Here is a 56,225-nt window from a genome sequence, read left to right on the forward strand (position 1 = left end):
GTTTTACTCTGTTCAACTTTATCCCTCTGAGAAACTTTATCTGTGGAGAAAGGGAAATTCCTTTCAGCCACCAAAATTTTTCACAGTATCGTGATCTGACTCTTTTTTTTTTTTTTTTAAAGAAACTGCATTTCCAAGTGTTGCTTTGTTTGACTTGAATGGAAATTATCTTAAAGCGTAAGTGGAGGCATCCTGCTCTTCTTGGCAAACCTGTCACGTGGCTGCTTCCTAAAGCTGTGCTGGGTTTCTAAAATTAGTGTTCCCTGCCAGATACTGAGTGATTAGGTCTGTTAATAGGTGACGGTGACTAAGGAGGTGTCATACTTTAATCCCGTAAAGAAATGCCTGGCTGTAATGGGCCTGATCCTGAGGTGTGATTGGGAGCTGTAATTTCTGTGGTCTGTATTACGTATTTCAGACCTCTCACCATGCGCCTCCTTCACCCGAGATGCTCGAGCCTTCCCGCCCCGGCAGGCTGCGGGCTGGGGGAGCAGGAGGCAGCTGCCCAAATCTGAAAATCCTGGACCAAATGGGCAGAAGGGACTCTCCACTGGCACCAGATGCTCCGGTGAACCTGCAACTGGAGCATCCTCAAATTGGCACCTCCAGCAAAGACTTGGCGAACGTCCCCCATTAAAAGGCTGTTCCAGTTGCTCAAAAGGTCATGCATTAAATTACCATGTAACTGTGCAGCTTATCTCTAATTAAAAAAAAAAAAAAAAGCAAGTCTCCCTGCTTTCCCCCAGGCTTACTTGAGACAACTGACTTGGAATAGGAGAATGATAGACAGCTCATGCCAGATGAATGTCACATGATAAATGATTTCTCTGTTTCCCCTGGAGATTGATGTTTTCCCCCCTCAGGCAGCAGCTCCCAGCAGTGGTTCAGCTCCTCTCATTCATTCTCGAGCATTCCCATGTGTGAGCATTCAGCAGAGCTGAGCAGAAATCACTGTTTCCAGAGCAAACGTGGGATATTCCTTTGCTTTGCTGCAAGCCCCGGATATTCAAAACCAATGACCCAACTGCTAAAGGAAAAAGAAAAAAAAAAAAAAGAAAAGAAAAAAGAAGGGTATTTAAAATACAAGCTTGCCGGCTTGGAGCGGGGTGGCAGGGCTGGCACAGGGACAGGCACTCAGTCCCGTCTCCTTCTGTGGAGTGAACTCTCTTGCCTTGGTTTTAGGATATTTTTTTTTTTCAGGTCGGTGACCGCTCTGGAATTTTGGGTAGTGTAAAAAGCAAATTTAACGTGGTTTGTACAACAGTTAAAAATTAAAAGGATCAGAAGGGCTGTTAAAGTGGAAGGAGGTTGTTAGCTGCATGCAGGAGGGTACAGGGACGTCAGGGCTTTGAGGGAAAGGGCTGGGGGAGCCACAGCCACGAGTCTGTGATAACCGGTGTCTGGTAGATGGAGCTGGCTGTGCTGAATGCTGCCCCGCAGCAGCCGCGGGCTGTGGGCGAGCAGGACCCTGTGCCTAGAGGTTAAACCTGGGCTCTGCAGAGTCGTCTGTGCAATTCCTACCTTGCACTGGTTAATGTCTTACCGCAGGATGGGTCAGCATCCAAAGAAAACACACTGCGTAAATGCCTTACGGCTCCTGGCAGCGTGTGCGCTGGAAGGTCACAGCCTTCGCCGGGGCCGGGACGTGGCCGTACCCTCTCCAGGAGTGGCTTTTTGGCAATCTGTCGCTGTAACTGGCCCTTGAAGCGTTTGTGTTTAGTGGCCTTAAATAGTTCGACTTCTGTCGAATACAAAGATGTTTTTTCCCTCCTGTTGTTGAAAGATGAAGCACCCTTTCCCCATGAAGCTTTTGCTGCCGGGGCTCTGCAGGTGACACCTCCAAGGGGCATAGCTGGGGAGTGGCGTACCCTGGGGTTTGGTGGGACTGGAGCTTCCTCTGTACTCGGTATATTAAGGTGCCAGCAGACCAGGGGAAAGGCAGCAGGACGCAAGGCAGGAACGCTGCCCGTGCCGGAGCATTGCAGCAAGAAACACAGGTTTCCAAAGGGAGAGGGTGTGGGAGCAATTTCTGCTCTGGACAAGGTATTCTGGTACCTCTCCCCATCTGCAGGGGTGTGCCCGAATGGGGACGTGTGCCTGGCTGGCAGCTCTGGCCACGCCGGTGCCCGCGAGCATCCGTCTGCCCTCCGGCAGGACTCTGATCCCTTCCCGGGGTTCCCCGCCGCTCCTTGACAGCAGGCTGCGGGTCTCGGGTGCCTCACTTTCTCGTTTCTCCCCGTGCAGACTGCAGATACACGTGCCACCAGGAGTGCCGCAGCCTCATCCAGCTGGACTGCCGCCGGCCGGGCCAGTGCCAGAGCCAGCTCTCGCCCGAGAGCACCCTCCTGCCGCCCCGCAGCCAGGTACGCCGGGGAGGGGGCTCCACGGGGGGGGTCCTCAGCCTCACGGTGACCGCTTGCAGCTCCTTCAGAGACCCGATTTCTTGCTCCCGAAGGGTTTTACAAGCGAGAGGTCTTGTCAGAGAGATCAGCCCGTTGCTCCCGCAGACCCAGCCAGTGCCCACTGATGAGTTGCCTATATACTGTGTGCGTCTTGCCTATATGCCCTGCCTGGGGGTGCAGTCTGGTGTGATGGAGGTTGCGCACGTGGGCATTTCCTCGCCGTAAATGCATATGCAGAGCTCCGTACGTGTTTAAAACACTGCTGTTGGCCGGGATGCCTGGAGAAGAGCGGGAGAGGAGCGGTGCCCTCCGGGGATGTCAGCACCCGCGCTGCAGCCCAGCTGTGTCCAGTGCCTGCGAGGGAGGGTCGATACTGGTGTTAAATTGTGCCCCAGCACCAGGTGCAAAGTGCTTGAAAAGGAGCAGCAAAGGTGCATTTCTCCTGCATCTTGGCGGAGCGTGAGCATGGGTTTTGCAAGGAGCTGCGGCTTAATAGCCTTGATTTAAGAGTTTCAGTAGTCCCAGGGGATCGAGACTCTTCAATCTGTATTAGGGATGTGCAGTAATCCCCAGGGCCGCTCTGGAAGGCTTAACTGTTTACTTAATCGCCCCGAGGGTCCCGTGGTGTCTCTGATGCCGGCAGTGGCCGGCGAGCCAGCGTGGGTGTCTGCTGGGACAGGCTGCAGCGTGCGTGACACGGCGCAGGGAAACTGGACGATGCCGTGCAAGTTGAGATGTAAGATACTTAATGCTGGAAGCTTAAAACATTGCTTAGAAACCTGCCTGAAGTGGATTTGACTTGCACAAAGCCTTTTCAATCTCTATATGCTTTTTAAAAACTGTATTCTCTCCTTTGTTATAACCACGCATTTATATTCCTCTTTGTGGAGGACCTCGATGCACTTGTGCAAAACTGGAAATGGAAATGTGCACTTTTTCAAGGAAGATGTGGGGTTTCTGATGGGCGCGAGGAGCCAGCGGTGGGGTTTGGTTGTCGTCTGCGCTTTGCTGTGCAAGGTCTGGAGAGCTCGGCCGCGCCAGCACGTGGCTGTGCGATTGCTGCTCAGAAGAAAATGGTCAGGAGGGAACCTGAAGTTAGATGAGATTTATCTTATAAGTTATGCATTACGAAGGGCGTCTGAATGGATTCTCCACTGAGCCTCGAGGTATTTGAATAAGGGTGTGAAGCCAGATAGGTGTGTGTTTACACCTCCTTCAGATGTCGTTGGGCTTCCCCCAGCAGCATGAGAAAAGCTTGATTTTTAGAAAAAATAGAAAGGCTTGTTTCTTCTTCAGGGTGATAACAGCAGCCGGGGGTTATTGATGGTCCTAATAATAAACACGGAGCCTGCGCTTCGTGGCAATTCATCACTCTGACACGTCCCTGGTGTGATCCCGGGGAGGGGGAGGCGTTTTGTGCCAAGGAAACAAAAGTCTCTCCAATTACAGCAGCAAACAGAAATCCATAAACCCCTCCCGAGGTCCTGGTGGGTGTCACACCTCCGAACCCTCCGCACAGCACAGCCCTGTCTGGGGTCTCCTTACCTGCGCTGGGAAAGGCTGCAGGGCTGGGGGGGCCGGGAGGTGCGTGGGCTGGTTTGAGGGTGAACGAGGGTAAATCACTGCAATAAAGCTCCATTCTCGTTTGTGGGTAATGGATAATCAGGGAGAAATCACCTTCGAGTTTATTTGATCTGAGCCGATAAAGCTGAGTACACAGCCACGTTCCTGGTGTGTTTCTGTGGGCCAAGCAGGTTTTGCTGCTCAAAAGAAGGTTGGAGGGAAAACTGTCGGTATTCCAGAAAGAGACTAATAGGGTGCCTGAATACACTGAGGGGGCGAAGGGGGATTGCACACTGAAAACACAAGAAACTTAAATTAATAGCTGGCATAGTTGGAAGTCATTAAATAATATTATCAAATATACGCAAACCAGAAGCATCAGAGAAATAGCTACTTTAATATCCCATAGTTAAGTACTATTTCCATGTAATACCAGGCATTAATAATTTGGGCTTTGATCCAGCCGAGTACTTAAGAGCGCATTACATTTGGGTCCCAGATTAGCCTCCCTGGGTGAAATCCAGACTCCGCTGAAGCTGACAAAAGCCTCCGCTGGTCTCAGCAGCACCCGGAGTTTGGCCCCTGGTTTTGGCAGAGCTGGTCGTGCGCTCCCCACCGGGAGCCGGTGCAGGTCCCTGGTGCGTGGGTTCTCTGGGGGTTTTGTGCAGATAACCATTAACTGGAGCTGCTGCTGAACCAACGCGTCAAAAATACTTGTTTTTTTTCTTTGGTTGTTTTTTTAGGGAGCTGATCTCCCAAGCAGGTGGACCCCAGTTGAAAAGCGAGGGCTCCTTGGAGAAGCCTGTGGAGCAAAGCAGTGGGGGTGCATCCAGCTTCGCCTGGGGCACTGCAGAGCTGGCTGCACCCTGTTCCCCCTGTGAAACACCCAGGGCTGAGGCTTAGGTGAAGACTGGATGCCTGTGCTGTTCATCAGCCCAACGCTCACTTTCTGCTCATGTTGCACATGCTCGATTTAAGCCTCTTTCTCTTCTAAATATAGCTTTGTGAAGCTGAGGAGGTTTGTGCCACTGCAGAAGTATGTGTGCTGCTAAGAGGATAGCTTATTTATTTGCAACGTTACAAGTTGCTTTGTAAATACGCCATTTGGATTCTTGCCTTCCTCTCTGAGATGCAGATGTTGTGTCCTCCCACTAGTCTTTACATTGACATCCCAGTTTGTTCACGGGATGCTGCTGGCTGTGGGTACAGAGCTGTGAAAGGCTTGTAGCAATTTAAGTCCTTCAGCTAACAGATACAGATGGAAGGGTATGAAACACCATCTGCAACCCATCGAGAGGGGAAGAGGTTTTCATGTGTGGCTGGTAGCTTGTGTGAGGGTCTTGGAGCCCTTTTGGACCAGTTGAAGGAGCGAGCGATAACCCCATTTTACAGAGGTGGTTTGCTGATGGTCCTACTGCAGATAGGCAAGCTGGGGAGTGGAGCCCAGGCTGCTGCCAGCTCCCTGCGCTCGCTGGCGTAAAAATAGCACTTAGCGATGGTGAGAGTTGTGCCTTGAAAAGGACGTGAAGGAATTAACGTAAGAACAGCCATCTGGGCACGGCGGTGCCTTCTCTCTGCTCGGCTGGGGGATGTTGAAGGAGAGACCAGAAACATCAGGGCGAGGACGGTGTGCTGCTGCGGCGGCCTCCCTGCGAGCAGTGCGGGGTTGCATCCGAACCGGCATTTTTATTAGCCGTCAGTGAGCTCTTTTTAATGAGTCTGACCTTGTACATCCACCCACCAGAACGCCTGCAAATCTGATCCTGCATGGCCTGGAAAAGCACTCCTCCTTTTGGTGTTAAACTTACTGCACTCTTCATGTGAACATCTCCCGCGATTTTGTGGCTCTCCATCACATCTAGGTTCTCTCTGGTCCTTCCTTTCCAGATCCAGGCTGGCCCCAGGCATGGAAACCTTCCTGTACCCCTAGCCTGCCCTGCCCTTCGCGGTACCTCTTGCCATTCTTTATTCTTTCTTGGACGGGCTGGCCGGGTCTTGCGCGAAGTACTTGAAGTGTGGGCATAGGATGGATTTATTCAGCGGCCTGATGCTCTCGGGCTTTGTTCCCTCTTTCTTTACTGAAATATGGTGGAGAATTGTTAGCGTGTACATTAATACCGCATTGCCTAAGCAGAGTCCTTTTTAACACGGTGCATCAGGCTGTTCTTTGGTCCCCTCAGCTGCTCCTGAATACAGGCCGGTTTCCAGGTGGGTGGGGAGAGCCCGTGCCGGGACGTGCTGCATCCCCATGGATGCACGGCCCCTGGCAGGAGCCCTGCCGAGGGAGGATGATAGCCTGTGGGGAGCGGAGCCCTTCCCCTGCCCGGCTCTCCAGAAATACCTGTGATCTTCAACAGGGAGGAAGGTCACAGCTGCTTTAAAAGCAAAATGCAGGGTGTTAGCTGGTGGCTCTGGAGGGGCCAGGACAGAGGAGGCAGATCTGGGGATGGGTCTGTGCTGGGCTGGGTTTCTGCAGGGGGAGAGGGGAACAGGGATGATGCTCTCGCTCTGAGGCTCGTTCCAAGGCCAACACGGTGTTTTAAACGGCCTGGGGCGAGCTGAACGGCTTTTTCCTGGGCTGCAATCGAAGCTGCCTCAGCCGGGTGCCAGCGCTGCTGAAATCGCTCCTGCTGCTCTAAAATCAGCTGCGGAGCGGAGAGGCACCCACTGCCTCCCGGAGCGTGATCACCAGGGGCTCCCGGCACCCCGGAGCGGGTCCGAGGCCGTGTCCTCACCAGCCTTCCCCCTTCCCCATCACCTTCAGCAGCGCTGCCGGGCTCAGTCCAGCCTGGGCTTGCTTCCCTAAGACAGCAGATGCGACGCAGCTCTTGAGGATGCGCTAACAGGGAAGGAGCAAGAAGCCAGCCTGCCATGGCAATATATTTTGGGTAGCAAAGGAGGTGCCGGGGGTACCCGGGGGCCGGGCAGTGCCCAGGACCAAGCCCAACGCCTCGGCCCCGGCGTGCAGCGGGGTGAGAAATTTTGCAAGAGGAAGTGGCAGGGCTGCGCGGTGCGAGGCGAGCGCAGGAAGGGGAGGCGATGCTGCGCGGGCGCCCGGGGGACCAGACCGCGGGCGGTGAGCGAAGCCGGGTGCCAAGAGCGGGAGCAAACTCGCAGCTCTGCCCCTTCCATGCTGCCCCAGCGCCGCCGCGCAGGGAGGCGGGTGGAGGAGGAGAGGGAAGGGTTACCCGGCACGGCTGCCTGTTAAAGAGAAATAGCTCCGCTGGCTCCGGAGGATGAGCAGAAGGAGCTATTGCAGATAAGCGCCGGCGAGCTGAGGATGTGAGAGCGGGCTCGCTGCTGGCGTGGGAGCCGGAGCGGGGACCGCCGATGGTCGCCAGCCCCCCGAGCTCCCCGGCGAGCCCCGTGCACGCTCGGCCTCTCGCCTCTGCTGGGTTTCGATGACCATCGGCAGCAGCATGAGCAGCGGGTACTGTAGCTTGGATGAAGACCTCGATGATTGCTTTTTCACAGCAAAAACCTCTTTCTTCCGGAGCACACCGAACAAGGCCCCTGCCAAGGTAACAGCTTAAAAACTAGTGAGAAGGGCTGTGCTGGGCGGGAGGTGGGGGGGTTTGCTGGCGAGGGGAGATGTCCGTGTTCCTGCATGTTTGGCTGCAGGTGCTGCCAAAATTAGCTTGCAGCTGGAGTCAGGGCAGAGCTGCTGGCGGGGAGGAGGGCTTGGTCTGCCTCTTGCAGGCTCCCCGCTCCCGCGCAGGGGTCTGCACTGCTGCAGATTTTTCTCAGCCACGTCTCAACCTTTTGCATGCCGGGTTGGCCTCTTCCCGGGGGATCCACGGTGGAGGAGCCGACTCCAAATGTGTTTTTTCAGCTTTAGGGGGGCAGGCAGCAACCCTGCCAGCTGCCATCCATGGGTCAGGGACCTGTGGTTTGGCCTCGCAAAATATGTACCACTGGTGAAAATTGCACCTGTGAGGCAGATAGGGAGATGGGAAAGTTACTGGACTAAATTAACCTGCAAACTTATTAACACAGTGATGAATCTGGTCCTTTTGTGGGCTTTTGGGTGCATATGTACCTGCCGTGGAGAAGGAGAGAGCACTTGGCTGGGCAGTGTTTCACCCCAGGACGAGATTTCTGTATCAGTAACACTGGCAAGGCTGCTTCATGTTTTTCAAGCGTTTATTTAAAAAAAAAAAAAAAAAGAACATCCCTGTCATAAACTTTGGGGCCCCAACCAGAACTGAGCATAAAAGGAGAAGGCGCTGCTGCGGAAGCGGGGGTTTCGCTCGGGAACAAGAGCCCTGCAGCGCCGAGAGATGAGATCTGGCCCGGGGAGCAGCTTTTTCACTTAGAAATCCCCCTGTAGACCATCAGCACCGACGCGCTCCCGTTCGGGCTCTGCTATATTTGCACGCCCGAGGCTGCCGGGCTGCAATCCTCAGCAGGTGCTTTGGGGTTCGGCTTTCTGCAGCGCGGGGTACGGCGGGCTCTCCCGGTGACCTGGGCTGTTCTCCTTGGGGGGAGTTTCAATCAACTGACAATTTTATTTTAATTTCTTTGAAAAAATGCTCCCTCGGGTTTAACATGGGATATTCCCTGCTAGCCAGCAGCTCCCTCTTGCTATGATTAACCGACACGTACTGCTGGTTTTTAAATGTCATTTGATGATTCATTTGTGTAGGAGATGTAAAAGATCACGGTGTTAGTGCAGTAGGCACTGCACCCTGCGCCGGTTTAACGCCGTTCTTTTTGAGCCAGGGCACTGCAGATCCTCGGCTACCTTTCGAAATCAGCCTGATCATGTTCGTGCTCGGGAGCTTTCCCTCGCAGAGGGGTTGGGGGCTGCTGCAGCCCCTCTTTGCCCGGCTCTTTGCAGCCGGCATGGGCGGCAGACCTCGCGGCTGCTGGAGAAGATGGAGCCCTTCAGGGGTTTGGTGTTACGGGGAGGAAATGGTTCCTGTGCATGAAAAAAAAAAAAACACACACAAAATTTGCTGCTCAAGCAAATGAAGTTGCATAATGGGTCTGTGTGCGGAGGTGGGTCCTCGCTTTTCTCCAGCTGGAGGTGGAAACCATCCTCAGGCCGTGGTGGGAGAAGGTCTTGGGGGGTTCGTGGCATGCCGGGGGTTGGTGGTGGTGCAGGTCCTGCAGGAGCGTAAGGCTGGACCTCAGCTCTGGATGGAGCTGGCCCTGCAGCGTGGTGGGGAGGAGGAGGAGGAGGAGGTGGTGGTCTGGTGAGGCCGGGCTGGGTGGCGGGTGGGGGGTGGCAAGGAGAGCGTGTGCCCGGGGAGCAGCCAGCAAGGCAGAGGGACGGGACAGGCGCAGCCCCGAGGTGGACATCTCCCTTGGGTTTTGCTTCACTCCCTGTCCCTGCTCTTTTACTTGGCATCTTACTTCTCTTGAGCGGTGTTATTGAATGTGGAACATTTCCACCGCTGCAAGAGCTGCGTGTGGCAGCAGCGTTGTTTTCACCACCAGTTACGGTACCTGCTCCTGGCCACGGGCGGAAAACATCAGCTTGGACCCAAAAGTGAGTTAACCTGCTGCGTGTGTTTGGGCATGGCAACGTTTGTCCATCCTTAGGAATCCATGCCCAGGAATGATTCCCGAGCCCAGGGTGCACAGGGTGGTCAGCGCTGCAGCAATGGCAGCCACCAGCCCTGCACTGGGCATGCCCTGCACTGGGCAGGAATAGGCTAAATACGGGTAACTTAGGGAGGCATGTCTTAAAGACCTAGGAAACAATCTTTGTAGAGGAAATGTGTTGTCTGTGGGGTAGGAGGAGTCAGACAGGCTTCCCACCATTTAAAAAAATAGAGTGGAATTTGATCACGATGATTAGAGAAACGATTTTTCTGATTGAAATAGCTGTATTGGTCTGAAGAGCCTCTTTCTAGGAATTTTGTAGTTCCTTTTTATTTTCAGAACCATCAGCGCAATCACTCCTCATTAGCAAAGAACTGTTTTAGATCTCAGATGTGACCTCATCCCTGGAGAACTATTACTTGCCTTTTTCGTGACTCTTCAGCTCAATGGCTTCAGTGGCTTCTGCCCGAAGCGATATTGCTTAAAACTTTGCAAAATTGCTTTTTGAGTCCTGCATCAGCGGCTGCCGGGAGAGCTGGCTTAGAGGAGAAAGGGGCAAGTTTCGGACCAAGAATAGAAAACACAAGAGGGACAGAGCGCAGTTTCACCCGGAGTGGGATCCAGGGGTGGGGGCGATGGGGCCAGTTCCGGGGTGGGGGTCCCTGAATGATGTGAACTGGGGTAACCCAGCAGGCAAAAGCCTTCTCTGCTGAAGAAGAGGGAAGCTGTGACATCGCGGAGGCGTTTGCGGAGGATGCACGGGCGGTGTTGCTATGCTGCCAGGTGCCGGCGGCTCCGGGGCTCGGAGCAGAGACCACCGCGGGGGTGTGCTCTGCGGGAGGGGGCTCTGGAGGGGGCGGCCGGCGGGGAGCAACGTGAGGTTGGGCAAGAGCCAGAGGACGCTGCAGTGATGGTTTTGGCCCCGTGTCTGTTTTCTCCCTCTCTTCGAGCCCTCCACGGCGGCAGCATGCGGTGGTGCCTGCGATGGGGGCTACCACCCTGGAGGTGCTGGAAACCCAAGCAGGGGCTGGATGAGGTGATCCCCAAGATCCCGTCCAGCCTTGGAGAAACCCCGTAGTCCCAGAATTGGCTGGCCGTTGGGTGCAGCATCTGTGCCAGCTCGTGGGTTGCAGTAACCAGGGAGCGTCTATGTTGCCTGTGCTGGGTGGGCAAAGGGAGCATCGCTCTGCCCGGTGCAGCGCGCGGTGCCGTGCAGAAGGAGCCGAGGGAGCAGCGCAGGGTCCTGTCCTTGGCCCGTTGCCTCTGCCCTCCGAAAGACCCCGGAGCACAGGGTGATTTCCAGAGGGAAGGCAGGTCTGCGGGGGGTCTGGCACAACCTGGGGCGCAGGGGTGGCCCTGGGGCACCTCTCCTGGGGGAAAGGGGCTTCTCCTGGCCCTGCGAGGCTGCGATCAGTTTGCAAATGTCTGCTCCTGAGGGTTAGCGGATCCCTCTGATCCACCCAGCCTCCCTGATCCGGGCCGGGGTCTCGCCAGGGTGCTCCCTGTGCACACAGACAGTGGTGTGGTCAGGCACCCGTGGGGTCTTGTCCAGCCCAGCCCCCCTGAGATGGAGCTCCCTGGGAGGACCTGCTCAGCTCTCGCTGCTGAGCAGGGATGTGGCAGGAAAAACGGTTTCTAAGTGAAATCTCCATGGCAATCAAAACACCAAGCCCATCTTCACTTGCCTCTAACCTCTCTGAAATGCAGCAACGATCCTTCTCCCCTTCTCTAGAGATGCACCGCTCTGCTGTCTTCTGCCTTTTCCTCTGAACCCCAAAGTAAACTGCAGCATCTCATTTGAACTTCTCAAAGGGAGTGAAATATGGTGGGGTTTGGTTTGGGTTTTTTTTCCCCCCAAACCTGTTGTATGATTCTTCCCCCTGCCCGTCCATGCTGGAGCAGTCGATCCTTTCCCCATACAGTGCTGTGAACCACGGGAGCGGTGGGGAGGGGGAGGCACTGGGTGTTCGGCGGTGACGGGGAGCTGTGCGAGAGCAGAGGTGTCCCAGCTCTCCGGTGGCTGATGGGGCTGTGCGGTGCTGCCCCGGCCCCACGGCCCCAGCCGTCACCGCTGCAGCTGGATTTACAGTTCTGAGCTGCCGCTTCTCGCGTTTCTGGCTCAAATTTGAAGCGTTCACATTTCCCTCCAGCCCTTCGTGCTGCGGTGTGATGGTGGTCGCGGGGCGTGAGCTGGTGATGCTCCTCCGAACCACGGCTCCCCGGCCAGCAGCGCTCGGACACGCTTCTCCGGGCTTTGTTTTCTGATGTTTTAAGACAAATCTTTCCTTAATAAGCGGAAGAATTAAGGACTGATGCCTTGAGGCGTAAAATCCCTTCAGAAGAGGTCTTCGAAATACTCTTGCAATCTGAACACGGGAGCCAAAGGGAGAGCTCGGGCTGCGTTTTTGGGAATGCAAATTGTCACAGCGTTGCTGATGTAAATGCCGATGGACCTGTGCCTGAGCGCACCGGGGAGGACTTGGCCACTCCTGCCTCTAGATAAGACAGTCGTTGCCAAGAATGTGGTGATGTTGGGCCAGATCCATCTCCACTGTTCTGCTATTCAAATTCATTAACTAAGTAACTGGTGAGGAAAATTGGCTGGGAGCGAGGGGCCAGGGATGGTGTCTCTGAGGCTGGTTTGTGGCTGCGGGGAGGCGGCCCTTGCTCTAAGGAGCATCCCACGGAAGCGCACGCTCAGCCTTTCTCCCTACAGTGCCTTTCCATGTCTGGTTTTACGGCTAGCAAAGCCACGGTTCATGAACTGCTGGTCTTCCACCTCCTGAGCTCTGCATCCAAGCCGTAACCACGTGCAGGCTCCTTGGTGCCGACGGGGGCTGCGGTGGGACGGGGAGCCGTGGGGAGAGGGCACCATCCGCTCTGCACTGCTGCAGTGGCGTCGGAAAGCTCCCGGGTCCCACCTAGAGCTGTTATTCCCAACACGGAGGTCTGGCGTGGTGCAGAGCCGCTGCCTTTGCTTGCTTTAAAAAGGTTTTTAAGTTGGGGGTTGACTTCTGCAAGGTGAGAGGCTGCAGGAAGGATGCTCTTCAGCTGGACACGGACTGTGTCTCTCCTGGCATCCTTGCAAACGGGTAAATAGAAAAATCTGTCATGGAGGCTTCGTTGTTGCATTTCTTGGCTTAGAATCGCTCTTTTGAGAGCGTGTCACCATAATCACGATGGCCCATGGGTTTTTTACCTCCCCCGTAACAGCCTGTCGCAAGCTCACGGCTCATTAGACAAGCGGTGGATTGCAAAGGGGAGGCCGGAGTGGCTAACTCGCTGGGACGGCGGCTGCCCCAGCCCCGGGCGAAGGGCATTGTGCGTCGTGGCCGCCTGCCTCTTCCCGGGGCACTTGTTCTGGGCAGCTTTTATCCTGCCGAGCATTAGCCCAAGTGCCAGATGAGGCTCAAGACCTTTCTTACAATTGATGTTTCTTACAACTGAGAAATAATGTAGGTTGTTAATGCTGTGATGGGCAGGGGGACGACGTGGGCAGGTTCACCTCTCGGTGCTGCTGTGGGTGCTGCTGTGGGTCCTGTGCAGCCCGTGGGTGCCTACGTCTCACTGCAGGCCATGACCGTCTGCAAGTTATTTTATGGCAGTTTCATAGGGGATGGTAAACCCCTCACCTGCTGAATTTAAATGGTGCCGGCAAGCTGACAGGGGTGATTAAACTCCGGCATCCACGGCCATGCAATGTTCTGCATCAGGTTTTTAACAGGGTGGGAGTGGGAGCACCTCAGCAGCTCCAGTCTCGCCATCGCTTTCCTTCCAGTTGCCCGTGAGGGTGGAGGGATGGAGGCGATGGGAACGTGCTGGTTTTGCAGGCTGGCACACAGACATCGCGGTGTGCTGCCGCGCGGGCACCCGTCCCCGAGGGTGGCTGACGTCGCTCTTTCCCGGTTTCCAGCCAGGAGAGCCGCGGGTCCAGCAGTGACTGCCAGGGTTTAGGCGCAGGCAGAGTTACCGAGCTGTTGTTTTGTTAACAGCTTGTTTCATCCTGTCCCGGTACAACAGGAAATGTGGCAACCGTTTATGGTTAATAGCTTCTGTTTTTCTTCCTTCAGCCAGAATTGCATATTCTGCACCAGAAACTTTGCAAAACCGGAGGTCCCTGTAGATTCGTGAAGAGCAAGAAGTAGCTGATCTAATTGTACGTGATGGGGGGAGCAGCGCTTCTCTTCCCAGGGTGTGGCCGCCCTTCCCAGGGCTCCCCCCGCCGTGGTGCTGGTGCTGCTGAGCTGGTTTGAGTCCTGCTGGCAGGCGGGTTTTGCTCTGTAAAGCAGAAAAGCAGAGGCTCCGACCGTGGGGTGTGCAGGGGGTTGGGGATGGTGTGGTCGCCGCTGCTGGGGGCTTGCCGCATAGCTCTGCCTGAGCATCACTGCCATGAACAGCGAGAAGAGGTGAAGGGGTGAGCCCTTGGACCCCAGGACCCTTTACGGTCCCGCAGGGCTCCCCCAGCCCTAAACAGCTGCCGGAGCCGGGACGGCACCGCGCTGGGTCCCGCGGGACAGCCGGCTCGGCTGCGCGGTAGCTCTGCTCCAGCAGCCTCGCCGCCCGGCCGCGGGTGGAGCGTGTCCCTTGGGTTTTATCCGGGCGCTGTCGTGCGTGCTGTGCTCGTCAGCCCCGGGGTGGGATTGCTGCGTAGAAAGAGATTGTTAAAACTTTCTTTCCCTTGAGTCCGCGGGTGTAGGAGGAAGGTGAGCGGGTGGAGGCTGGTACGGAGGATTGCTCCCGTGTTGTCCCTGGGATGGAAGTGAAGAGCTTTTTTGCAATGCTGGCAGTGTTTTGTTGCAGTATTGGTACAGCTGACTCTCATAACACGTTGCAGTTTTCCTTTTAAAATCAAAGCGGATGTAAGAACTGGCCTAGCTGCGTTTCAAGCCCACTTAGACGTTAGCACTGTGGAAGTGGCAACCTCTGGTTTGGTTTTCGCACCACAACTCGTGTGTAAGGGACGAGGGGCTGGGGAGTCCCATGCTGCTTTATGCCATACACACAACCTGCTGTTTCAGAGACGCACCTTGAAGTGCACGGCCGGGTCGCAGCTGCTGGCAGAGCCGGGAGCCCCGTGCAAGGTCGCTGGTTTTGTTTTCCAGCGCAGGTCGGTTGCTCTCTGCACATCTGAAATTGTGCTGCAGTGGAAACAGTTAAACCATCTGTCACTGACACTGGGAGCTTAATAAATCAAATTAATTCCACAGCGGGTGCAAGATGACTTATAAAATAACCCTAAGAGAACATAATATGGCCGTTAAAACCTGTATTTGTCAAATTGTCTTAATGCAGGGTTTCATTTTCAATTACAATTGCACGTGGAAGGGGAGAGAACAACCTGTTACCGGTAGCTGTGGCTGCATGATCATGTAAATTGTCGGAGTTGTGATGGCCAGGGGTTGGAATCGCATTTCCTTGGGGCAATCCTGACGTCGGGGTGTTCACTCTTCCAGCCGCAGGCGAAGGCTGGGCATGGCGGAGGTGTGTGCTGCTCTCGGGGTTTGGCCACACTGGCTGAGCAGCGGGTGCGGGTGCCGATATGCCCCTGAGAGCAGTGGGGTCCTGGGGTCTGTGGGTGCATCGGCTTATGTTTGGGTTAGTCAAAACAAATAGAGGTGGTAAATAAATGAATTATGGACAATGTTTCTTTCCTAATATGTTTTCCCAGACCAGGGTCTGAGCATCAGGAAGCTGCAGGGTGGGCAGAGGAAGGCAGGGATTTGGGAAAACCTTTGTGCAGGTGGGAGCTGAGCTGCCTCCTGCCTTCCCCAGCGCTGCCGGGGCAGGAGCAGCAGGCAGGAGGGGCAAAGCTGCCCTCCTGCCAGGCAGCGTATCCCAGCCACTGCCCGATTCCGGCTCCTGGGAGCAAGATTCGAGCTCCGCCAGCAGCAGCAGGGCAGCTTTGGGTGCCCCAGCAGGGTCACGCTGCCGAGGGAGCGCGGGGGAGGCCGCGCAGCAGGGCTCTGCAGCACCGCTGACCCTGTGCCCGACGGGAGGAGCGCGAGCGTTTTGCGAGGATGAGGGTGCGCTGGGGGAGCCGGGGGGCTGAGCGAGCCGAGAGAGCAGCGGGCACGGCGGATCCGTGCAGACACAGGCGTGGGGGAAGGCAGGAGGCTGGGCAGGGGTTTGTTGGTGGAGTTGTGGGGGACATGGTGCGAGACCTGTGACGTGATGCCACCAGCACCGTGTTCCTGAGCCAGGCTTCCCGCTCCTCCTGCTGCGAGTGATTTAGGTTCCCTGGAGCATGAAGCAATTAGCGTCTGCCGTGTGCCTGCTGCGAAACCCCGGGGACCGGCACCGCTCCAGGCTGCTGCGGTCCTGGGCGCACCGTGCGTCCTCCATGGAAACCGGGCGGCATCGGCGCGCGAGCTGCTCAGAAAGCCCTTAATTGCTGGCACGTGCTATTTTCCTCAGCTGGAAACATCACAGGAGGGAGGGACTTGTCCCGCTGGAGAGAAGCAAATTGCAGTGACAGGGACAGACTGAGCCGCTCTGCTTGCTTTTGCCGTGCGTGTCTGGATGGATGCTGGTCTGCACCGGGTTGTGTCTGTGCCACGGATGCAGTGCAGCATACGTGCACAGCATGCCTTACCGCTGCAGCTGTGCCCTGCAGCTACAAGTCTCTTGGCATGCAGGAGGGGACGGTCCCGGGGGCCTCCCGGCTCTCCCGCGCTGGGTGGTTGGGGTGGGGGCCGGCCTGGTGGGTGGCAGCACGGCTGCGCCTGTCTCCAGCGCTGTGAAATGGGTGACGTGAGGAAGTGGAGTGCACATCTTCCGTTACCTTAAAGGGAAGTTTTTTGTTGTTTTTCGTATTTTCTTTTCCCCAGCGCTACTTCTGAAAATTTCTACGCTTGGCATTATTTTTAAAGACCCCCACGCCAGCCCAGCACCTGTGTGCGGCCATGTAAGCCCTATTGCAGTCACAAGATTGCAGAGAAGCGTGTGCCTAAGGACTTTGACAAGTTGTGGAGTTGAAATCGCCGTTATGATAAGTGGATCTTTATGTGCAATTCTTAAATACTCCAGGAAAGCTTTGCTCTTATTTTCTTAAGGCACTGAGGAAGGAGGGGACTGTAATACAAGGTCAGCGTTCCTCCGTTGGGTTACTGCTCCGGATCTGCATTTTGTGAGGTCTCGTACTGTTTGCCTGTCTGAAGCAGAAAATGTGAACTCTCACTTGGGAATCGCTTGAATGAATTCGGGGCTCTTCAAGTCCCAGGGCTGTAGCCGTCTTGCCAGATTGCAACCAGGATTTCGGTTTGTCCTGTGCTTGATTCTCCTCCTAAAAGAAATATCATGGGTAGCGTGCAGCGATACTGGCTTATTTACAGCTTGCTGTATCCTGGTCTCATGGGCTGCCTGGGAAGAGACGGGTTTTGCTCCCAAAGTTGCTTTTTTTTCCTTTTTTTCCTTCTTGGAGGTTACAGTGTTAGTTCTGTGCCGGCCTTGATAGCACATCCCTTCACGCTTTCTGCTCTCCGCTAATGCTAACTCCAGAGCAAGCCCACATAAAACATGGGAGCGCTGTGAAATGTATTCACAGCCTGTCTCCGGGGAAGGTGGTGAGTTATGGGAAGGCAGCAGAGCGCTGCGCTGTGAAATACGGCCCCCTGCGCACAGCCCAAGACACACGCAGGCTTGTTTGCAGCAGGGCCGGATTTTGGGATGCTGAAGGCTGTGCTTTAGAGGAGACCGGCTCTCCTGGCTGGATGGAAAGCCGCTCTGCTGAAGGGCTTTGGGTAACCCAGACTAAAGTGTGGTGTCAAGCCTTGAAGCACAAGATGAGCCTCATGGAGGGAGTTTCCAATGGTCTTGTAGCAATAAAGTCATCGAGGCTTCTTGAATGCCGCTGCTGGACCCGTGTCCCGCTGCCGGCGAGGCAAGCGGCTGACGAAGCTGGTGAAGAGCTCCAGCCATCGCAAAGAAATGAACAGCGCATATTGCTGCAGGCTGAAATTCTTGCTGCTGGTTTGTGTCCGGCACCGTGGTTTGACGTGATCGGCGTTCCTGGGCTGGAGACGTGCTCAGGGCAGGAGTTCAGCTGCAGGGAACGCTGCTCAGCCGTGTGTCCTCTGCCCGCAGAGACCCGCGGTGCCATCGGCGCAGTCCTGTCCTTGCAGCAGGTTATTTCCCACCAGGAGTCCCAAAGGTGGCTGCTGGGCTTTACTGCGCAGCCGGGGAACTCCTGGGTTAGTTTAGCTCCCTGCATTTCTTTTTTTTTAATAGATTTTCTTAGCCCATTTGAAAATTTGAATTTACTTCAGGGTCAGACAAGTCCTTGCTTCCATCTCACTGTTACAGGAGCCATTAACTCTGCAACAGACTGCTCCAGATGGATGCTGAAGGTGAGCGGGTGCTTTTGACCTGAGCACATGCTTTGGGCTTGGTGTCGCAGTCCCAGGGGATGGAGATGGGATGCAGCGGATGTCCCCAGAAGCACTTGCTGCCTGTCTGGCCATGGCTCAGTAGCTTTAGCTTTGTGCTCTGGGTTTCCTCCCCTCCTTACCCCCCCTGCGTGGTGCAGGCAAAGCACCGGCACCCAGGGATGGCCCGGGAGCCTCGAGGGGCTCTGCAGCTGGGTGGGAACACACAAAATCCCTGCTCATATGCGCTGGCACATCCTTTCCTGCCTTCCAGCAGGTTTTTGGAAAAGAGCTCGCTGGTTCTTGTGTTCCCGCAGTGCCTGAGCGTGCCTGGGCTCTGCTGTCACGCTGGGCGCGATGGTGGAGGATCGCATCCTGACATTTCATTTCCAGGGTGTCCGTGGGCCTTTGCAGCCTGTGCCGTGGGACTTGGGCAGATGGGAGGTGGGAGCGTGGCTCAGGCTCTTGCTCAAGGCTGCTACAAACCTTCATTTCTGCAGAAAACCATCTGCAACTGCATGTTCCCGGTGCCTCATCAGAGCCTCCCTCCCGGCTCCCCCAATGCTGTTCTTGTGCGTCCCTGGGGAAAGGTGGCCAGCATCCCGCGAGCCTTGCTTGCCTGCCTCTGAGGCAGGGAGGCTGGGTGGCCAGGGCCACCGCCCTGGGGCCGGGCGGGAGCAGTGGGGTGCAGGGGCAGGCAGGGCTCAGCGGTGGTTTGCACGCTTTCCTGCAGCGTACCCCAGAGATGCCTGCTCTGGCCCTCTTCTGCAGCAAGCACCTTACTTTTCCCCTTTCAGATGGCCTGGAATGGGCACCGTGCTCCTGCCCCCCTCTAGCACAGGTCTTGCAGCCGCTCCGGCCCCATGGCGGCATCCTCCTGGCCTGGGCTCTGCCCCCCGTCCCGAGTCGGCTCAGCCTGTGCTGCCGGCAGCGCCGGGCTCTGCTCTGGCACTTTGTGCAAACCCATTCATTGCCTTTCTGCTTAAACGCTCTAAACCCTGGGTTGCACTTGGGAAGCTTCCACGAGCTGCCTCTCCGCGACGGGATTGTGTTTTCCCATTGTTCATTAGCAACGTTTCCACGTGCGACCTGCAGGTAAAGCCCACCTACGCACAGGGTCTGTCCCTTTGCCTCCTAAGAGGAAATTCCCCAAAACCTGGGCGAGCAGCAGCAGCCGTCGTCCTCCCGGCGAGCCCACGCGCGGGCAGACGCTGAACGATTTCTGACACGGGGTGGGATGCGTTGACTGCGTTCGCAGTGACTGATTTATTAGTCATGCAGCCGGCTCGCTGCTTCTGTGATTTTACTGCTCTGAGCTATAATTTCCAAAGCTAAGGAGGAGTAATCCAGCAGAGATCTAACTTCAGGTTCTGCCTGGGTCAACCTGCTGGAAGCTGGTTGAGGAGCACCCCGGGTTTTTAAGGGGGTGCCTGGCTTGGGTAGGCAGAGACATGAATACTGGAAATAGGATGTGATTTTTCAACTGCATTGCAAGAAGCAAAGAAACGCTCAGCAGGCGCGGGTGGCTGGTCTTGAAAGCAGGTTTTAGAGGCTGGATGCTTTGCCCTGCTTTGTACGGGGATGGCTTCACTGCTCCGTGCCTCAGTGTCCCGGTGACCGGTGGGTTTTGTGTTACCCTCCACTGCCGGTTACTGGTGTGCGGAGGGGGTTGGGGCAGGGACGTGGCATCCTGCACACCTAGCCTTTGGCCGTAGGGACCATCTCCACCTGCGCCATCGCTGCTAGCGTGAGCTCGGGTTCTGCGCAGCCTCTTTGTTCCTGCGTTTCCCAAGCAAAAGCAGAGCTGAACAGATGCAGTGTTACCCAATACATAAAACAGCTAAAGCCTGTCTCTTCTGATTTCAGAATGTGACACAAACAGTAGAAGAAGAAAAACCCAAGCCTCCGACCATCCAGGAGATCAAACAGAAAATTGAAAAATACAATGCAAAGGTTACAAACTGCCTGTTGATGAAGCTGGTACGTATCGGGCTCCATTTAGGTAATAGGCGGAAAGACCGATGCTGGTTTCTCTGGGCTGTGAACGGAGCCAGGCTGTGGGAGGGCATCCCCAAGGCAAGAGGGCTTGTGGCTGTTGAGGTGTTCTTGTCTTCCTTACCCGATCTGCTTTTTCTCCTGCTTGGGTTTCCTTAGCGTTAGTCAACGCTTGAGCTCACCCTCCCCTGCCTCCGTCCCTTCTCAACTGGGAGCACTGGCGCAGTAATCTCTGGCCAGCCTGTGCTGTGAATGACTTGCCACAAATAGAGGAGCCCCCGTTGTTCTAGCGGGGATGAGTCACGGTAAAACTCAGCAGTTCAGCAGCTGTCACCAACTGGATTCAGAAAAAGTGCATGTAGGAACACAAAGCCTTTCGAGAAAGAGATGCTTTTCTCCTCTGCGCCTGCCAGGCTCGTTTAAGCAGAGGTCTAAGAACCACGGTGGATGCCTTGTATTTTAAAGCTTTGATTGCAAACTTGCTTATCACCACCTGTAAGTAAAGCCTTGATGATATGTGGTGAGAAGACAAGGAAATCGCCTCTTTTACAAACCGGAGTAGTGCAAAGGTACAAGCTTCACAGGATCTTACAGAGAGGGGGGGAAGCTTCTTAAAGAGTGAAATAATTAAATTGTAGAACTTCCAAGAACAGCAGCTACGTAACTGCCTGGTGCTTGCTAACATCTGAAAATAAACCCGAAATTCATTTAAAATAGTAGATCTTACACCAGTTTCCTTTGTAAAGGCTGCACAGAGTTTCTGCGGCAGTGTCTCGCCCATTGATTTTTATCAGCCCTTGGCTTACAGGAGTCATTCGGGACCCAAATGTTTACTCTTGAGTTACTTTTCGTGAAGCTTAGTGAAAATACAATCTTGAGACTTGATACAGCCTCGGGACTCGATTGGGCTCAGCCGGTGGTGGTGGCCCTTCGGTGGGACCGCAGGCACCTGAGGTGGCTCCCTCGGCTCGTTCCTGCCTAGCACCCACGGGCGGACTGTACGGAGCCAGGCTTTTCTCTTGATTTTTGCATTTTTGCAGAGCTGAGGGCAGGGCAAGGGACCCACTGTGAGACAGGCTGATCGTGAATGATGATTTATTACATGGAGGTGTGAGAACCCCATAAGCGGGGAATAAAATGTGAGGAATACGGTCAGGAGGTCCCGCTGAACACAAGGGGTGGAGACCTTCCCAGAGGTTTCAAATCCTCACTTAATTGCAACTACAAATTTCATGTGACGGTTTCCATAACTGACTTGTAGCAGTGTCGGTTTTAAATAAGACAAGATCGCCCAGACGCGAGGAAGGGATGAGTCATTACCGAGTGGAAGAACAGGAGAAAATCGGTAGTGACTAACCCAAAATTACTGGTTACTTTTTACATGATTAATAAGAAACCCTCAAACTCCTAGCAGTACCGAGGGGTGGAAAGTCCTGCAGTCACCCCGCAGGCTGCTGACCAGAAAGCCCCTCGAAGGGGGGGAAGGACTGGAAAGGCTCCCTGGAGCCTGACCCCCCCTCTCTTTGCCTTAGAACGACGATGGGACGTACACGGGTTTCATTAAAGTGCATTTGAAGCTGCGCCGCCCCGTGACGGTACCGGCAGGGATCCGGCCGCAGTCCATCTACGATGCCCTCAAGGAGGTGAACCTGGCCGACATGACGGACAAGAGAACCTCGTTCTACTTGCCGCTGGACGCCATCAAGCAGCTCCACATCAGCAGCACGACCACGGTGAGCGAGGTGATCCAGGGGCTCCTGAAGAAATTCATGGTGGTGGATAATCCTCAGAAGTTTGCACTTTTCAAGGAGATGCGGAAGGATGGGCAAGGTGAGTTCGTGCCCTCGGACCCTGCGGCTGGTCAGTTCGCTTACTATTTTGTGGGACAGAAACATCACGAAGGCGTTCATCTGGGACTCGGTGGTGCGTCAGGCAGGCAGTGCCTAAATGTCAAATGAATAATTGGCCTGACCACCACAAGAGGTGATGCTGCTTAAGCTAATGGGGACTTACTGGTTTTCAGAAGGGGGCTGACGTCCCCTGAGACCTCAGAGATCGTTACGGATCTCCGATAAGACTCAGCTCTTTCCACTGTGATCCTGAGCAGCATGAACCGCCTTTATGTGCTCCAGCTGACCTGAGCTTTCCCCTGCCACGGGCTGACTGCGGGTGTCTGCTGTCCCCTTGCAGTGCTCCTCCAGAAGCTGCCCCTCACCGAGTACCCCCTGTACCTCCGGCTGCTGGCGGGCCCCGACACAGACGTGCTCAGCTTTGTGCTGAAGGAAAACGAAACAGGGGAAGTTGAGGTACGTCGGTGACTCTTTCCCTTGGTTTTTACGTGAACGTTAGCGGCGGCGAGGGGCACGTGGCCGCGTCGCAGAGCTGGGAGGTGCAGCGCAGAGGTAGGGCGGGTTGAAGCGGTGCTGTGCAAGCAAGGCTGCATCCCTCTGATGGGGCTGGGTTTACCATATGAAGTGCGATATCAGCTTTTCTCCAAATTTAGATTATCAATGGAACTGCCTGTACCTTACTTTAAAATAAAAAAAAAACAAAAAAAACAACCAAAAAAACAACCACAAAAAGATCATTTCTTGCTCCTCGAGTGTGTTGATATTTAAACTTGAGCTGTGAAAATGCTGAGACCAGTTTTGATGGCCAAACCGTAATCTGTTTACAGAACCGAGCAACGCCATCCCAGAGATAATCCTCAATAATTGGATTAGCTAAACACTGTTATAAGTAATCCACTAATTTAAGTAGAAGCCAGGGACACTCAGGTAATAAATTCACAGTCAGTTTTTGGTTGCAGTCGTGCTCCCCACCACGACGAAGGCAAACGTTGGGAGCTGCCGCATCCGGCAGGATTCTGCCTCCCGTGCCGGGAGCGGCTCCGTGCCGCGGGCGGCTCAGGACGTGCCGTGCCGCCGGAGCAGCGGGGCTGTGGTTGGTAAGGACGCCGCAGGAATGCCGGCTTCCCGCGGCAGTGCTGAGCAGACATAAAGCAGTATTTATTAAGTGATCGCAATCGTCAGCCTGTGGCCTGCCTGTTCCTCGCTGTCAGCCCGACGCTGTCGTCGGTGACAGCCGGAGCAGCCGGTCTGCTGGCACCCCGAGCCAAGAGCTTTGCTGAAGCTCAGTGGTTTTGTGACTTTGCAGTAAAAGAGAACTGCTGGGTAGTGTTGCCTGCTGGGACCTCGCTCCCCCTTCCTAACGAGAAGTGCGGGTGAACGCTACGTCAATTATTTCCAGACATATTTCGGCTCCTTAGGGAGCTGTGTCATCTCCTGCAGTGGGAGCTTCAATTCACCTGAGTAAAGATAATTTCTATTAAATCTACAGTCTCAGGAGGTTAGGACTGGCATGCTCCTTTATGCTGTAGCCTATTATCCCGTTTCTCTCCAAGATTAAGCTACCTGGAGATCAGATACATGTTTAAATGTCTTTTATTGTTCCTCTGCACAGATTCAGGGGGAAAAAACCCCAAACACAAAAGCAATAAGGTGAACGGTGTGTGTTTACTTTCCCTCTGTTTCTGCAGTGGGACGCATTCTCCATCCCAGAGCTACAGAACTTCTTGATGATACTGGACAAAGAAGAAAAGGACAAAATCCAGCAAGTGCAAAGGAAGTACGAGAAGTTTAAACAGAGACTGCAACAGACCTTGAAAGAAGCCAGAGGCAAGCCTGGATAACCCTTCAGGAGGCACTGGGCATCAGACTAAGCTAGATATTATTTTTAAAATGAAAAGACACTTCTCAGGACACCTTATAGTAGTCACTCTCCTTCTTCATCCTCCCATTACGGACTGGCTCACAGCACCCATAAAATGAACATATAGCATTTTCTTCTTCTGAAACCTCTTATCCCAGGACCAGAGCCAGTCAAAGAACGGGAAGCCTGTTCTAAAACTGTGCCCGTAACACACCAAACACAGCTGCTGGTTCGCTTTTCAGCTGTACCATCAGATGGAGAAGATTCGTGGAAAAAGCTCGGTGTTAAACCCAACAGGAACATCTACTGGCTAATGTTTTGAGCAGGGTAACACTTGCTGTTCACGCTCCTCCCAGCAACTTGCTTGTTCTTGTTCGGAGGTGCTGCGGCTCATCGTGTGTGCCCACGTGGCCGAGTTCTCATTTCGTAAGTAGAGCACAGGAAGCAGCAGATAAAGTGGAGGAGGTTGTTGCACCAACACGTGGGTGTTGCAGCTGCAACCAATGTCGGACGGACTTGATCAGGGCTAAGATAGCCAGGGAAATGTAAGGTTATGATACCGAGGCAGCTCCAACACCCAAACAGTCTGTTAGTAAGTATTATTGAAACTTGGTAATATTAATTCCAGGAAAAGTCATCCATTTTGATTCTAATTCCAGTTTTGAAAACAGATGTGAATTAAAGCAAATACCCCTGATGCTTAGCTAAGCTAGTCAGTGTTTTACCAGTTTTCTACTCTGTAGGAATTGGGATCTATGTTTTAACAAATTTGGTTTGAAAAGTGTAAAGATGATGGTTGGGGCATGGGCTGATAGTTTGATACTGAACGTTTAGCAATACATATCCAAGAGACTAACCCAGGAAAGCTCAAAACCCCCTTTCACAAATCGAACTGATTTTGAGCTATGAACAGGTCCGGCACCGAGGGAGAGGAGCTCTGACCGGGGCCAGGGTGGGGATGTGGCACCAAGAGCACAGGCTGCCTGCGTGGGAGAGCCTTAGCACCAGGAAGAGCAAGGGAACCGTTGGCCTCAGACGCTTCCCGCCCAGCACTCTCTCATACCGTGCTTCCTCCTGCTAACCCTCCTTGCGCTGCCCTCCCACCACTCCTGTCCGTGGCACGCCATCCTCTCCCTCCCTGTGCCACTCTGTCCGTGTCGTCTTCTCCTTCCCTCCCTCCCCACTCACAATCGGTGCTCTGCCTGCACGTCCAGGAAGGTTACCGGGTTTTGCTCTCTACGTGGCGCTAGGAGAGGAGAGCAAGTCTCTCCCTCCCTCTCTCAGGGCTCCCACTGTCTCCGATGCATGCACTGCGCATCCTTCAAAAAAAATCCTTGAGCTGGAGCGTCAGTTACTGCCAGAACTCTAAGCAGCGACCCTGCCCTTGCTGACGCCATGCAGTGATCGCTGAAGGGCGAGGGAGGCTCCAGGGGTGCCAACCTGAGAGAGGATGTCCCCCCGTTTACTCTCAGTGCTCAGGACCGAGCACGCTGCACAGCCAGGTTCAGTCTTCCCTCTGTTTAGACAGGACAGCGCAACAAAGCGTAAAGAGAAAACAGAACGTTAATACTGGCCGGATTCAGATGGAGCACGTGAAAGGGTTTCATACTGACTTGATGAACAAGTGTCCCTTTGAGCTCGCGGGAGACTGCCGTGACCCCACCTGCACAAAGTGGGAAGGGAGGCAACAGGTTATTGGGTAACAATTACCACAGAGACAACGTGGAAGAGTCTAAAATTTACCTCAGTGCCTTTTTTCCGTAAGTGTGAAAACTTTGCATTTGGGCTAAGAAGGAAGTTGGAAGGGGCTTTTGTCAAGAGGCCTTGTCAGTCCTGTCCCCCATTTACCTAAAGTACTGTTGTGATGAGGCTGCTTTCGTCCGTAGAGGGACGAGGAGCTGTTTTGTTTCTTTCTTGAAGGTGATTGCTTGGGATTTTATTTTTTTTTCCAGATTTATACTTGAGTATGTTTGTTTATAAACTGTTAAGACAGTAACTGCATCACTTAAAGCCCCTTGGTTTGTGTAAATGCCACTTTCTGCAAGCTTGGTTCCAGCTCATGTTTTAGTCAGTAGTGTCAAAGGGTTTGCGAACGCGGTGCAGGAAGGGCCTCCAGCTGTACTGTACTCTACACCCAGATGACCTTCAACAACGTGGCGGCAGCCCAACTAGAGCAGCAGTTTTCGTGCTCCGGGGCTGTTCGTCCATTTACAGGAATACTTATTACTTCACTATGCACTTGTGAAGTAATTTAAATAACATTTTAGTGCTTTGAGTCTTGAAAGCACTGTATAAATACTTCAGTCGAGAGAGAACACTGTAAAAATTGCCATTGGTTCTAAGAAGTAAAGATCCAGATGCTTGTTTTTAAATCCCTATCTTTCTGGCTAAAAGTTGTAAAGATTTCTTTTTTGTTGTTGTTGTTTTCTACTGGACTTTTGGTGACTCTCTCCCTCTCCCCCCCTGGAACCCAGCATGTCTTTGACATTTTGTAGAAGGCATGGCTTCTTATGCAATTACCGTGAATGCTGCTGAAAACCTCCTGTAAAGGGGAGGGCTGTTTCTTTTGGTTTTTTCAAGATACGGGGCATTTGAAGAATTGGTAGATCTTGAAACTCAAATTCTCAACAGTCAGTTGAGCTGTGGCTAGGATAGAAGTATTGGCCCCTTCCTTAAGCGCAAAATACTGTTGGCAGTGCCTTTGGTTAGTATATTGTGTTGCCTAGTTCGTGTGAATTTATTTTTCATGTCTATTGTAAAACATGTAAAATAACGTGTATAGAATGGAATAGTAAAGCTTCTATGGCAAAGTGAAATGCATTTTTGCAATGCTGTAATTTATTTTTACTACTCCCTAGTAATTCTATGGCATTTTTAAAAAATGTCTCACTTCTAGCTTTTTTGAAGGTTCTGAAACTACTTGTTCATATGCAGACAGTGTAAAAGACAACGATAATAAAACTGTCAGTAATTAAAGAAATCTCTTTAACTTCTTTTTCTGGCGCCCTCCTATGGAACTTTCATGTATTAAGTCTAAAGGGAAAATACAGGAATCCTTCCTAGAAGTGAATTTAAGTTGCTTAACCCTACTGTAAAGTGTTTTAAGCTTCAGCTAAAAAGGTACAGAACATCTACCCCTGTGAAACCTGACCAAAGTGTTCCATTAATCTTCTCTTAATATTTTAGCTGGATTTGACAGAACTGCTACCCCTGTCTACCTGTGATAAATTACAGTTAATGTAATACGTTAAAATGTATTTATATATAAAAATAATATAAACCATAAAAATCCAGCTAATAGAGTTCATTCTCAGTGCTGAAACGTCTGATATTAATACCTGGAAATATTTAAAAGGATAAAATCTAAAACGAAATGGATTTTACTTCTGATATACACAATCTATGGCACAACAGACTGGACTGTTCCAGGACAATGAGTTGAATGTACTTTGCTTACATTTTGGTGGAGGTTCTCTTACCATGCCTTTGCTAGAGATGCAAAGCAGGAATGTTAAACTAGCCAAAAGCCACCGTAGCCAGAAAACCAGTGCACCATGAGGAACTTCTAGAAAATATATGGAAAAGGATGATGCTAGGGGTTTTATTCAGCTTTTTATTTTTATGAAAAATTAACAGCTGGAGCAGTATTATTATTGGGGTGAATCCTAGACCTTGTAAATATCCAGGACTCATTTTTGAATGAATAGGGCCTGTACATTATCCTCGATTTGTCGGCAGAACACTTCTATAAATAATGAGATCTGAGTAACTCTTACAGTAGATTTTTCTCTCACTTCTTCCGGCCAAGCTTTGGAGCCTTCTCAAGGCCTTGAATGTATTTCCGAGGTAGCTGGTATTCTTCTGCAACATAACCAAGAGTTCACTTCAGGTAAATATTCAGAGCTCAAGTATTAAAATCCGTATCTTGCTGTAACCAGTCCCATCCCAGTTCCAGAATAGACTTACCTAGCAGCATCTTGGCTAGATGATGGATTTGGTTGCCTTGGATCTGGACCTGAACTCTGTCTTTTGTTCCTGGTACTGGGGTGATGGTGGCACTGGCCTGTACTTTTTGTTGCAGAACGTTGGCCACACACTGTGGGTCTAGGCCATAGAGCTCAAGGTTCTTGATAATTGTCACCTATAGGTTTTAATAATTATTGCAAACATCACTGCTGTAGGTATTAGCAAGTCATGTCCCATTCATCCCAGAAAAATGAGCTGCCAAAGCTGCTCTCAGAATCTGGGCTTCTGCTCAAAACCCCATAATTTTAGTTCTCTTTTTACCTTCTTATTATATGATCTCAGTGCTATGGTTATATCGATGGGCTCAATGTTTCCCTTCCTCACAATAGGTTCTTGTCCAAAAAATGTCACCTGGTGTAAGGGCTGCAGTCGTTCAAGGCACCTGAACAAAGTTTATACATCCAATTAGTCTATATAGTACAGCAAGGCTGATGTTAACTGTGCTTTTCTCACAGGTTTGAGACTACATGAAAGCCAAGATTCTGTGTGTGAGAAGAATTTGTATCTTAAGAAGATAATGCATGATTCTCTCATGCAAAGATTTGCATCCTAGCTATTATTTAAAGAAAGAGACTGGCTAAAAAGAAAGCTAGCGTACTGACTCGCAAAAATTATAGCTTAGATTGTTACTGGTAAAATTTTATAAACTGGTTCTTGTAGAGGAAAACCTTTAATTTTGTCTTTACGCTACTGTTCAGTTGTATTGTTCACAGATCGGTGAAGCAACTTCAGTTTAAAATTCAGCATAAACTGTGTTATTGTCCCACAAGCAAACTTGGCTTCAGAAGTAAAAGAAGTTGCTGAAGGTGCCTCAGAAGCATTGTGTGACGAAGAAGCTCAAGGCAAGTAAGACATTGGGGACATTTAGGCAAAGTTTTTCAGTATATGGAAAAAATGGTCTTTTGTCAGATACTCAGGCCTCTTGGATCTAAAAGGTGGGTTTAGGTTATAAATGCAGAAGCTGTGCTGCACATAAAGAGCAGGAGGATTGACTACCATTGCGTAAAAAGGGCATGTTCAGCTATCTATTGCAAAGGATGGCTTTATAAATACGTACATACAGATTATACACAGAACCAGGCACTCTTTGTTTAGGAAGCTTTCCCTGATAAGTGGTTAGCAGGTAAACAAAAAAACCCCAACAACCATAGTTAATGCTAGATGCTTGTTAAATGGTGAAGAACAGAGATTCTTCAAGTGAAGGTCTCTGGATATTTTTTGTTGTATTACCAGTCGGAAGTTACAACTTAGCTCCAATAACATGTGGCTTTGAGTTGCATGCAATAAACCTGTGTAATACTGAAACACTATATTGGGAAAAGAGTCACCTGCTCAAGAGGTCATCCCATTTAAGGTTTGAGATTTCATCTTGTTCCGATTTATCTAACAGGCAGTCGCACAGAATGGCATTCACCTTTACGAAGCTACAAAACAAAAACACGCATTAGAAGCAAACAAGTTCACTTTTTTCCTCTAACTTCAGCATCTCCTGTGGAAGCAGAGTAGGACAACTTCCTTGTCTACTTACTTTTTGTTTGTTTCATCAACCAACTCATTAGTCTTCACATAGTTAATGATGATGTTTCTCACCTCACTGCTTGAGAGGATGCTGCCTTTTCTAAAGAGAAAGAAAACTCATTACTTTACGTAATTAGGTGTTGGGTTCTGTCACTAAGACAGAAGAGAGCAACTACCCTGACTACATTTGGTAGAAACAGCTCAATACTGAAATACATCTGCTAGGGAGTGATTTCTTGTTACCTCAGCTGCTGTATACCAGATAAAAGGCTCACAGCAGTAGTTACAGAGACTCTAAAACCCTTGGTTCTGAGAGCCTGTTTTGGGAGGATGACCCCAATGGCACCCCTAACTTCAGGGGACTGTGGATAACTTGTACAAAAGTGCTCAGTTGAAGAAAGGCTGCCACTGAGTGCTATCTAAACTACATCAAAACAGACAAGATTAGGGCACAAGGAGGCAAGTGAGTTCTTGGGCATCCTCTTTTCAGTAAACCATACTGTGGGTGGGCAGAATATGCCTTATCCAATGGCAAATTAAGACAATCCAAGTAAAATGTATCAGTTTTGACACTTGAGCTATCACCTCCTTAGCTGTGGGAGAAGTGATATGAGTACTTGCTGAATGCCGTTGTCACAGCCTCGTATCTTTCTTCCCTTTGAATATATTCTTGATTCCTATCACCTTTCCTGACAGCATTGCAGGGCCCTCCCCATGAGGGCTAACAAAATGGGAGTAGCGTAGGTTTGTTAGTCTCTCTCTTCACGTAACAACAGTTTTGTTGTACTTTTCTAGTGCTTACCTGTGTCCAGATTCCTGAAAGAGTGGGATCATTTTTGTTGAGACCCCATAAAGTGGAATGATTTCAGGAGCATGGTACACTTGTTCTCTGTCTTCGCTCTTGCTATCTTGGGCAGCAGAGGCTGAAGAAAATCCTTCAGGTACTGCAAATGCTTTAATGCTGAAATGAGAATTATTTAGTGAGGGTGAAAAGGATTGAAACTTATCACTTCCATTTCACCGAGAAACTAAAACCTAACAGAGTTGTGCAAAAAGCTTTCTGGTCTGTTGTATAGCATAGTTCCTCCAAATGCATTCCATTGCAGTGGGGGCCTGTGTCTATGGATTAAAGGACATGAAAGGATTAAAGGACATGAAAGGACATTACAGGAAAGAACAGTATTTTGAAGCATTGGCTGCGATTACTAAATTTGTCCTTGTACACATTTCAAAGATACATATAAATAAGCACCTAAACTCAGGTGATATTAAACACTTTTCACTCTGAGTAAAGCCCTGTATGTTGGGGAAAAAGTAAATCTCTCCAGCTGTTCTAAGTATTTGACTCTTGTAATTAGAGACAACTGCCATAATTCAAAGGATGCAGTCCTATTCTGTAGAATCCCTAGAATTAAATTATAAAAAAATCCAACTGCACTCTCCACAAATGTACATTTAAAAGCTGAAATGATTCTTTAGTGGTCACTGATAAAAGACAGTTCTGGAAGAGAAGGGTAAGAACCATATCAGTGCAGGAGCTGGAGTCTCATTTCAGTGACCAGAGCTGCAGATTCTGTGCTTGAAAGTAAGAGAATTGACAAACTGAGTTTATCCTGTCTCCTAATGATAAGGCCAAGTATAATGGGGAAAAAGTTAATGCAAAAAGTCAAAGTAATTCTGCTTCTTTCCAAATGCAGAAGAGAAGATATGCATGTATCTACAGAAACAGTCTCCGCTCCATTAGTTGCCAAGGAGATGTTATAGAACAGGAAGCCTCAGGCCTGCCGGGAAATTCCAAGGGAGAGCTAATGTGCTGATATGCAGAAGGAACAGGTAGGATGTTCTTGATGTGAGGTAACTGCTAATCCTTAGAAAGATAATGGAAACACCGATATAGAGGAATCAGGTAATAAGTAACCGAAAGGGTAAGAGTATTTGTGTAAATCAATATGTGTAATGGAAAAGACAGCAGCTTTTTTTTTAATTTTTTGAGATTGTAACTTTGGCTTCTGATTTTGCAAAGTGCTTGATTTGATCCTATATGACATTCTGAGACTGTAGTTTCATGAGCATTTATTCAGCAGCAGTGTCATCTTTTTATTGGAGTTATTGTTTAGACAGGTAAGTTCACTTCAAAGCTGAAAAATGAGTTGTCCCAGCACATAGATGGAATGGGGAGGGGGAGACCTGCTTAAACTGGAAGGGCATAAAACAGTCATTCCATTATAGCCACTGTTAAATAGATGGAAAACTGCCTGATGGGTTTCAAACCTTCTTGCCTCCCTTCTCCCAACAACAACAAAGAAGCCCACGCAAACTATCAAGACACTGTTAAAGGAATGTGCTTTTTAGTGACTGCTAACAAGCTTAATACTATGACTCTTATTAGCATCCAAACTGGAAGCCAGAAATTTGTCATTGTAACACTGCAACAAATTGCAATTAATTGAATCCTCCTTAACATTTTCAAAGCTGTTTCTCTGGAAAATTTGTACACCCACTACAAGGATAAAGAGCCACATGCAACTTTCAGATCATATAGAAGTCCCTTCTGATCTTAAGTTCTATGGATGAATGCACAACTAAGAAGAAAGGAAAGGTGGAAATCACGACACTGTCGTTAGTCTTTAAACATGCTCAGTGCCACTGAGTAAAGAAGGAAGAATATAGTTTACCTGGAAGAACTTTACAAGAGCAGGGAATATAAGTAATGTTGTATAGAAGCAGGGTATAAAACCCCTCCACAGCATATTAAGATTAGGAAATGAAGGCTGCTACAGCTATTCAGAACAGGAATTCAAGCAGAGTATAGGTAATAGAGCTGGAAGTAGCAGATTCCACGCCCTTCCTTCAGAGACTACCAACTCTTTAAAAGACTACAATATTCTACATACTCTGGATGTTTCCAGTCCACTTCCACGATGCTCTCCACACCTTTGTTCAGCTCCTTCACTTGTAAGATCTTCTGGTGCTGCATACGTTGCAGGAACTTAGAGAACTGAAGGAAGCAACAATCAGAAATGTGGAGTCAAGCATTTTAAATTCCTGTTTGTGTGTTTCTGACTGCCCCAATTATTTGCCAAATCAGAAAAACTTCTTTAAAAAACAAAAAAACACACACCCCACACCTTTGCTTCTCTAAACACAGCAATGGCTAAGGAGCACTGAGTGCCTCTGTCTGGCTCTAAAACAGAGTAAACAAGTGTTCCTTTTGCAGGTCTACCATCTGTTTGCTCTGTGACCTTCTTAGCCAAATCACAGTACATCTCACATGGACTACTGTGGGATCTGGCAATGCACTTTGTCTTTTCTTGTCATCTACACAACAGGGATATATCGTCTCCTTTCTCTTCGCTTTTGTTCATTAACAGCTTTAGAAAAGGAATGGCCTCTTCTTGCAAGTAACTGCACTGTCCAACAAGATCAGAACCCTTGAACAGCTATCATGGTATATAGTGGCAGATAGCATTAGCTGCATCGAAAGCAGATCAATGCTTATGCTTTCAGGACAATTTCTTTTCTCCCTGGATCCCACAGGATCCCAAGTTAAGAAAAAGAACTTGGCTTTTAAGAACAGCTTCTAGGGTTTTTTTTGGCTGTTTAACTAACTTGAACAATTTTGACTTCAAACTTTTTATCTCCTTCCATTTCTTATTTAAATTAATCCAAAAACCAACAGAAAAATCTCACCTTCTTATAGCTTGATTTCTTTATGTCCAGTTGTTGTCCAGCAGGGCTATAAATGGATTTTTTAAAAGTTCTTTAGTTATAAGTCACCCTTCATTTCTTCTTAAATCTTGCTACTTATGCTATAAGTTTTTTAACAGTGGAAATACGAACCACATAGAGAAAGAATTACTTCAAACAAGCTAATAAACAGAACGTGATGAGTGAAACTAATGCTGATCTTTCTGTGGGTAGGCAAACAGCCACTTAAGTGACTAAGCAATCTTGAAACAAATGTCAGCCAACTCAAGTTAGCTACCAAGTGCATATCCTGGTCTGGACAATCCTTACATCAAAGTATTTGATGTAATAAGTGAGCATAATCTTAGATAACCTTAGATAAGGACTGAATTTTACTTTTGAGTTAAAAACTTCATCCTAAATATCACACTTGATCTCCACAGTTTTAAAGCCAAAGTCCCAGCATACAAATCCAAAGACATTCTTACCACATACCAGCATGAGAACATATGGCAGCGTAGAAATGTGCTGGTGAGCAGAGGGAGATCTGACTTCTTTACTTTGCATTTTAAGGCATGAAAAAAGCACTGACTAAACAATGCATCCATTTGCTCTGCAGGGAAAAAAAGGACAAGTAAGCTGTGAGTAGCCTGTCTTTCAGAACACAGCACTCGCTTCTTTCACACTGACTTTCAGATCACACAGAACTGTCTCTACCCCATTCTCGCAGTGAGCTGTCCAGAATGCACAGTAATCTAGATCGTGGGTATGAGCTTCAGCAAACCACAGGGACACAGTTTGGTCTCATTTGTATGCAAAAATACCTTGCGGAGTCCTACTGTCTTCAGCTTCCTGCTGAACCTCTGTGTTGGCATCTTCAGCTGTTTCTGCAGCTCTGTTCTCATTGAGTTCCTCCTTTCCCATCAGTATTGCACAACTCTCTTGCTCCTTCAGGCTCAAATCACCAACATCCACATGCTGCAATCGGTCAGCGGAGAAGCTGATGACAGGCTCTTTCCCCTCCATCTCTTCCTCATCTTCAGCACTCTCCCTCTCAGCAGAATCTGTTACCAAGGGAGCTAAGGTAGGAGGATAAGATTTGTCACCACATTCCCTATAAAAGGAAGAAAGAGCATAACATAGCTTTCTGTTTACTGCTTTGAAACCCATAGGACAATGAACAAATGTCACCCTGATAAAAGGCACTGGCAGTTGCATGGATCTTCTTCCACATTCTCAAAACTACAGAATTTCTTTTTAACTTATCTTCCATAAACTTTATGTTCCCCCCATGAATCTTAATTTAAAACTGAGCAGAGTAGTTGAATCCAAATGCAGAGCAACTCATTTATTTGGTTGAGACTGGCACAGTTGACCATTTTTAAGCAAAAATGATGCAAAGTTCACTTTTTATAGAACAAGAAGATTTTCTAAAATCAGAGTAACAGGGATGTTCTAGCTTCATTTCTGTAATAATTACTCTCAGGTTGAAGGAACTGAATCAAGTGAATAATTTTATATATCTATTTCCAATATGTGTATAATGGATAGATATCAGGACAGACACCTGCTTCTGTCAGAAAAGTGTGATCATCAAAAACATGTAGCTGAAACCTTAATAATGGTCATATCTGAACTGTACCCAAATACCTCAGTATGCTGAACTGACTGATTAAGCTTACTGGGGCACAGAATTTGATTTTAGCAAACACATGAGACTTGTTACACATTTTACCAAATGCCTGGCAATATACCCACCAGAGGTGATCCATGTAAGTATGCAACACAGCAAAGCCCTTCCCCTTCATTCCAGCAGCCAGCATCTCCGCAGTGGACAGAGCAGCAACCGCAACTGCTACTGGAGCTCTGGGAAAAGAAGGGAGTATTTCAGCAGGACAGCACAAATACACTGTGCTACTTGGAGAAAGACAGACTGTGCCATTGTGATATACTGAATTTCGTTTATGATGTCCTTTTTCTTTACAACCCACTTTTTTTAAAAGCATCTAGGTATTTTCTGGTTATCTTTCTGGTATATAAAGTCTTCCAAAGAACCCCAAGGATATGTGCAGCTGTGATACTGAAGTGAAGGTTGTGCAGTGACACATTCTTCACTTTAATAAAGTACAAGAATCGTATGCACTGCCAAAAGAGACTACCAGTGGAGGGAAAAAACCAACAGCTTTAGCACTGCTCCCTCACTCTGAATTTCCTCATAGACAAAAAGACAACTGTGTAGAATACAATCTTTTGTTAAAAAAATTACTCTGTTTCAAAACAAATCTACCAGTTGTGCCCCCACAGGTCCAAAAGAACCAATTTGCAAAGCTGCCCAGCTGAGCTCCCTAACCCAGAAACTTAAGTGGATTTTTTTTCTGCTGTATTTTCCATTGTTTAGGTCCACAGTGCATCAAATGCATGAGAACAATTCTGCTTTTATTTCCTCAAAACCCCCAGAGTCTTCCCGTAAAAAATAGCTTCATTTCATTTTTACTTTCTAAGAAAAGATATCCTCCGTACCTGTTTCCCAAGAGGGTGACAGCACAGAGTGTGCCCCGCTCCACTTGAGGAAAGCCAGAAGATGGCACTACAACTCCTGGCAGCATCAGATCTGAAGAAAAGAATAAAGCACATCCATGTCTCAATGAAAGACTCCTCCACCCCCATCCCTCCTATTACTCAGCAAAAACAGAAGCCTGTTAATAGCTGAGCACATGCCAGATAAAACATGATTCTCTGTTTCTCCTAGTAAGGCAGCACTTCTCGCTACCACCCTGTGGAGTAAGGGATCCAATTCACAGGGGTGCCGGGCACATTCCAAAAAATGGCAGAAGAGCTAAGCATGCTCAGCCCCTTGCCCTGTCAGGCCCGAAGGGAGTACTGTTTTTAACAGAAAGGTATGAGCTCCCAGCCTAGAGAGGATTACTCTTCATTAATGACATGGAAAGAGAAAGGAACAAGGAGCTGTGTCTGATGTACTCTTCCCTGTGCCAAGGGCAGGTTATCCCAGCAGCTCTCTCCCTGAAGAGAGAATTGCCTAAAATTTGCCACTGCGGACCCAACCCCCCTGTTGATCTGACACAATAGCTGCACTCAGCTGTGAACTCTCCTCAGCATGAGGAAGCAGCCTTAACTGCCTCCTTGCTAATCTGGACAGAAACAGTACACCTTGTTGTGTGCTTCCTTCTGCTTTCCATACCCGGGATGAATAGACTGGCATGTGAGTAAAGAACAGTTTTCCATACCACATGTATGTCATCACCAAATTACGTAAAGAGCATCTGCTCTCCCTCATAGCAGCTATAATTGTCTAGAGCTTGCAGTCTCATGGACTGACCTGTGTTCCATGGTTTGGTTTTGAAGCCATCTCAGTTTTTTCTCAGCATCATAGATTTAATGTGTATGCTGAAGAAGCCAACAATATTTTTCCTCCCATTCACTGTCACAACTACTTTCAGCAAATCTAGAATGAACTCTGCAATTGCAACAAAGGCTCCACATCTCTGAGGACAGAAATCACATAAAGACCTTAACGTGACAGGGCAAGTAACATGTGTGTATTATGTAAATAACCAGGGCAGACAGTAGATACTTGAATTCACGGAACAGATACCACGAATAGCACTACATTGCTGCTTCTCTTTGTAACTGAATGCTTCCTAAATCTGCTCCCTCCCTCCAGGTCTGCAGCACTGGATAGTCTCATGCCTTTCCTCTTCTTTCTGAGATGTGGCTCTACCTCTCCCTCTGCCTTTGTTGGCCATTGTCTCGGTGGCCAGCTTCTTATCTTTGGATCGTACCCAGAGGTAGCCTGGTTGCCATGGGAGATGAATGACCTGCAGCCCTCTTTTCATCCATGTCCTTCCCCCATTAGCAAGACTTTTTTTCCCAGAAACTAGGTCACTACAAGCCAGCAGCAAGGCCTGCTCAGATGTCTATCACAGCTACACATTCAAGCACTTTATTTCCCCAAAAGCAAACAAAGTAAACAAAGGGACTTGTGTTCTACTTTAGATACTATGTAATGGAAAAAAGACGCCTCTTCCTACACGTACACTTCCATTTACAGACTAAGGCTGCAGTGGCTGCAATTTAATCTTTTTCTGGTTGAGCAGTTCTGCAATTTAAAGTTTATAAAGACCTGATTCTCACGAGTCTGAACTGCATCCAAAGCAGGTTCCAGAGAATAGACTCCTTTCTTGTTAGCCTTGATCCATAATTAGGTGGTAAAGCCAGTAATCCAGGAATTCAAATCCAACCTCACCTGCACAGTCCACAATTTACTTGACAGTGACTACAATTGTAGGTTCCAACATAAACTCACTTCTTATCCATAGGATAAGCTAGTTCACCTCTGAATTGACAGGAAGCAGGGTGGCAGCAAAGGAACTCAGCTACTCAAGGGAAGTTATAAAAAAGGCAGACCAATGGCACCAAAGGCAGTTCTGTGTCCCAGTTCAGAGTTGCTGATCACCCTGAGAAGATATTTCCAAATCTGAGACTCCCAAATGGAACAGGTTACTGCATTTAAACAGCTTAACCTACTTTGTTTCATTCACAAACTTTTTTACAGCTAATTTATTTTCCTTTTTAGGACATCACCATGAATTACTTTATGAGTAGTTATTCTTTATACTTTTTCATTTTTTGTTTCAGGTACATTTTTGCCACTGGGAAAGATAACATCAAAAAAGCCCTGAAGGCAACTCCTTTTTGCAATGCAATGTGACAAAGTTCTAGTCCTCTTACCTGCTCCTCCTGCTAGTCTCTGTAGCACAGGGGGCCATGTTGAAAAAGCAGGGAGAAGATCTGGGTAGACCCACAGCGTGTACACTGTCCCAAAACACAACCAAATTTAAAGATGTGTCATTAAAAACTTCTCTAGCTGTTGCTTCTTCCCATCTTTAAGACTAAGCAGTACAATGCTAACCACAACTAAACACTCTCCTGTTACTTGGGTAATCAAGAAATCAGAACAATCCTACAGTAACTAGTAGATGTGATAGAGAAAAATAAACTGCTAGCTTATTCAAGCTCCTGTGAATTGTTATAAATGATATAGATAAATGTTTGCATTATTTTCCTTAAATCAAGGACACTTAGAGCGAAAATGCTACTCCAACAGGGAAGAATTGCTGGGTATGGGAAAAATAAAAGCATAGCATATCAGAGCAATTCATTGCCTAATTCTAGGGCTGCCTGGAAGTGGACATCATGCTTCTTGGAATTACACCTTGCAGTGGACAAAAGAGAGAAAAGGAGCTAAGATGCTAAACTGTGACTTAAAAGACTTGTTTCCTGGTTTCTAACCCCTCGGCACCTGAATTTCCTTTTTTGCAGAAAGAATCCAGAAATGCCACTGATTTCACAAAGATGTTGGTAGAATAAATGCATTAAAGATTATGACGTATACCGATACTATAGTGATAGGATAAATACTTAAGACAGACACAAGGAAATCTTTTGGGGAAAGGCTGGTGCCCAGTAAGTAAAGCAGGATTATTCTTGTCTACTCGCCATACCTGTTGGATACAGAGCTTTCTCAATTTCAAACAGTATTGGGTTCCTGTTATTCATGTAAACAGTGATGGCCTCCCCTTTGTGAGAGTGTATTTTGATGACATTAAGCTCTTCCTTGTTTGGAATAAACTCAGTCAATTGTTCAGCACTAAGGTTAGGAAAAGCTGCTGCAACATCTGTTCGTAGTTTTCTCCTGTAATAATAAAATCACAAATGTGTTACAAAGCTGTTTAGACCATCCCTCAAAATAATTCCTAGATCCATGGTTACTATTTTGTTGGCTGTTCATGAGATTCCCACTTTTTCACAGAAGATAATTTGAAGCGTTTGTGGCCAAGTTTACAAATAAGAGTGTTGCATGCTGGAAGAATACTGGGAAAAGGCCAAATATGCTTGCCCTGCTCGTATTCTTCCTTAAACATCTGCTTACAGCTCCTGTTGCTGTCTTTGCCTCTGTTTTCCACTGTGTTTTCATTACTGCTCTGAGCTCCTGAGCACAAATCTGGGACTTGCTCAGCCCAGCCTGTCACCTACAGACTCCCACAGCTCCGGCACGGAGGGACGGGGGTGCAGCCAGATTTCCCTCTCCCCCCAGTTTTAGTTGATGTTAAAGACACGGTGACCGGCACAAGGTGGGTTTGTCATTCACAGACGTGTCAAGTGAATCTAAAAGATCGGCAAGTCAGCCTAGCATCGCTACACAAGAACATAAAAGTAAAGAAGGATCAGCTAGGCCTCGACATAACCATTCATTTAAATCCAGTTCAATTAACGCAGCACCTTCAAGCGAAAAGTGCGTTTCGTATTCAGACCGGTAGTCCACGTTTATCACAAATGCAAGGTGAAAGCAGCCACGGCTCCCTGCCTGCCCCAAGCCCGTATCTCTGCGGGGGCAGAGCCGCCGCAGCCCGGGAGACCGCCGCTCGCACCGCCGCTGCCCTCGCCGCCTCCTGCGCGGCACCGAGACCGACGCCGAACCGCGGCGATTTCAGGCCAACACCGCCGGGCCGCGGCGGGACAGGCCCAGCGCGGGAGGCGCGATTGAGCCGCTCCCCTCAGCGGAGCGCGGCCTCCGGGCCTCCCGCCTCGGCGTCGCGGGGGGCTCCGGCCCCGGCCCGGCACTCACCGATCGGTCCCCTTGATGGCGGTGTTGGATCTCACCCGGAACGCCCTGGAGAACATGGCGGGCCCGCGCCCCGGCCGGTGCCGCGCTCCCCTCAGGCCGCGGCAGCCGCCATGGCGCCGTCCCGCGGTACAAAAGCGTCCGGGTGGAAACCGCCTCCCCGCGGTCTCGCTCAGACCGCCCGGCCCGGCCCGGTCCCCCCGCGCCCACCGCCCCTGCGCCCGGCGCGGTGCGAGGGCCGAAGGTCACCCCTCCGGTGCGCCTGGGCCTCCTCCACGCGAGGGAGGCGATCGCCGTGAGACCTCCGGAGGCGCGGAGCGCCCGAGCCCGCGGTTGTTGCGGGTTTTATCCTAATGGAGCCTTTCGCCCTTCCCAAACGCTTGTGCTTTGTTCTGTGAGGGTCCCCCGCGGCGGGGGGCACCGGGAGGCACGCTGAGCGGGGAGAGGGACGAGAAACGGGCAATGAAACCCAAAGGTTTTGGATACGGATTTAAAAATGTGACGCCATTTTGTGAGGAGGGGGCGCTCCCGGTTGTCAGCCGGCCCCGGCCCCGTTCCCCTGCCCGGGGAGGCCGGCGGGCGGCCAGGCCCCGTACCCCGGCCCGGCCCTCCCGCCTCCCCCGCGCCGCCACTGCGCAGGCGCCGCCCGGCGGCGGGCGGGCGGGCGGGGGACCGTTCCCGTGGCAACGGCCGGGCCAGTGGCGGGCGGCCGCAGCCTGACCGGAGCCTCGCCGCCCGCCGCGGCAGCGCTGGACGGCGGAGCGCGGGCAGGCGGCGGAGCGGGGCCCGGCGGGGGATGGGGGCCGCCCCCCCCCGCCACGATGCTGCTGGGCAGGAAGCCGGAGGCGCCCCTCGGCGCAGGTGAGGGGCGGCCGCGGGGCCGGGCCGGGCGGGAGAGGGCTGAGGCGGCCGCCGGGCCCTCCCCGCTGCGACCCGGCGGCGGCCACGGGGGTCCCGCGGGGAGCGGTGCCGCGGCCTGGGGGAGGGCCGGCGGGCGAGCGCGGGGCGGAGGGCCGGGGCTGGCCGGGGAGCCCGCCTCGCCCCGCTCCCCCCTCGGTTTCTCCCGTTCGCAGAAGTGCCGAGCCCCGGTGCGGAGTCGGTCGCGTTAAACGTTGCAATTTTAAGTTCTTTAACAGTATTTGCCAGTTACTCTGCAAACCGACGCGAAGTTTCCCCCCCCCCCGCAGCAAATCTGCTAACTGTAATGCCCACATATCATTTTTAAAGGATAACCTACTTTAAAGGATAGTCCTATCAAGTATTTAAGTGCATGCTCGTTTTCTGTTGTTGCTCTCAACAAGGCTAGTTCGGGATTATCCTGCTTAAGGGAAACTGGGGAGTATGTTGGTTAATGTTTCTTGAGGATATATTTGCAGTGCAAAAGTTGATTAAAAAAAGAGAAGCTCTAAATTAAAAGTATCACAAATTAAGATTCCCAAGAGCTTTGCACTCTGTTGTGGTATTAAAATATAATCATAGTTAAATTCTAAAGATCATTTAAAAAACGAACAAGAACGGATGATCTTACAGACTAAAATGGGCTAAGTGAGATGCGTTTCAGCGTTTGTCTCTGTCTGTATCAACGTGAATCGGTGTGACTAACTGGTTTGTATATGGGACATTTCCAGCCAGGTTTGGAGATGGATTATATGACTCCTATATGAGGATAGATCAGATTAGGTACCAAGAGTCTACAAATGAAGAACACAGCCCCTCAGGACTTCCTTCCCTTGGAAGATCTAATGTGAGTATTTAAAAGTTGTCTGGGTCTTCACCAAGTTGTGTTTTGTGGCAGTGAAAACTGTCAAGGAGTTAGGTATCTCACTACAGAGAGTAAATTTAAAAAGTGGGATGTTGCAGCTTTGTAGTGGCTTATTAACATTATTGCTTTTACTAAGCATATAAGCGATGTGGTATTGTGTTCAATGTAGAACTTGCTAGGCAGCCTCAGAAATCCTATCTTACTATCCTCAGCTCATGTTTTAATCAAGAAAATTATTTTACCAACGGTTGAAGTATTCTGCCATGTCACCTTGTATGTTGATAAGTATGTAAATCCACACATGCTTTGCTTTAACTCTTGCACGTTTCCATTTTAGTTTCCCTCATGAAAATTCCAAAGATAAGAACTTAGAAATAGCAGAAGGAGCAGTGTGGGTTTGCATGGCTGCCAAACATCTTACAAAAGTATCTTTCTCCTCCGAAAACTTTGGCATTATCTGCCACTACGTTTGCTAGCAAAATAGGTCTTTATAGACTGAAGGTGTTAACATGCTTCTATGTAAGTGCTGTGTTTCCTCAGCAGATGTGGAGTTACAAGATCTTTCCTTAACTTGCTTCAACTGAGCAGTGGTGGTCATGTTTAGCTGTACAGTGATCTGACCTTTGTATGGTTTATAAATTTGTTTTGCCTCTTGTCGAATTCTGGCAGAAGTGAAGGAGCTTGAGCTTAAAAAAAATACTCTTTAAAATGTGAAAAAAGACATTTCACTGAGTAAGATGCATTTGAAAATCATGACCTTGTGAGAATTTATTGTAACAGATATTAATAATTAATGTGGTCTGTGCTGTTCACTGAGCAAACTCAGCAGCATGGGTCTGGTTTTTGGCAACATTGAGGGAGAGCGGAAGAAATGTGGAGAGCAGAAGAAATGTAGAGATTTGTTGAGTAGCGGAGTTTGAAGAGTAGTGGGTTGTTTTTTTGCAGGGAGGTGCGAACTCTTAAACTGCAGTGTTTAAGTTGTAGTGTAACTACAGTTGTTCATAACTGAAGAGAAATCCATAGAATGGAACTATCCGGTTAAATACAAATATAACTCTATGAATATTTTGTTTCCCTGATGTATCTTATTTTTCATCTGTATTTTGTCCGTCAAGCCTGTTAACTTCTTAAGGCAAGATTAAGGACTATAAAATGCCTAGTTTTGCCATAATGACACATCAAAGAAATACAACCTTAGTGGTATCTTGCGAGCAGGAACTGGGATGAAGCATGCAAGGATGAAAATCACGATGCTCAATTTTAATGGGAAAGTATCTGGCGTTAAGTGATATTTGGTTTCCTTCTTGCAAGACTTTTGTATTACGATGTAATGTTACATGAGAATTGAAAAATTCTAGTGTCTGCAGCTGTCCATTCTTTTCATCTTAGCTATAAGAGAACATAAATATCTCTGCTTTGAGAATATATGGCTTTAATTGAGTTTGTTTAATTCAGTATTCAGAAAATAACTGATGCACTTTTGCAAAAGCAATTGTGTAGGAACTGGGTTAACTGTTTCCTTCTCAATTAAAATGAAGTTTTGTAAGTATGTGAAAATCTTCAACAGGGTGCCACTTGTGTTGTCAGTCTAATTTCTTGGCTGCTAATAGCACTTTATCAATAAAACAAAACCTGTGCAGCCTGTGATTTGTAAAAGAAAGCTGTTGAAAGCAAGCTGATGTTACCCAGAAGTCATCTGACTTTAAGTGCAGCTCTCCTGAGTTCAACTTAAGATTGATCTGTATTTGTGCCTGACCGTCACGCGGCAAGTGATTTTGGTAGTCCTCTAAGAATGAAAATTTAGTCCTTGCTACTGTTGAGTCGGGTTTGAGATCTAAAGCTGTAGTTTCTTCATTAAGAAATAGTTCCAGGATAAACGGAATCATGAATTCCGTGTTTATTTAGGGATTCAAATGTTTGCCACAAACATCATTAGCAGAGTTGCTATTGCTCCTGAATAGAGAATATTTAGATGTAGCGCTGTTTGCAAGGCTTTCACACTTTATCATGTTGCGCATTTTGAAGTCTTGGTGCTTAATTCATTCGTCCAGCTAGAGAAGGCTGCTCCACAGAGCCCTGCTGGTACAAACTGCCATGGCAATGTTCGGCGTCAGGGTGGTTGTCTGCAAAGATGCAGTTGTGTCTATTCTGAAGTCACAGTGATAAAAAGCTGCTTCTGTTGTGCATACAATTGAAACCCGTGTAGGAAGAATATCGAGTTTTGATTGCAAAAGTGAAAATAAGACTTCTACTGTAGAAGGACAGGCTTGTTTTGGTTTGGTTTTTCCCCCTCTCTCCTGCCCCCCCTTTCAGAAAACTTCAGAAAACAAATGAGTGTGAACCTTGTTCTGTGCTTATGTTCACTGTTTATTTGTAAACTTACTGTTTGAGTCTGCTGGACTGAATAGTCTTTTAGCCAGTTCTGAAAACAGGTCATTCTTATCTTGGAGGTCCAGCCAGACTCCGAGAAAAAGGCATTTATTCCAAGTTACCAGGGTTGGGCTTTGTTTTTTTTTATTTAAGACTTTCTGGAAAGGCGTGTCTCTTACAGGACACTGTATTTTTCGGTTGATAGGACTGAGAGTAGTGGAACTTGGTAGGATATATCCGATGGCCCCTGGTCACCATTGATAAGGACTGACTTCTGCAGGAAATGCCCATTTTGGGGGGGCTTGTGAGCAAGAGTTAACGTTTCAAGGCAGCACCAACAGAGTCTTAAGAGAGATGTGTGGAGTTGTTTTTGGCGAGAACGTTCACTTCCCTTATTTACTGACTGTGCCGAGATGTTGGATTGTATGTAACTAAAAAGGAATTTGGTTTTATTGCTGTGGATCTGCAGGTTTATTTATATTTTTTGTTTGATTCCTGTGTAGTTATTTTGGTTTTCAGGGATTCGGTTTGGCATGTGTCTCAAATCTTTATTTTTAGATGAAAGGACAAAATGGAAAACAGATGTTGCTACTCTAGTCATGGCTTCTTCAGTGTTGCACAGGATAAGACAACACCTCTCTGCTGTCTATCAGCATGGAGCGTCAGTGAGTAGAAAAGGGCAATAACTGCTGTTCAAGTAAGGAGCTGAACTTCAGGGAGTTGTGTATTTAATAATTTGTAAAAATGACAGGCTTGAAAAATTTCACAGTGCTTTTCTCACCTTCTATGCGTTCATTTCAGATGTAAATATTTTAACAAATGGCAGTAAGAGGCAGTGGTTACAGACTACTGCCAACAGAGTTGGAGTAAGAGAGATTCTTCATTATTCAAAGCTTCCAAGTCTGTCTTAAGATAGTTGTGCAGCTATCATGATTTTAAAATGAGTTGTGGATATGACGGTATTTTCCCCTTCAAAGAAAAACCATCAATTTAAAAAAAAAAAAAAGTATGGTTTATCTTGTCTTGCTCTGTCATCCTTTTGCTCTTGTTCAGCTTGGTTCCCCCAGCCTTATGTCACTTGCTGTCGTTTCTTTGTCTCCTTTGGCACACTTGTCTTTGCAATATTCCTAACACTTCTCTGCACATTCATGTTATGTTGCATGTTTCAGACAGGTGCTAGTTGCATCTGTCGTTGGTTGTGTTTGCTGCACCCACATTTAAAGCTAAACATAGCTGTGCCCCGGCTGTTTGCTGACTACGTGCATACCAGTAGAGATAGGTATTGTGTCCTTGCTTGAGCGTTTGACTGTCTAGGGTTTACCCTTTATGGACTTAAAAATACACTACATTTGTGTAAGTGCTTGTTTCAGTAAATTGCAGTCTCTTTGTGTACCCTTCTATAACTATGCTTGTAACTTGAGTTAGTTTAGGTCCAGCATTTTATATTTGTGCCTAATAGAAATGCAACACCCGATGATGTTACTGTTTTTGTTTTGGTACCAATACTGTGGTATTGATTTTATTCTTAGTCTGTGCTTTAAAAGATAAAGTGAAGCTTATTTTTTTATTTTTCCATCTGTAGGTTTCTAGCAACAAACTCGCAATGAAGGATCACTCTCTGACTGGAAGTCAGGTCAAAGTGGAGCAATTATTTGAGGACTCTGGCAACAGAAGGAGTAGCACTCTTCAGTCTGCAGGAATTACTGGTTCAGAAAGATCTCTTCCTTCCCTGACAAAAGATAAAAGTATAGAGAGCATAAGCACTTCTAAAGGTGGTGGTAGTTCCTCAAAAGCACATAAAGCCATTTCCCAAGCTCCAGAACAAGCTGTCAAACAGTACAAGCATCAGTTATCTGCCTATGAGCAGCAAGAGATATTTAATTTTTCTGAAATTTACTTTGTGGGTCCAGCTGCAAAAAAGAGACAAGGAGTAATTGGTGGTCCCAACAATGGAGGTTATGACGATGACCAAGGCAGCTACATTCACGTGCCCCATGACCATCTTGCTTACCGGTATGAAGTACTCAAAATCATTGGCAAGGGCAGTTTTGGACAAGTTGCTAAAGTCTACGATCACAAACTCCACCAGCACTTAGCCTTAAAGATGGTTCGCAATGAAAAGAGATTCCATCGCCAAGCAGCAGAAGAAATCCGGATTCTGGAGCATCTGAAGAAGCAGGATAAAACGGGCAGTATGAATGTTATTCACATGCTGGAAAGCTTCACCTTTCGGAACCACATCTGTATGACCTTTGAACTCTTGAGTATGAACCTGTATGAGCTGATTAAAAGAAATAAGTTTCAGGGCTTCAGTATCCAACTGGTACGCAAGTTTGCTCACTCTATACTGCAGTGTTTGGATGCCCTTTTTAGAAACAAAATCATACACTGTGACTTGAAGCCAGAAAATATCCTCCTAAAACAGCAAGGGAGGAGTGGAATCAAAGTTATAGATTTTGGGTCCAGCTGTTTTGAGCACCAAAGAGTCTACACATATATTCAGTCTCGATTTTATCGGGCACCAGAGGTAATTCTGGGAAGTCGCTATGGGATGCCCATAGACATGTGGAGTTTTGGCTGTATTCTGGTGGAGCTATTGACTGGATATCCTCTTTTTCCTGGAGAGGATGAGGGAGACCAACTGGCTTGTATGATGGAACTTCTTGGAATGCCACCTCAGAAGCTTTTGGATCAATCCAAGCGAGCCAAGAACTTCATCAACTCTAAGGGTCATCCTCGCTACTGCACTGTAACTACGCATGCAGATGGAAGAGTGACCCTTAATGGGAGTCGATCGCGCCGGGGTAAAATACGAGGCGCTCCAGGGAACAAAGACTGGGTGACGGCACTGAAAGGCTGCGACGATCCCTTGTTCATAGAGTTCTTAAAAGAATGTCTCAGCTGGGATCCTTCCGCACGCATGACTCCAAGTCAAGCTTTAAGGCACCCTTGGATTTGTAAACGAACGCCCAAACCACCCAGCACTGATAAAACCTCCAATAAACGGATTTCTAGCTATACAAGTTCTTTCACAGGAATAGGTTCCAAGTTGCCTCCTGTAGTTGGAGTAGCGAACAAGCTGAGAGCTAATTTAACATCCGACTCCAATGGCAGTATACCTCTATGTACTGTGCTACCCAAACTGGTCAGCTAGTAGAGAATTATGTATCTCCAAAATACATACCTTGTATTTTAATTGTTTGTTAATAATGCGTAAGGAAGTTAAATGCAGAGGTTTTTAAGGGATCTACTTTTTATTAGAGGCTAAATCTTGAATATAAAAAGCTCAGTCAAAATGTACACATTTAAAGGGCTAACTTTTATCCAATTGTTTCACTCACAATGATGTGGTGCATATTACATTACTGGGTAGGTCAGCTCAGCTGTTGAGTAAAATGACAGTTTGACAGACATGCTATTTAATAATGCTGTTTTAGAAATCAAACTATTTCTTATTAGGACGGTTTAACAGATTCTTTTGCTTAAGACAGCAAGGGAAATTGATTTAAAATACGTATTTTCAGTTAATTCCCAACTGAACTCTTTTTATTCTGGGGAGAGTTTTTACATCTATTGTCAAAAGCACAAATGTGTTAATGTAATGCATTGGGAACTTACTTGCAAATTGCTAACTTATGTTTGAAGAATTTGATTTCTCTGCACTGCTTTTCCCTTATCTACCCTGACTGAGATTTTTAAAAATACCATGGGATGTAGACACCAAAGGAATTTGGTGTTGAAATTTTATCGTCTGAATTTTTTTTTCCCCCCCAAAAGAGTGTAGAAATGCCATGGAACACAGGATATATCTCAATAAAATTACTAACTTCTGTACACTTGCTATTTCCCTTAAAAGTCTGTGGAAAGCTGGCAGGGGAATTCAAGATCAGGACTCGTCCATCACAAGTGTGGGCCAGTTTGTTCATGGCTCAATGAATCAATTATGTTTCTTTGGAGCTCGGATTTAAATCATCAGTTCTGCCAGGTGTGTGTGTGTGTTTGTTTGTTTTCCTGTGGTGTTCCCAAAACAAAAATGTTGAACTTAAAGAGCTGTTTTATATACACGTTTGAGATTCTGGTCATTTTAAAAATGTCTTTTTTTTTTTTTTTTGTGTGTGTGTAGAGTGAATTCCATTGAATTAAATGGAGCTCTTTTTATTAAAAGGCAAACATGCCACCCCTATCAGAAAGTAGAAGTTTTTAAGGCCTAGAACTGTAGCTAGAAAATGCCGGGGGAGTTAGGCACGCCTAATAATTAGAAGCATGTTCTGAAATCTAAGCATAATCTGTGAAATATCAGGAAAGACTGATAAGGTGCAAAAGCTGGTGGATCCAAATCAAAATATGTTATAGGAAGAGTTGCTTTATTTCTAATCGCATTCCTTCAGGTCTTTGAGAGAGACATGCCTACATTTTCTCATTCTTTAAATACATGAGCTTGTATTTCCTCTTCCTTTATCTTCCAAGAACATGAAAAGGTGGCGTGACCTGTAATGACAACAGCACAACTTGTTCGGGTTGTTACTTCTTGCAGCCACATGGCCCAAGTCCATTTACAGAAACATCTGATCTCTTGCCAGGTGCCTGAACACAATTTTAAATACAATTTAGAGCCTTTATGAACAGAAGGTTTTAAATTTAAAGCGTTTCTCTGTAGCAGGTTTTTAATGTTAAAACAAGGAGACTCTCGGTATACAAACAAAGGAATTACCAGAGTGACTTTTAAGATAAGATGACCACATGTTCAATACAAGACCCACCCTCTGAGAAGATGGGGCTGCAATTTCTCCTCTACTCTGTTTAATTACAGCACTGGTGAAATGCTGGGTGGAGGCCTGTATAAAAAGTCAAAAAGGCAGCCAAAGCTTCAAACTTTCCAGGACTGTTGTTTAAACTGAGGTTCTCGTGTAGTTGGCTTTTCTGAGTTCTTTTGTTTTACAAGTGTAAATTCAATAAGCTTAGTAATAATATTAAAATAACAGTCTAGCCTTTATCCGTGCAGCTACAAGTAATACTAGCAGGTATGGTATGTTCATGGTTCACTTCATAATAATGCATGACTGGTATTTTTTATTTTGCTTGGCTTGAGTGAAGTTTTATTTGAATGGAGAATCAGGGAAGTGGATTTTGGGGCAGAAGACAGATACCATCGATTTTAGTAGAATCTCTGATAGATGTGGCACGTTTTCAGAAGCCAGAAACATTCTTCTTCCTCCTCTGCCCTTTACACTATGCATTTTTTTACGAAATATACCTGGTGAGCGAGGAGAAAGGAACCTTTCAGGAGCAATAGCTTGTTAGGAAAGATGCATAGAAAAGCACTTTATGTAGAGACTGTAAAGTGATGGTAGTGTTTGGAGCCTGGCAGAAGACAGTAGAGCGTTGGTGTGCTAGGAGCTGTATGAACAGGTCTTCTCTTAGGAGCACAGAGCATAAAATGCCAAATGTAGAATAATTGTTCTCCTATGACTTCTGGGAACTAGTTACTGTGAGGTAACTTCTAATGTAACATCCTCGGGTGTACACGCAGTAACCTCACTTAAGGCTGGTGCTGTAAAACTGCAGATAAAGTAATTAGCTGGCAAGAATATTGCTTTTTAGCTAGAAAATGTGTTCAGCATGACCTGACTGCACAAGGCGCCCGGTATGAGTTGTGTATGTTTAAGACTGGATCTTACTTACTTGGGACTATTACATTTTAAAATCAAGTGCATAGTTAACTGTCTTGCTAATTTGGGTCTCTTGTCTATATAGCCGTAGCAGATGAGAAGGAAAAGGAAGCAGCCTCAGCAGATTTTTACTATATTGAAAAGGACTTCTTCATAATCCAGGGAATACAGCGGAGAATATTTTGGTCTTGTTTCCAATTACTAAGCCCTGTTTTCTTTATAAAATGTTTGCTTTCAGCGAATAGTATGACACTATTCTCAAACTGGGAGAGCCCTCCAAGTGAGCCAATAAATCTTATATCTGGGAGAGAGCTGAGGCATCGTCCCTGCAAGACTTGACTTGTTGAGTTCCCTGTGAATTGGCATAGGAGTTGCCCACAGCCACGCGTGGAGGGTTGGACCACGGGCTGCGTCGTTGGATGGTGTCCTTTATAAAGGGTGGTCACGGTCACAGTGGCTGTCTGCACTGCGATACGGTCGAATGTCAAATTCACACTTTGTTCTTTGGAAAACTAAACACTAGTGAGGTCTGAAATCGCCAGAAGTCCACCATTTTCATTAGTTGTGATACTGGTTAGAATGTTAAAAGTAGTCTAAAACTAAACTTGTCTAAATAGATCAACAGAACAGTTTTTATTTTTGTGGTAGCTCTTTGCTTTGCAAGCTTGTTAGTCTGCGAGCACTAGTGAGATTCCACTGGAACTTCAATTATGTTCTTCTGGGAAGTTAGCACAAAGCAAATGCAAATTACTTGGGTTTACAGCAAAATGGACATCACATTTATAAAAGTCACTTAAACTTGATTTAAAATGTTCCTTATAACGTTCTCTCTGTTTTACCACACTGTTGGTCTCTGTATTGTAAATAACATGCTCTGTTTATTGTCTGCATTTTTACCTGTTTGGTTTAGCAATATTTTTATATACACGAATGACAAGGCATCAGCATCACATCTGACAGATACACATTGATTTTACACGGGGGTCCAAATCTTATCTGCCTGTCCAAGTTGCAAGGAGAAACTTGTTTTTATTTGAACTCAGTGGGACAGTGAAGTATTACCCTTTGCTGCGGAATGTGGTTCCACAGGCAGACACCCACCCAGGCTGCGCTTAGTTCTTTACAGGTTTGATCTTACTAATGCCAACTGCTGAATGTGAAGCTTGTTGCACAACAGTGACCTGATTATAGAGATCTTCTGCGTACCACAGATACCCTTCACTAGAGATTTTTATCCTTCCATCCAGCTTGGGTAGGAACGCTAGTTGTCGGGTAACCTAAGAATTCAGAACAGACTAACTGGAAAGCTTTAAGGTGACTTTGTGGAAGAGCGAGTGTGTTGCTCGATCTGACATTGTTTACAATTGTTGTGACCTGTTAGGACTTCCATGCAGTTGAAAACTTTTTAAGCAGCAATTTATCAGTAGAGGTTCTTTGCGATGGTCATCCTCTTTAAAACTACCTCCGAAATAAGCCTAGGGTCCTTTTTAAAGGGATATACACTGTGGACAACAGCTCTTCTTTTTTTTTCTTGTTTAATACTAATAGCTGTTTTGGCTGTGAAACATATACATGATGATCTCAGCAGTGTCTTACTAATCCTAGCCACACAAGCAAAAGGCTGATTCTGCACCCCGAGATCTCTGCTGAAATGATTGATACAAATCCCCTGCCTGCCAAAGTTTAATGCTGTTGTGGAAGTGGAGAGCCAAAATAATATGGAAAGATCTGCGGTACTTCTCTGCAGTACCCAGCTGAGATTTAAAACCAACTGCGCTGACAGACTTTTCCTTAACGAAAAAACCTGCAGCTTTTGCATGTGTTGAGCCCTCGGAGCTGTGGGTACCTGGCAGTTTTGAAAATTGGATGTCATGTTTTTAGATTTAGTGTTTGTCACAGATACCACTTGATGGTGGGGGTTTTGGAGGGGTTTTGTTTGTTTGTTTCTGTTTTAATTTGATAAAGGTTTGGGGAAATGTGTACACTTCGTACTTCCCACAAAAGAGCCCTTGTGTGTTCTAAAACTCCACTGATACCTTACAATGTTTTGACTCCCACTGTAACGTGTAAAATCCCTGGGTCATCAGAGCAGTCTTGGATAGGTGAACGTTGTCCCTGCACTCGGAGGGTGCCGCGACTTTAATCCAGATACAGTTCTTGCAGGCGGGCTAACTAGGTCAGTAAGTCTGTGTTGCTAAAAGAATAACCCAAGTTCCCTATACATAGTACTGTGCCTTATTATTTTACCAGCCTACATCTGTCTCGGTGCAATCAAATTACTATTCAGGGTTTCTTATACATTGCAGATGTTCATACTAAATGTCAATGTCTAAAGGTTAGCCTTTTTATTATAAATATTGTGATGAGGTGTAATATGGTGGAGAATATAGAAAACATATAAGGTGCATGTGAATATAACTCTCTGTGAAGGAACACTTTGGAAATAAGTCAGTCTCAAACTATGTATCTAAATGTAATGAACAGATATTTCCTAAAGTTGTATTTCGGTTCATTTTTAAAAGAAAATAAATACATAATTTTCTTTAGCAACAGACTGTGCAAATTCCTAAAAGTACTTGATTTAAAAAAACCAAAAGTATTAATTATTTCTAGATGGTGTGACTTACCTTGTATTGCCAGACACTACCTCTGTGGAATTGAACTAGAGATCAGTAGAAAATTTTCAGACTCTGTGAATAGATGATTTCAGTGTGTCTGTGCTAAACGTGATGAATGCTCTGATCTGACAAATGTTCTTCTCGTTAATGGTGCTGTAATTAGAACATATCGAAGTTTTGCCATGACATTCTTCAGTTGTCACTTTCTTATTCAGCCCACTAGAGATCTTTTTAAAGCCCAGAATCCTGCTTATCCCTAGGCTGAAAGGAGAAATCCAGTAATAGCCACTTAAGGAAGATTTGCTTTTATTAGAAACCTATAAATGGATAACCTACTGTACACAAGTGGATATTGGAGTTGTTTGAAGATGAACTCATGCTGCAATAAAAAGGTCTCGAGCTATGACCTATGTGATTAAACGATGCATGTTACATGCAGAAAGTTTGCAGACAACACGAGTGATTTTTTTCCTTGTTTTAATATGGGTGAATGGCAAATGTTTGATTAAAAAAAGTTTACGATCTGAAAACAGTAACAAAATATGTACATGCAGACATTTAAGGGTTCTTTGAATGTCTTTGTTTATAGTATATGTATATACATACGTGTAGCTGTGCAGCCTGCAGGCACAGCGCCTGCTCAGTCTGCCACGGTTACTGATCTTCATGGGACAGTCTCTGCATGAGGATTTTGTATGACTGAGTGGCATTTTCTCAGGCACAGCACCTCATTTAAAAAAAATAGGCTTATCTTGCCATGCTGTAGTGCTTGTTGATGTAAGATGATGAGGTATTGTATCACAAATCCTGTGTTTGGAGCTGCACAGTGTGCCGTAGCGTGAGTGCTGTTTAACACCAGCTAAGGAACTGGGGAATGCCTGTCTAAATTATGCGGAGGAATGTCAATATAAAATCTGCGCCTCTGCATAAAGAGTTGGGTTGTGGGGCAGAAGCCTGGAGCCTGGCCCGTTGTTGCTCATGTGGTATATTCCATCCATTATTAATTTCTGCTGTTCATTAATTAATGTGGTTTCTTGAAGGAAAAATTAATCAGGCGATTCTTGAATCATTTTGACAGGTAGAAGAAGAAGAGATTTACTTGCATTTAGCAATATTCCTTTTGGTTCGCTGGGTTTAACTTTTCAACCTTCGCGTAGTAAGAGGGCGATGCCGTTGCAGGTAGCAGATTCATTTAGTGCAAAGTGCTTTAAAAAGCAGCTGCATCAGCCTAGCAAGTGAGTTGTTGCTTAGCACAAATTTGTCCAGTTTAATTTTTGCCTACTGACATTTTAATAAGACATGGGCTGAGGACTTTTTTTAAGCTGCCTATCTAATTTATACTTTAAGCGAAGACTTCTCAATGGTGGCTAGCTGTTTTGGAGCTTCAGATTTGAGTCTTCTGCTTGATACGTTTATTTTTCTGAAAATAAGAGCCAGGAACTTCCTGGGGCCGTTCCAAAGGGCCTCAGAATTACCAGACTGAAAACTCTGGGCATATCTTCTAGCAACAGCAACGCTATAAGTGACTCACGGTGCCCGGACTCACCGTGTGCAGGAGTTGCCATGCCCTCCCCTCCAGAGGAGTGCTGCACTTGAACCTGCTGCGTGCGCAGGGTTACGAGGCAGTACTGAACGCGTCGGCGGCTGTTAAGCTAAATCTGCCAGTAGTCCTTATGCTCACTGGGCTGGAACGAAGGGGAAGGACGTTTGCAAAGTTTCCCTCGAGGCGAGGCTGCTGTGTGTCCGCTGACAAGGACCTGTCCAAGCCACTGGGGCTGGGCTGGGCTGCATCCCCTGCTTGCGCTGCCGACGACGGGCTGCCTGGCAGGCTCTTTCGGTGGCCCTTGAGTAAATTGTCTGCTGGAACGGGTGGTATCAAGGAAACGTCCGTCTGTTCGGGGAGTCTTTCTGAGCTCTGTTTTTAGTTCTTGCATGCACTGTTCTTACGGGTGTGGGTCAGTGTGTGGCTCAGGGCTGTGTGGACCGAAGGGGTGAATTTTGCCCATAATTAGGTTTCATCAGCTAGCAAGCTAGTGCTAGTCCTCGTATGATTCATCTAATCCTTTTTATAAACTAAATTCTTTGCTGCACAGACGATGAATGAATGGTAGGCAGCATTGGGTTTGTTTTCTTTCTTCTTGTCAAAGAAGAAAGCTTTACAAAGCTTTCGGGCTTTACAAAGGCTTTTTAGGACAGCCACGTGCACAGATGCTCAGAAATGTCTTTTCCTCTGAAGATTGTTTTTTTCTCTTCACGTGAATGCATGTTCTTTGAACAAAGCACATATGACGCACACTAAATGTTTTTCTGTGGTACCATCTCTGTCTCTCCCCAGTGTTTATACAGCCATAATAAAAGCGCAGGGATATACTTGATGCAGTTGCAGCCAGCAGCGGCAGACATCTGTGCCCCAAGGCATCTGTGAAGTCTCAACCTACAAGGAGGCGAAGGAGGGTTTGGGATCTGGCTCTCGGCTTCAGCGCAGAATTGCAGGGAGATGGGGTCGTCGGCACGAGCATTCCACAACTTTTCCCTCGCCTCTTGCGACGGGGGTCTAACGGTCCCTTAAGTGTGCTTCAGCGTGTTCGCCTTGCCTGCAGGGATGAAACAGTTGCCTGAATTAAGTCTGCCCATTCTTAACTGCTGAGAGGAGCTTTCTAAAGATGACAGAGTCAGCCCAGCCTCTTGCTGAGGAGCGGAGCCATGTAAGGGTTTGCATTCCTCCCGCTAGCTCAGAAATGCTGATATTTGGCTTTACAAGCGGAGGAGAGGCATATCGGAGAGAATTGTTTTCCTGGGCAAATGGGTTCTAGGTAGGAAGGCAGAGACCATGATTATAATAATTAAGTGTAATTAAGCATAGCTGAGAAGGGATTGAAAGAAATAAAGCACATGCCTGATTAGCCCACAGAATTTACTGTTGGAGGCTGTTGTAAAGACCAGTGACATTGTTTTTAAAACAGGTTGAATTTAATACGAAGTTCTTCACAATTTTAATTGCATTGTGAGAATACCTCGGATGCGCTGCGTTAGAGAAGGGTGCTGTTGAGCAAGGGGATCTCCAGACGAGAAATTATGCAGCCAGTTCTGGCCCTGGGTGCTTTTCTGGCTGCGGGGAGGCCGCTGTGGACATGCGTCCCTGGAAATGCAAGAAGGAGCTGGGGGAGCGCAGCGTTGCGCTCGGCTGGTGGCCTTCGAGGGCTGTGCAGTGGGCGGCCACGTGGAAGAAGGTCTGGCAGGGCAGGAAAAAGAATTGGCAAAATAGGATTTCCACCCTGCCGCGCTCAGCAGGAGCCTCAGCAGCTCGTGCTGCGCATTCTGGCGTGGGCAAAGGATGAGAAGGAGAGGACAAAAGAAATATTTTACTCAATACTCTCACAGATCTGACCAATAATGCCCAAGATCCTCATCCACGTCCTGCACCGCCCAGGGCTGTGCATTGCAGTGGTATCTTCTGAGCCTGCGTGCGTGCCCATCTTCTGTCCAGCCACTGCCACAACGTTGGGTGACAGTAGCACCGATAACGTTAACGATAAAAGCTGCCAGTCTCTCCAGCAGGTGTTGAAGATGGATGGCATAAATGAAATTGTATTTGAGGTGTGGGCAGCCAGCTGTAAAGTCATCAAACAGGAAAGGTCATGCAAGTAATTTACACCAGAAGTTCTCTGCTCTCAAAGCCATAAGCACAGAATAAATATGTGCAAGCAAGCAGAGAGGGATTTTTTTTTGTCTGAGGCTGAATCTCTGAGACGTGAGCCGTATATCCCCTGTATATCCCCTTCACAATTCCCTTCATTGCTGTCGCCCTGTGCGGAGCTCAGGGAGTAACAAGCCTTTGGCGTAGTTTGGTCTTGATGCTGCCAGCTCTTGGCTGACACGGGCTGGAAAGGGGCTGGAGACGGGCAGCCCCCAGGGCTCGTGCAGCTCCTCGGCCGCTGCCTCCAGGCTTGAGCTTCTGAAGGTGCCTGAAGAAATGTGCTGCTCACCTTTTGCTCCATGCCGATAGGATTTAGGTGCTTAATTTCTTCTTTAGATGTAGATAAATGTGGAAACAACAGGGGTGGTTTAAGACGTTTTTGCCTCCTTGCTGGAGGTGCCCCGCAGCACCGCACAGCCTCCGCACGGGACCCCGGGCACTGGGAGGGGGTAACTGCGTTTTCCAACACTTTCCACATACTTATACCCCGGAGATCTTCAAAAATGCCTCTTTCATCTGGTCACTTCCAGGGGCACAGGGAGGACCGGGCCGGGCACACTGGCCGTGCCGGCTGCGGCTCCCGCTGGGCACTGAATTGCCGGGGAAGGCGGGAGCGTGTGTGTTTGGGAGGGCGAGTATAGGGAAGCCGCT

At 48.0% G+C, this 56,225-nt stretch overlaps 3 protein-coding genes across 8 annotated transcripts; 2 read left to right on the top strand and 1 right to left on the bottom strand.

Annotated features, from left to right (window-relative positions):
* The first annotated feature begins 7,001 nt into the window (after positions 1 to 7,001).
* On the top strand, positions 7,002 to 26,720 carry RASSF5 (Ras association domain family member 5). Its single transcript, XM_075174390.1, has 5 exons — positions 7,002 to 7,486; positions 19,745 to 19,858; positions 21,406 to 21,703; positions 22,064 to 22,179; positions 23,412 to 26,720. Exons 1-5 carry the CDS (start codon positions 7,367 to 7,369, stop codon positions 23,562 to 23,564), a joined length of 801 nt encoding a protein of 266 aa, XP_075030491.1. The 5' UTR covers positions 7,002 to 7,366; the 3' UTR covers positions 23,565 to 26,720.
* A 463-nt stretch (positions 26,721 to 27,183) lies between these two features.
* On the bottom strand, positions 27,184 to 39,677 carry EIF2D (eukaryotic translation initiation factor 2D). Of its 4 annotated transcripts, XM_075174388.1 has the most exons (16): positions 39,462 to 39,597; positions 38,338 to 38,528; positions 37,565 to 37,648; positions 36,153 to 36,318; positions 35,336 to 35,426; positions 34,574 to 34,681; positions 33,640 to 33,929; positions 33,311 to 33,428; positions 32,819 to 32,864; positions 32,023 to 32,126; positions 29,931 to 30,089; positions 29,139 to 29,228; positions 28,939 to 29,034; positions 27,872 to 27,992; positions 27,551 to 27,725; positions 27,184 to 27,445 (listed from the first exon to the last, which is right to left on the bottom strand). In XM_075174388.1, the coding sequence occupies exons 5-16, from the start codon at positions 35,419 to 35,421 to the stop codon at positions 27,375 to 27,377; spliced, it is 1,464 nt and encodes a 487-aa protein (XP_075030489.1). In that variant the 5' UTR covers positions 35,422 to 35,426; positions 36,153 to 36,318; positions 37,565 to 37,648; positions 38,338 to 38,528; positions 39,462 to 39,597; the 3' UTR covers positions 27,184 to 27,374. The 4 variants fall into 4 exon arrangements, with proteins under 4 accessions (XP_075030489.1, XP_075030487.1, XP_075030488.1 ...); XM_075174386.1 differs by lacking the exon at positions 36,153 to 36,318 and having other exon boundaries at positions 39,462 to 39,677; XM_075174387.1 differs by lacking the exons at positions 36,153 to 36,318; positions 39,462 to 39,597 and adding an exon at positions 39,116 to 39,292.
* A 491-nt stretch (positions 39,678 to 40,168) lies between these two features.
* Positions 40,169 to 47,652, top strand: DYRK3 (dual specificity tyrosine phosphorylation regulated kinase 3). Of its 3 annotated transcripts, none has more exons than XM_075174384.1 (3): positions 40,169 to 40,319; positions 41,091 to 41,202; positions 45,173 to 47,652. In XM_075174384.1, the coding sequence occupies exons 1-3, from the start codon at positions 40,255 to 40,257 to the stop codon at positions 46,742 to 46,744; spliced, it is 1,749 nt and encodes a 582-aa protein (XP_075030485.1). In that variant the 5' UTR covers positions 40,169 to 40,254; the 3' UTR covers positions 46,745 to 47,652. The 3 variants fall into 3 exon arrangements, with proteins under 3 accessions (XP_075030485.1, XP_075030483.1, XP_075030484.1); XM_075174382.1 differs by having other exon boundaries at positions 40,180 to 40,319; positions 41,087 to 41,202; XM_075174383.1 differs by lacking the exons at positions 40,169 to 40,319; positions 41,091 to 41,202 and adding an exon at positions 43,597 to 44,013.
* Positions 47,653 to 56,225: the final 8,573 nt, after the last annotated feature.

This window comes from Calonectris borealis, chromosome 26 (genome assembly GCF_964195595.1).
Source record: "Calonectris borealis chromosome 26, bCalBor7.hap1.2, whole genome shotgun sequence".
NCBI classification, from domain to species: domain Eukaryota; kingdom Metazoa; phylum Chordata; class Aves; order Procellariiformes; family Procellariidae; genus Calonectris; species Calonectris borealis.

Coding starts and splice junctions, on each gene's coding strand:
- EIF2D (XM_075174386.1), bottom strand. CDS start 39,517: ATGTTCTCCAGGGCGTTCCGGGTGAGATCCAACACCGCCATCAAGGGG. Junction 35,427..37,564: donor GAGACTAGCAGGAGGAGCAG/GTAAGAGGACTA, acceptor TCTTTTCTTCAG/ATCTGATGCTGCCAGGAGTT. Junction 32,865..33,310: donor TGCCATATGTTCTCATGCTG/GTATGTGGTAAG, acceptor ATCCATTTATAG/CCCTGCTGGACAACAACTGG.
- RASSF5 (XM_075174390.1), top strand. CDS start 7,367: ATGACCATCGGCAGCAGCATGAGCAGCGGGTACTGTAGCTTGGATGAA. Junction 21,704..22,063: donor GATGCGGAAGGATGGGCAAG/GTGAGTTCGTGC, acceptor GTCCCCTTGCAG/TGCTCCTCCAGAAGCTGCCC. Junction 22,180..23,411: donor ACGAAACAGGGGAAGTTGAG/GTACGTCGGTGA, acceptor CTGTTTCTGCAG/TGGGACGCATTCTCCATCCC.
- DYRK3 (XM_075174384.1), top strand. CDS start 40,255: ATGGGGGCCGCCCCCCCCCGCCACGATGCTGCTGGGCAGGAAGCCGGA. Junction 40,320..41,090: donor GGAGGCGCCCCTCGGCGCAG/GTGAGGGGCGGC, acceptor ATTTCCAGCCAG/GTTTGGAGATGGATTATATG. Junction 41,203..45,172: donor CTTCCCTTGGAAGATCTAAT/GTGAGTATTTAA, acceptor TTCCATCTGTAG/GTTTCTAGCAACAAACTCGC.